Source organism: Anolis sagrei, chromosome 3 (assembly GCF_037176765.1).
Source record: "Anolis sagrei isolate rAnoSag1 chromosome 3, rAnoSag1.mat, whole genome shotgun sequence".
NCBI classification, from domain to species: Eukaryota; Metazoa; Chordata; class Lepidosauria; order Squamata; family Dactyloidae; genus Anolis; species Anolis sagrei.
Genome location: NC_090023.1, coordinates 131961824 through 132033912, shown reverse-complemented (window position 1 = coordinate 132033912; position 72089 = coordinate 131961824).

The window sequence follows — 72089 nt, the reverse complement described above, 5'->3', positions numbered from 1 at the left end:
AAAGTGTCTGTCTTTTCCAGGCCAAAGAGGTATTTTCCCCATATTTTAAACTTTTTTCTTTCTTTTTCTTTTGGTCAGGAAGACTAGAGCTAAGGTGATGGATCCAGGAAGTCCTTTCTAAGCAGAAGAGTTAAAGTAACTTATCAGATTATTGCATATACGGAACAGTTCAATTACTTGTATAGTTTAGAAGCAGCAAGACTAGAATAAATAGGATGCATATAGGTGTCCATTGGAATGGCAATGAGAAGAACAATTTGCCAACCAATCCCCAAAATAAAGAGACCACACAACAAATATGGGTTGAACTATAGCCAACTTTATTAAATGTCACCTAATTAAACTTTGCAACTGTATACAGTTCTAAAGAGTGGCATGAACTTGCTGTGGATAAAGCTGAAGTAGTGGCCCTCCCCGGCTTGCTCCTCAGCTAATTTGGGTGAAACTTCTGGGTCACCCGCTGAACTGAACTAACCAATGTGATGGAGAATTCTGCCCCAAAGATTTATTGAGGCCAGACTCTCTCCATTCCTAGGCCATTTCCATTCGCCCTCACCTCAATTATTTGAACCACAGGAGAGAGTTTCTGCTCCTGGCCTACACCCAAAGGGGGTGCCTTGGGTGTACACCAAAAATGTAAAATTCCTTGCAGTTTTCAGCTATATCTATTTAAAACCACACCGTCCCAATTTTCCCTCTGTGAACAATATAGGGTAGGCAACCCCCTCCCTCCCCAGAACATAAGAGGGAAATTTCCTACTTGCCCCCCAAAGGTGACCAATTAATTATACTGTTAATTCAGTTTCAGGATCCAGAATGAGCTTGAGGAGACAGATTGCTACCCATGTAACTCTGCCCCCCCCCCCCCCCCCCCCAGAAAGTAGCTCTGGCTGGAGCTACTTTCTTTTGTCTCCTCTTCAGGGGGAGAAGACAAAGCCCTTTCCATTCCTAGCTGTGCAGAGGGAGGGAAATATAAAGACTGCCTTTTGCAAAACAAGAAGTCATGGTTTATTATTTTTCATGTTTTCTCCTTTATCTATAAACACAAAGTTTGCATCTGAAATCTTCCATTTGGAAGCAATATATGATTTGGGAGTTCAACATTTACATTTCCAAACCACTGGGACATGCTTTGGTACTTCAAATGTATGACAACTAACTTAAGGCAATGTCACATAGTCTCACCCCAGTTAGATGATGTTCCTACTCTTGAGCACCCCTTAGCACATGTTTTTAATCCAGGCCATATTCCTGGCAAGGACGATAGATTTGTTTTTTTATTATTTCATGTCTCAGCAAATGTATTCTTCCTTTTTTTCTAACCCCCCCCCCCCCCCCCGTTCTGATTGAGTCAGCAACATCACTTCTTTCCAGGTTTCACAGTATCCCAGTAAATTATCCATCTTCGGAAGCATTATTGTAGTTAACCTATTGGTGCTCTGTGAATTTGCATGCAAATCTGTTTTAACCATGAACTTCCAGATAGCAGTTTGCAAAGCTGTAAGAAAAGATAAACAGTTTATCCAGTTTAATGATATTTAATGCAATGTCACCACAATGGTGGCTGGTTGGATCTGTGTCATTAGAATCAAAAGATATGCATGAAAGGTTTTTACTGCTCTCATTATTGATGCTAAGCCTGAGTAGTGTTGATATTACATTAGTGCAGCACAAACCGAAAACTGAGACAGTGAAAAATACACATTTTAGTTAAAGCGTTAGCAGAGACTAAATGAGATGGGGGGAAATGAGCCTATCCCAAAGTCAAGGTTAACCTATTTTTGAGTCAATCTCGGATGGCAGCTATTACTTTAGTAGAAGAATTTATGAGGATTTTAAATTTAAGTTTTAAATCTGGACAGTAGGATTAGCACATAAAAGTGGCTAATAATTTGAAGCATTCATTTTCCTCTTTTCTTTGCTTTTCTTTTTAAGGGAAGCCCTTTGAAATTATATGTGAAAGCAGCATCAAATTCATGCCTTTTGTTCTGATGTATCTGAAGATTCCATTTATACATGAGCAATGGCTGTACTTTCTCGAAATCTTTCTAAGACTGTTCAGATGCATCGGAATTGTTAATAGTATTCAAAATATCTAACTCAAATGATGGAAGTATGATTAAGAAGCAAACATACAATTGCAAAAAAACTTGAAATGGTCTAATCAACTGGTCAGGAATGTCCGGAAACTTCTCAAAAATTCTGTTTCTTTTTTTTTTTACACCCTTCTTGCTGTCATACTACCCCTCTATTCTGCCTTGGTTTATTCATTTTATTTATTATTTATTTCCAGCATTTCTACCCCGTCCTTCTCAACCCCCGAAGGAGGACTCAGGATGGCTTATATTTGGCACAATTTGATGCCATTAAATATAACAAAGCAATATAACAACAATTAAAACAACAAAACCATTATTTTTTATGTGTTAGACCACACCTGGAATATTGTGTCCAATTCTGGGCACCACAATTGAAGAGAGATATTAACAAGCTGGAATGTGTCCAGAGGAGGGTGACTAAAATGATCAAGGATCTGGAGAACAAGTCCTATGAGGAGTGGTTTAAAGAGCTGGGCATGTTTAGCCTGAAGAAGAGAAGACTGAGAGGAGGCATGATAGCCATGTATAAATATGTGAGAGGAAGTCACAGGGAGGAGAGAGCAAGCTTGTTTTCTGCTGCCCTGGAAACTAGGACGCAGAACAATGGCTCCAAACTACAAGAAAGGAGATTCCATCTGAACATGAGGAAGAACTTCCTGACTGTGAGAGCCGCTCAGCAGAGGAACTCTCTGCCCAGGAGTGTGGTGGAGGCTCCTTCTTTGGAAGCTTTTAAACAGAGGCTGGATGGTCATCTGTCAGGGGTGCTTTGAATCCAGTATTTCTGCTTCTTAGCAGGGGGTTGGACTGGATGGCCCATGAGGTGTCTTCCAACTCTATGATTCTATGATTCTGTATTGCATGGCAGACTGGAATTCAGTTAATGGTCTCTAAAATAGTGATTCCCCCCCCCCCCACACAAATACTGCTGAAAAGCCTAAGTCTCTGCTTTCTGTGGGAATCCCAGTGTGTAGTAGCATAAAGGCATGAAGGAGAACTGGAGATGTCAGTCAAAATGGATGTTTTGGGACAAGTAGCACTGTTTTCCACAACTATAACATCGTACAATATGCAGATGGCCCGGCCAGCCAGCAAGAGCCAGAGTTAAGTGTACAGTTGGGATTTGCAGTGGTGTTCGCAGAAAGGCTAGCTTCAGATCAATTTATCACTCAAACTCAGGTTGGGTTGCTAGTTGGACCTCATTCTCTTTCACTGCCTCATTTCAGAGGGTGAAAATTGATAGGAAAAAAAACATGATTAGTTGATGGAGACTGAACAACAGTTTCAATCAATGGTGTGGTTACTACATATTGGACTCACTAAACTATCTGATTTCAAATGATAGGAAAAAAAACATGATTAGTTGATGGAGACTGAACAACAGTTTCAATCAATGGTGTGGTTACTACATATTGGACTCACTAAACTATCTGATTTCAAATGATTTTTTAGTTTCCCTTTGTCCCAAAATCTTATACCACAGTATTGAGGAGCCAACTTGCACTCCAGTCTCCAATAACTCCTCAGTTAATTTATAAGTGAGCTTCCAGATCATGCTATAAGTGATTAGTATAGTAATAGCTAACCATGATGTATTTGTCTTTAATAGCACAACAAAGTATAGTTCTGCAATGAAGGAAGAGGACAAAATATGTGTAAGCCACATCATCATTTCAACCATTGTTTCAGGGACTAGAAGTATTGCAACGATGGGACTTATGAATGCTTAGGTTTAGCAGGATCATAATGAGGCTGTGACTTTGTGTATAGTTATGCAAATGTTTTGTTGTATCTTAATATATAGTGGTTATATGGTTCAAAAGGAAAATTGTAATACTGCATACAACAATTACTATCAGTAGAAGTATCAATACAAGAAAGAAAAATGTTCTATATCTTAAGGAACATATTTTCCACATGGCTTTAAAACAAAAAGGTTCATAGGCAACAACTTTGTAATGTGATATCTTACATGATAATACCCTACTTATAACAATGTTCCCTTCAAAAGCTTGTTTAAACTCTTCCTTTATACATCAAGGAGATTAAATTCCAAACATATTTTTAAAATGTCAGTTAACTTTTCTTCTCCTTCTTCACACAAATCACAGTTATTTGAGACGAAGGGGAGAAAATGAATACTGCATAATAATTATATGCAGATTGAAATCTCCTTCTCATAAAATTGTTAATGCTTGAAGAGAGACAGAGATTATTCTTTGGGAGGAAAAAAGCAGAATCAAATCGGTGCAATTTAGTAACAAAGTTTCTTATCAACTCTTTCTTTTGGAATTAAAATATATATTATAATACCAGTCAAGCAAATCCGGTCAATAAAGATTTCCAGATCTGTTTTCTAATTGCACCAAGGTCACACTGGGAGACTATCCACAAATCTTATGAACAGGAAAAGAAATTTCTAGTTGGTTAGTTCTCTCCTTCAGCCCTGTCTTTCTAGAATCCCTAAGCCATTTCTCCCATTTTGCCTTAACTCTTTTATCTTCTTGAAATGGAGTACACTCAGTATATTAATATTAACTAAAGCTTATTGGTGTAGGTGGGAATTGACTGCATGTTTTCAAAAAACCTGAAAATCCTTTGTTAAGGCAATAGGCAGTTCTACTCATTGATCCACTTGGTAGCCTAATAGGAACTTTCCTAGCCACTTCAAATGAGGCAGAAATATCTGCTGCTCAGCCATGCCAAACACACTTTGGTGCCACTGGACAGCAACCCAGCTGCGAGTTGCCATATCAATATACCTGAGTCTTGGGTTACACTCCAAGCCCCCACCCCTCTGCCTAGGCTCCTTAGTGAGGTGGCAATCTGGCAAAGAGCAGCCATATCATGCAGGAAAAATGTTGTAGCTAGTAAAAACAGCAACATGGAGAGTAGGGATGGTTGGGAGAGAACTGCATCCCACATCCTTGGGCAGCCAGAGCCATGGGAGTGTGGGATGGTTGTCAAAGCAGCTGTTTAGGAACTGAACCAGCTGTCTTGACTTCCCCTAACTCAGGGGACAGCCTGAATCCTTGCTCAGGATTTAGAGTTTTCCTAGATTATCTTAACATGGGAGGGAGAGGGGAAGTCACTTTAAGGTTGTCTTCCTTCAGGTTATCCTGAATCAGTGTGGTTAGCCGCTGCAGGACTAATCCAAGGTTACATCGACCAAAGTGTCAGTAAAAATGTGGCCAGAATCTGATTAACCTTAGGATCCTTCTATACTGCCATATAAAATCCAGAATATCTGCTTTGAACTGGACTATATGGCAGTATATATTCATATAATCTAGTATAAAATGGAAAATGTAGGGCCCTTCCAGACAGGTCCAGGAATATGAGCCCTGTCACATTTTTACCAGAGGCATTCAAACGATGCCTCCAGTAAATGCAAAATAATCTGGAATAAAGTTAAGTTTCCCTGCTTTGTTCTGAATAAATTAGATACCCCAGTAGACCTGGGCCTTCCTGAAACGTCTAGGCCTAATAAGGTATTGGGTCTGTGGGGACTACCTGGGGATGAATTCCCATGTCATCTCACATCTTTTGGGCTCCACACCTCCCCTCTAACCTGCAAAACTACCCTTAAAATTTTGAAAAACTTCCCAAGCCACCATTAAGGTGTTCCATCAGTTCTCTTGGTGCATAGAAATGACACGTCAGGTGATGGGGGGCAGAAGTAAAATCACTCCTCCCCCTTCCTATCTCCTAGTGCATCATTTCTCTGCACCAGGAGAGCTGATGGAACAGCTTAATGGCAGCCTGGTAAGTTTTTAAATTTTTAAAAGGTAGTTTGGGGGTGCTTCTTGGTATCTTGTTGCCATCCTGGGAAAACTGAGGTTGGTGGGCCATTGTGGGAATAAAATCCCATGCCAAAGTGGGTTTTTACCCCTCTCTTTTTACCCCTCTCTTGAAGTGCCCATAGATTATCTGTTTTGATGATCTGGATTATATGGCAGTGTAGAAGGGTTCTTAGAGTGTATCTATCTACATTATAGAATTAATGAAGTTTGACACCATTTTAATTGCCATGGCTCAATGCCCTAGAAACATGGTACCAATCAGCATTATTTTAAAGTTTCAATTAAATTTATGCAGCTTTAAGACTTGAATAGGGTCTGGATGTGCAATCAATTACAAAAAGTTCAAAATTACAAAAGGTTCAAAAACTGAGGGTGCTAGCATTTTGTTTCTAAAGTGTTTCTAAAGTATCATTAGTGAAAAATTCATTACTATAATGAGTAAAACAATTTTGTTACAATTTTGTTAAAGTAATGATTGTGCATAATTACTATAATTGGAGAAATTCAGGGACTACTTTCTCCCTCATTTTTATAGTTGTCAGGGTGAAACTCATTACAATTGTAGAGCACATTTACTACTCTTAGCCCACCAAATTTCAGAGCCTTTCACTTATCCACAGATTTTTGGGGAATTTGTAACTTTTTTTATAAATAGCATTTTTAATAATAAAATACATTCCTAGTTTGAAAGTATTATTTCCTGTTTAACTGTGTCATCTGTTGCACACCAAGGCTGGGGTTGGCACCTTTGAATCCATAAACACACCAATGTTCCTTACAGCAAAGCAGTTTATTGAGGATTAATATAGCAGTAGCCAAAAAGGTAGAAAGCATTCAAACAAGTAATAAAGAAATGTCCACAAAACATTCAGTTGAGCAATGCAAAATAAGACAGTCAATTATGAGTCAGGAACCAGGAGGGTTGCAAAAATCCAATAAACAAGTCCACAGAAGTTAGAGTATTTCAGTTCCAAAAGGTTGCAAAAGACCAAAGTCCCTTGGAGAAACAGCAGCAAACTTGAACCATTAAATCCCAATACAGGAGTTTGAAACCAGGCCCCCCACCTGTGGAACTCACTCCCCGGGGAGATTAGATCAGTGACTTCCCTTTTTTCATTCAGAAGAAAAATGAAGACCTGGATGTGGGACCAGGCTTTTGGACAGTCTGGCAGCTAAAGAAAAGACCTTGATGATGGGCAGGAATTGACGGAACGGAATGGATCTATGGAACTCTGAACACTGAGCATGAGATTGTTTACTATTGTGTTATGTACTGATGTTTTTAACCTGTTAATTGTTTAACTGCTTTTATGTTTGTATGCATATTTGATATAGGCATCGAATTAGTGCCTTCCCTTGTAAGCCGTCCCTCGGGGGTGAGAAGGGCGGGGTAGAAGTAACTGAAATAAATGAACATACCGAATATAAGAATCTCAGCATGAACATGAATCCCAGGCAGAAGTAAACAGGAATCTTAACATGAACAAGAAGGCATGGTTATCAGGCATGAAACAAAAGGCATGGTTACACATGAAAACCAAACGTTGAACTCACTGAAGAGTGTAGGTTCACAGGCCCTATATTTATTCAGAAAGCAATAGCAAAAGCATTCCGTTTCCCTTGGGAAACCTCTCTCTAACCCCTTTTTTGTCTTAATCTTTTACCCTCTTCCAGGTGACGATTTTGATTGATTTGACTTCTCCTATCAAAGAGTGTCTGGTCCTCTCTCGGCTTGCCAATTAGTACATTCCTTTCACTATCAGTATCACTATGGTGATTCAACCTTTTCCTCAGCCTCTTTTTTCAGTTAGCATCAAAGCATCTTTGCCTTGTGAACCAGCTATCACAGAATCCTCAGGTTCACTCTGGCTGACTGTACTCTCTTTACCATCATCTCTATTCACAAACCCCTGAGAGTCAGCAGAAACCTGATCATTTAACTCAGAAATTGGAACCTTTGCAGATTCATGATCATTCTCCTCAGAAGCCTGAGGCAAAGAAACAATCACAGGCTGAGCCCCCACATAGTCCTTACTTTGAAAGTAGTGGTTCTACAGCAGGAACTTTGTTTTTGTTCCAAAAACTTTGTTAAATGGGTGGATGACAATATTAAATTGATAGATGCCCCTCATGCAAAGTTTTTCCAGTTTAATAAACGTTAACTGTGTTTTTATAATAAACCCAATTAGGAAATGATATTTATAACCCAGGAACAAAAACAATAATGTAAAAACCATCAAAGCACCCAAAGCAGATGGCCATCCAGCCTCTGAATGATGATGATGATGATGATAAATAACATGTTCCTAGTTTGGAAGTGTTATTTCCTGTTTGACTCCTTACTTTAGAAGTAGTAGTTCTACTCCAGTAATTTTGTTTTTGCTTTGGATTATGATGTTAAGTTGGATATTATAATAAAGCAAAATGTTCTATAACATGATGTTCCTCATGTAAAGACAAACTTTTTGCAGTTTAATAAACTTGTCCCATGATTTTATGATAGAACCAATAAGAAATGACATTTATAACCCAGAAACAAAAGTCAAAGTGTAGAATATTAAATTTATTGGAACTCTGGCTGGTTATGGAGGGACAAATCTCTCTGATGCTGAGCAGTGCACTGCATTCTGGGAAATGTAGTTTAGGGCAAGGCCTTTTCAATTATTAGTCCTCATGTTTCGATAGCATTGAGGTGTTATGTAATTTCAGCTTCTGCAAGAACTACAAGTTTGAAGCCCAGTTTTTCTAGCTTCACTGAAGGTCAGATGAGACACAGGTGGGTTGAAGGCAAAATCGGAGGCTTTATTCTCAATGGTTAGAGAGGATGCCAGCAGAGATAGCACTCCAAAAAATGGACATATCGCAATTGTAAATACATAGTATATTTAATGTCAGCTATTCAAGACTACTGTGCTTCTGATTGGTCCAGAAAGTGTGCAGCTAGGATCTGCTCTCTGGTTGCTCCAGGGCTCCATCTGGCATATGCACTGATTGGTTCCTGCTATGGTGGAAAATTTCAATAAACTATAATTACATTATTTTGCAGATAGTGTCTGTTTATTTATCCATCCCTGAGAGGGGCATGATTGAAAAGTAGTGGTGGGCAAGGAATAATTGGCTGAAATGGATTTTCATATTCCAGATCAGGTCAATAAATGGGTTCCAGTCCAGAAAAAGAAAAGGTTGCTTAGGAGGTTTGCCATTTCAGTGGAAGCCCCAGGGAGGGGTCCAGTTTGGTGACAGGGATAAGGAAGCAATGGAGCCAGCACAGATCCCCATTGCTTCAGCAATGCTTCCCCCAAGCTTCACCTGGTTAATTTGATAAGGTCTTTAGTTTCTAATCAGATACCACTGTAAGAGTCATATCATCAAACTCAATCTCATCAAGGACCTATTGTCTTGGTATCACAACACACAATCATTTCCCAAGCCTACCTGTCTGCAAAGTGGATATGCACATCAGCTAACAGATGTCTCCAGTTTAACCAATGACAGTTTCTTAAAATTTTGCACCACACCATTCACCAATCACCAATTGTAAATTAATGTTCCTTTAAATCAATTAGATTGTGGATCATAATTTTCACCAATCACCGCAAATGTCCACTCTTTCTAATGATTGTACAATAATATGTCTGTACTTGTAAGTGTGAGGTGTGTCAGATCTGGGATCACCTTGTCTCATGACATCCACTTTGACCATCTGTTAATATAAATCTCTGTTCCTGCCTTCATTTTTGCCTTCTTCATTGAATCCATCTGAGCTTGACACTGAGCTTGGGGCTGAACCCCAAGATTTTTTAAGAACACCACTAATTAGATAATGTGACATTTTGTGGGAGTCAATTATCTTCCTCAGACCATGAGGAAGCATCAAATCAGTAACCACCCAGGAAATATTTGAACATGCTAGCTGTCAGAAGAAGACTATTTTGAGTGTCTGAGTACCTTGACAGCCCTTCAGTACTTCAACAGTTCATTTGTCATCATTTGAGGTTACATTCTTAACTGCACATACCATGACTTCTGACATAGCCATAGTGATCATGAGTTTCATATTGTCATAAAGGTTCAGCATTCATCATTCATGGTGTTATTAGAAATAACCAATTTAATTCAGCAAAAACAGTAAACACAAGCAAACTTTAAAGTATGACAAAGATTTCACAAATAAAAAATGCAAAACAGTCAGAAGTGTGGTTTAGAAAAGAAAGAAAGAAGGAAAGAAAAGTTGGCTTCAAATCTTTTTTATGACAGTTAGGAGATGCATGGAGTTATTTATAACTTCTCTATATCAAATATAATAGCTCACTTCTTCCATTAACCTTTTCATAAATTATCAATCACAAATCACTGATTCATGTTTTTCCACACAAACAATTCATAGAATGTTTCAATTTTTTCAAAACTATCAATCTTTATCTAATCAAATGAGATCAAACCTTATATCTAATAAATTTATCAAATCTAATGTCCATTCCTCCATCTTAGTTAATGTTAACTGCTTTCATAACTCTTTTCAGATAAACAGCCAGTGTATTCAAATTGCTATGTCTCTTTCATACAACAAAATATTTCTGCACATATTTCTCAATATATGTAATCCCCTTAAACATGCTAAACATTTTTGTAATATCTTATAACCACAGTGGTTTGTGCTGAATATATGAAATACAGCATTGGTTGCCTTGGTAGATGATCGACGAAGAGAGCTGGACCTCTCAGTAGTGTTTGATACCAGTGGCCATGGTATCCTTCTGGATCACCTTACCGGGATGGGATGAGGAGGCACTGTTCTACAGTGGCTCATTTCCTTCCTGAAAGACTGAGCCCAGAATGTGGTTCTGGGTGACTCCTGTTCAACCCTTTGACCATTGGCCTGTGGGGTCCTGCAGGGATCTATTCTGTCACCTATGCTGAAACTACTGGAAGAGATCATACAGAGTTTTGGAGTTAGGTGCCTTATTTATGCAGATGGCACCCAACTCCATTACTCCCTTCCACCAAAAGCCAAGGATGCTGTTCTGGTCCTGAACTGATGTCTGTCTTCAGTATTGGACTAGATGAGAGTAAATAGATTGAAATTAAATCCTGTCAAGACAGAGGTGCTCCTGATCAGTCAGAAGGCAGATCAGAGTATATGGATACAGTTTGTGTTGGATGGGGTTACACTTCTCCTGAAAACACAGGTTCACAACTTGGGGGTAATCCTGGAGTCATCGTTGGAATCTCAGGTATCAGTGGTGGCCAGGAGTGCCTTTGCACAATTAAAACTTGTGTGTAGCTGTGCCCGTACCTTGAGACGCCAGATCTGACTATGGTAGTACATGCCTTAGTTACATCTCAACTGGACTACTGTAATGTGCTCTATGTCGGACTTCCTTTAAAGAAGGCTCAGAATCTTCAGCTGGTCCAGAGGTCAGCAGCCAGGTTATTAACAGGAGTGTGATACAGGGAGAGAACAATTCCCATGCTACAGCAGCTCCACTGCCTCCCAGTTTGCTACTGGGTGAAATGTAAAGTGCTGGTCATTATGTTTAAAGCCCTAAATTACTTGAGTCCAGACTACCTGACCAATCACCTCTCCTCATACAAACCTGCCCAGACACTGCGTACATCAGGGGAGACCCTTGTCTTGTTCCCACCCCCATCCCAAACCCAGCTGGTGGGGACGAGAGTGAGGGCCTTCTCTGTAATCACCCCCTGCCTCTGGAACTCTCTCCCAAAGGAGGTTAGAATGGCCCTGTGCTGCCCTCCTTCAGAAAGCAATTAAAAACTTACCTATGCTCTCGGGCATATGAAGAGCCAAACGTCTGAAGATCTGGCTTTACCAAATAAGGACTGTTCTATGGATATGGCTTTTAATTCTGGATATGGTTTTTTAACTATGGATATGGCTTTTAACCTATTTTATTGTTGTTTTTGGAAAGTGTCTTATTGGTTACATTGTGATTTCTTTTATGACAGAATGTGTATATTGTTTATTTATTGTCCAATTTATTGCAATGCTGATTAGTTTTGAGGCATTTAATGGCTGCCTTCATGTTGTAAGCCACCTTGAGTCCCTATGGGAAGATGGGGCAGGATATAAATACAGTTTGATTGATAATGATTGATGGTACAAATCTCAATCTCTTTGACCACATAAATAATTTTCAATTTATCCATACGTTATAGCTTACATTTTCTATAATATATTGCACATACATCATTTTAAATATTTTTGTAAGCATTGTCTTTAATGTCCTGAAAGGGCCCCAAGAAAACACAAAAGCAGGTTTACAATTAAATATGAAGAAAACAAAAATAATGAGCACAGATGATTGTGTAATTTTAAAGCAGTTTATGGGGACATTGAAACAGTGAAAGATTTTCTATACCTTGACTCAGTCATTAATCAGAGTGGAGATTGCAGTCAAGAAATCAGAAGGGAAGTAGGACTTGGAACAGTAATTATGAAGGAACCAAACAAGATGATCAAGTGTGTGAAGATCTCTCATTTAATAGGGCATGCCTCCAAATTTACCCTGTAACAGTACTGAATCCTAATGTTAAAATTCAGTGCTATTGCGGGACAAGTTTGTAGATATACTCTATTCACAGAGTATGACCATGTGGTCTACATGAAGTGGAAACCTTTGTTCACGTCCATTTACACTGTTATCTTTACAGAAACATTTGTTCTGCCCTCATTGCTCTTATTTTGTAACATATCCCATGCAGATGTGGTAATAACTAAAGTATCTAGAGGACGAGAAACCACATATCACTTTAAAGTGCCTAGATTTTTTTGCTGCTGCTCTAAAACAAGAGACAAATTGTGGTCTTACGAGATAATTTTTGTTTATATAGTCAACACTTTTCTTATTAGATGTATCATAATTGAGTTTATAGATTTTAATTTTGTTTTATTTGTATGTACCACTTAACATTCTTTGGTGTATATTTTTAAATATATTTTATTTGCATGTGTTATAGACATACAGTATGTTGTAAATATTATTATTATTATTGAAATATGGCACTGAAGAAAAGTTCTATGGATACTGTGGATTGGAAAAAAGACAAGTGAATGCTAGAGCAAATTATTATTATTATTATTATTATTATTATTATTATTATTATCTTTATTTGTACCCCGCTAACATCTCCCGAAGGACTCAGTGCGGCTTACAAAGGCCAAGGCCCTCAATAAAACAACAGCATAACAAATACAACAATAAAACTCATAAAGCAAACCAATAAACATTAAAGCAGTAAACAGTAAAACATCAAAACAATACATCATGACACATTTAAAACTAGGGTTGGGCCAAATGTAATGAATAAATTAAAAGTGCTGGACATGACAGATGAAATGTAAGGATTTGAGGGTAGGTGCAATGTGCAGGCAATCTTAAATCTCAGGTAAAGTGCGTTTGGGACATGATGCTGGGAGTTTCCTATTCTGGAATGACACACTGGAACAGCCAGGTCTTCAAGCTCTTCCTAAAGACTGCCAATGTTGGGGCTTGCCTGATGTCCTTGGGGAGAGAGTTCCAGAGTCGGGAGGGGGGGGCTACCACAGAGAAGACCCTGTCCCTCGTCCCCACCAAACGTGCTTGCGACGCAGGTGGGATCGTGAGCAGGGCCTCTCCAGATGAACGGAGGGATCATGTGGGTTCATATACGGAGATGCGGTCACGCAGGTAGGCGGGTCCAAAAATCGTTTAGGGCTTTGTAGGTGAGCACCTGCACCTTGAATTGGGACCGGAAAATGAACGGCAGCCAATGGAGCTCCTTAAACAGGAGGGTTGAGCTCTCTCTGTAAGGAGCACAGTTAACAACCTGGCTACCGCCCATTGGACCAGTTGAAATTTCCGAGCCATTTTCAAGGGCAGCCCCACGTAGAGTGCATTACAGTAGTCCAATCTAGAGGTGACCAAGGCATGGACCACCCCGGCCAGATCAGCCTTTACGAGGTACAGTCGCAGTTGGCGCACGAGTCTCAATTGTACAAAAGCCCTCTCGGCCACCGCCGACGCCTGAGCCTCAAGCATAAGTGATGAATCCAAGAGGACACCCAAACTGTGGACCTGTGACTTCAGGGGGAGTGTAACCCCATCCAGCACAGGTTGCCACCCTATACCCCGATCCGGTTTACGATCGACCAGGAGGACCTCTGTCTTGTCGGGATTGATCTTCAGCTTGTTTATCCTCATCCAGACAGCCACAGAGGCCAGGCACTCATCCAGCACCCGAGGGGCTTCCTTGGAGTTAGGTGGAAAGGAGTAGTAGAGTTCAAGCTCTTCCTAAAGAGATGGCACCCAACTCCAAAACTCCGGATGACCTCTCCCAGCGGTTTCATGTAGATGTTAAAAGCATGGGAGACAGAATAGAGCCTTGCGGGACCCCACAGGTCAACGGCCATGGGTCCGAGTAGGTGTCTCCCAGCTTCACCATCTGGGATCCGACCCTCCAGGAAGGACCGGAGCCATGACAGAAGGATACCATGAACAATGGTATTGAAAGCCGCTGAGATGTCCAAGAGAACCAACAGAGTCACACTCCCCCTGTCCAGCTCCCTGCGGAGGTCATCCACCAAGGCGACCAAAGCCGTCTCGGTGCTGTGGCCAAATCAATGTTCAACTCTCCTTAGAACAGGCCTGCACAGCTTGTGACCCTCCAGATGTTTTTGTACTTCAGCTCCCAAAATTCCTGGCAAATGGACAAGCTGGCTAGGATTTCTGGGAGTTGGAAGCCCAAAAGTCTGGAGGGCCACAGGTTGTGTAGACCTGCTCTAGAAGCAAGATGACTGTACTGAGATTGTTGTACTTTGACCATATCATGAGAATATATGACTCCCTGGAAAATATAATATTGTCAGTAAAGGTGGAAGGTAGTAGGAAGACCATATTATTTGTGGATAGACTTAATCAAAGAAGCCACAGACCTGAGTCTGCAAGATCTGATCAGGGACATTGATGATAGGATCACTTGGACGTATCTCACTCATACAGTTATTATACAGGGTTAGTCAAAATGCATAGGCCAATAAGCCATTCAATTGAATGGCTTATTGGCCTATGCATTTTGACTAATCCTGTACTTTGAAGTTGAATTGTTAGCAATTAACAACAACAACAACAAAATTTCATTCTCCAGATCTAGCACAGAGTTTTCTAGGTCCAAGTCAAGATATGTGATAAGCTTCCTATGTGAACTTTTTTGTTGTTTTTGTACAATATTCTAATGAAAATAAAGGACAATACAGAAAGAGACTGGATGGGCCTTTTTAATGAGATCATCATGATTACATTGAAAAGGTTGAGGAGTTAATTAATCACAACTACTTTCACAATGCAAAACATTAGAGAAAATCAATTAGAGATTAGAAGAACACTAAAGTAGACCTGTAAACCATTTGAAACCCTGGATGTGAGCTGAATGTATGAAAGCTACAGCTGTATTTTCCCTTAGTTGTAACCCTGCCTCCTGTTCATGCCTTCAAATTGCCTTTCAACTGATGCCAACTCCATGAACTTCATGGGGTTTTCATAGGCAAGGAATATTAAGAAGTAGTTTTGTCAGGTCCTTCCTCTGAAATATAATGTACAGCACCTGGCATTTACTATCCAGGTACTAACTAGGGGTGATCCTACTTCTGATCTTACCTTCTGAGATCAGACTGAATCTAGTGCCTTTAGGGTAGTTAGGTTACCCATTATTAATCATATCTACTCATGTCTTAAAACAGATTATTCCCAATGATGTAAAGCTCAATCTATGTGAACATTTACTATGGAGATATTGATAGTATAAGTATCCTGAGAATATACACTGATGTATACCAAACCTGTTCTTTTGTTGAAATAACCCAAATACTTTGTACTCTTGGGAAGTGATCTGTTTAATTTAAAAAGCCCACAGTTTTATACAAATGCAAAATATTTCTTACAGTTTTTATAATAAATTTATTATTTGCATAGCAGGATTATGGAATGTATATTTCTACTGAAGCTGGTGCCTATGTCTATGATTGATTTTGACCATGTCAACCTATATTTCATGTATGGCTAATACATCAGTCAGCCATTCATCAATTGTGTGTTGTACTGTAGATTTACAGTGCTATACCAATAAAGCCATTGCCATTACAAATGAAGTTACATGCAAATTGAACCAATATGATTCACGATATTACTTCTATAATATAGAGATGCTTCCTGAAGTCAGAAGAAATAGTCAGAAGACCCATCTTAGAGTTAACTTATTTGATTTTAGAGTTAATTGTTGAAACCTGAATCTAGCAAAGTTGTACTAAAATTTACAAATGCTAAAGAGAAAGAAGTATACATTTCCAACATTTCAATATCTCAATGAGAGATTATTTCTTGCATTTGTTAACCTATTTGGATTTAAGATCTGTAATAGATCATCTTAATTTTGCTTTCTCATGTTACCTCAAAATACAATATATTTCAACTGATCTACAAACAGAGGATGAAAATTGTGGATGGGATTGTAAACTACCAAGCCTCTTTCTATATATATAAGAATCCAGTACTAGTTATACTACTTTCCCCTGCAAACGCACATCCTAGATTAAGTTTGTACTTTAGTTTAATATTATGAAAATTTGTCCACAAGAAATTATTCTCTCCTCACTGGCAGATAGATTTTAAATTAACCAGTTTTCAGGTTAATCTTTTGAAGAGAAGAAAAAAGTCTCCAAGATCAGTATTTAGATCTCCCTAGGTTATAACAGCTTTTTGCAATTTGGCTCTTATCTGCAAAAAAAAAAAAAAAAAAAAAAAAAATCACATAGAATTATTTTGTGCATAAAACAGAATTTTCTGCAGGAAAATAATATTTGTATTATCAATTGTAGCATTTTCTGTATAGTAATGCAATCTATTTTGAAATATTATTCGGTCCTGCCACTTTTGCAATTGCATCTGGTGGGAATGAGAGACAGGGCCTTTTCTGTGGTGGCCCCTCGGCTATGGAACTCTCTCCAAATTGAGATCAGATCTGCCCCCTCCCTCCTGTCCTTCAGGAGGCTGGTGAAATCCTGGCTATGGAAGGAAGCATTCCCGGAGCAATGGTTGAAACTGGCTACAGAACAAAGTTATCGACCACACATATGGACTGAGTTGGACATGATTTTATGTTGGCGATTTGGCTTATTTGTAATTTTAATCGATATGTATTTTAACTCGTTATTATATGATGTTTTTAGATTGTACTATTAGCATTGAATCTTTGCTGTAAGCCGGTCTGAGTCCCTCTAAGGAAATTGAGAAGATCAGGATATAAAAGTTTTAAATAAATAATAATAAAATATTACTGCTCACTTATGTTTCCACAGCAACTCTGTGTATTTCTGCAGCTTTTATGTACTTATATAAGTTGAAAAGAAAGCTGGAATCATGGGCTTTATTCCTTTAAGCACAGTGGTTAGAACTTGCTTGTTAAAATGGGCCCTATGAGTAGAAGATTAGAAATTCAGTCATTTATTCTTCAGTTATTCACCATCTCCTTTTCCTTTACACTAAAAATCCAAGTTCATACAATTTTGACAGAGAAGACAAAAACAAGGAGATGTTTTCAGTTTTTCAGTGATTGCATTTTACAGGAATTCTCACTCTATGGCATCAACAGTCACCCTAAAAATGAATAAGGACTTTACCAATTTTGTTCAAGAATTCCTGGCATTTCCAATTTTCAGAGAAGTAGTGATTTACTCAAGTATGGTTTCAGAACAATACTTTTGCTATGTAAGGGGTAGCAAAAGCACCTTGAGTATCAAAAACGCACTCTAATCTATCATTCACCCCTTCCTCTAATTCATTGAAGCCTCTATTTGTGCATGGATCATTATTGCTTAAGTAAACATCATTTCTGAAGGAGTTGGTCTTTGTTTGGTTTGTTGATTACACAGACTTTTTCTTCCTGTTTCTTCAAAATTAAAACACTCCTTCAAGTCTTTTTTGATCTATAGAAACTTTTCAATACCAAAATGCCAACACACTTGAGTGATCTCAAAACCAAGCACTTTGTATTAACTATAGAGTGTGTAACATTTGACAAGGTCCTTAAAGACTTTCTAAAAAATGCAAGCTTTTCATTTCTGGCTATAAAAGTTCCTTACTACATTGTTGCCAGTTGGCAGGAAAACCATGTTTTAAACTTAACCAAATATAACATTGGTTTGAGGTGATAATTGTTTTGGGGCTACAGAAATAAGGGGAAAACAATTTGGTCTTATGGCCAGAGAACTAGGATACTGCACCCAAAGTGTATCCACGTGCCAGGACTTCCTTAAGATTTTATCTTTTGTTTCTGAAATCTCTGGGTCTGAGATTGTTCTGAATGGACAATGTACTTCCTACCTCTGGCCAAGAACATCTGACACATGAAATAAGATATGAGAACTCAGCCAGATTACTGATTTGAGGGGTCTCAGCTAAGATAACTGAATAATACTCACTAGTGTTAAAAGTAACAAACATTATCAAATTATGTTGAATACTATTATTTGGTTACAGAGACTGCTTCCTGGTTGAAATTTACCTTCATGTAGTGCCCATTGCTTTCTTCATTGTGATGGTTTCGGGATTCAGAGAGAACTTTGTCATACCAGTGGGATTCATAGTAATTGTATTCAGAAAGTGGAATAGTGTTAGCCTCTTCACATATACAGTCTAACTATGGATTCTGGAAAGAGGTCATCATGACAGACCTAAGTCCTGATATGAAACGGATGACAGTTTACATTTACAAGTTTACAAGTTCTTCTCAATTGATTTGATATGAATCTGTCAAGAGTCACCAAGTTCATTATATTTCCAATAGAAAAAAAACCCTTCTTTTTTAAGAAAAGGGGCATTGAATATTGAGCTCTTGAAATCTGGTTTTCAATAATATGATCATCATTTTTTTCTGACTTCCATCTCATTTTTAACAGCTGCATGGCACATAGCTGCAACATGTTAGGGAAAAAAAGGAGTACATATCAAACTTGTAGGTCGAAAAGAAGTATACATTTATTTTTTCTTTGTTTTGAGAAAATTACCATAATGTATTTTATATATAATTTGGATAGGAAAATATATGATATTTAACAAATATGAAGATGTTCATAATAAGTAGTGGCTTATAAGATCAAAACTGGTCCGCTATCCATATACATAGATTTCTAATGGAAACTTTCAAAATGTCATTACAAATGGCAGTTCTTAATTGGTTCTGTCATAAAAACATGGCAAAAGTTTATTACACTGTTTGTGCAAGGGACATCACCCTTTAGCATATTTTGTTTGTTTAATCTTCACCAATTTAACAAAGTTTCTGCCTCAAAAACAAAGTTCTTCACAATGAAACAGGAAGCATTTTCAACCCAGGAACAGATTTTTTTAATTATTAAAAATGTTTTATAAAAACTTTGAAAATTCACCAAAATCAGTGGATAAGTAAAACGTTTTGAAATTTGGTGAGCTAACAGTGGTGAAATTTTGAAAGTTTTATTAGAGTTGTGAAATTTTCACCTTCAAAAACTTTAGAAACATTTTAGAAACTCTTTAGAAACAAAGCACTACAACCCCCTAGTTTTTGTAAGTACTTTAGAACTGTTTAGAACCATGGATTGCACATGCCTACTAAATGGGATTTAATTTTAAAGGATTCAGCTTTAACAGACATCAGCATAGTCTCTAGAATATTTCAGCATCACTGATGGTTATGCACACTACAATAAACAAGTTTTGAGAAATTGATAAAATATTATTTAATTTAGATGGGATCAGAAATCGTGAAGACTATTTGTTCTCTAGTAAAGGTGACATTTTATACAATTTCTGTTACTAACAAAACTTACCAGTAAATGCTTAAACCAATAGTCATTACCCCCGGTTGTTCACTCTGAGAAATGTTAACATATTGAAACAAATCTATTATCTTATTTCAAACATGGTTGACTAAACATTCTGAATTATTGGACAGAATGAAAATACTAGTCAGTTTGTATAAATCATATAGCAATTTTAATAAACCACAGTATTAAAATAGCAAATACATAAAGACATTTTGGAGATACAGCCAATATAATAGTACTATTTAACTGTTAAGTTGTTTTAAGAAAGAAAGTGATAGTTTGCTATTAAAAAGTGACAGAACATCATTAAGTGAAATATGCCTAAAGAGGAACTATTGGTGTGGCTTAAATAATATGCTTACTTTATTCACTGGTGTTTTAATTTTTTTTCTACTGAATAAAGAATGGAGAAGTTGTTTCAATTATTTTTATTTTATTTATTTGTTTAGCCTAGCTGCGACACTGTTCTATTGGGTGGCCATCCAGTTGCCATTTATATATCTGCTTCCTCTTGAAGAATACCATCACTTGATTTGGTACCGTTTGAAAACAAACTCAATAGTGATAAGTGTTGGAGGGACAAACTATCACTGTCAAGAAAAAAATTGCTTTGCCTATTAAAAGGATAGTTGCTTGAAAGATATAGTGAATTATTAATGAGTCACAGTGAAATTGAATAGTTTAGAGTTGGGATACAATTAGTTATTTATATTTCATTGGCATTTATGTTAAGTTAAAAGAACCCATACCAGAATGAATCTGAAAAAATGCTGTTGCGGATTTTTAACCATATCTCCATGTCTTGTCTTGTTCTGTCTTTAGCTTGACAAATAAAAGGACACAGAAGCATGTATTGCTGTAAGTCCCATTTCCCATCCATACCACCAAAATTCCTTTTCTGTTTTTTCCTCTCCTCCCTCTTTTATCTCCTTTTTTGCATGTTACCAACACATGCCAATCTCATTCTATATATTATATCTATGTGTGTTTACAGAGCAAAACAAAGCAAAACCACTTTGCTATTAGGCTGACTTCTAAAACAACGACAGCAAAATGGCAGCAGCCCTTCTTAGGAATAGCTGCCTCAAGTGTGTACTTTTGAAACTTTAGCAGCAGGATGAGTCCTTTTTGACGATAAAGTTGTAGGAATGTATCACTAACCATACTAGTCTATTTTCTGGTGCTATCACATTGGGTAGACCATTCAAATATTTCCAAAACGCCTGTGAAATAAAACTAGGATAAATAAAACAACACCTATCTGGAGTTTCTCCCAAATTTCAGAGCAGTAACAATTATGAATGTCCTGAGAATAACTTTTCATATTTTCCATAACCATGCCTGCTAAAACAAAGACTTAAAAATTGATTGACTGTGCTATAAAAGTAGATGGTGGGGGTGCAATTTTTCCACTGCACTGGGCACTCACAGATTTACTAGAATTCTTTAAACAAAGCCATTTGTGACTTGCTTATGATCACAATGAAACTTTCATCTTGGAGCTGGGAACAACATCCATGTTTCCCAAGTCATATCACAGCATTATAACCAGAGGGCTCCTGTACCGTTTTTATTGTTGTTGTTGAAGTAATACATCAACTATGCTACAGTGTTCTAGCTTGGTAATAATACTTCTAGGAGCCATAACAACAACTTTGCTGTTTAAAGGATTCCCTTGACTCCTCTGTTTGTAAATGTGCTTAAAATAATAGTTTGTAGGAAAGGAAGAAATAACTAAGGGCAATTTTAAAGGTAGAACTGAGATTCCATGTGGAACCATCAAAATGTTGTTGCAGAGGTTTTTGTATCAGTGTTCCTGCTGACATATTTTCCAGTATCAAAAACTGTAATAAAGCAAGAGAAAGTGAATAGAAGAGTGGGGGGGGGGGAGCAATAGGCTTCGCTTTGTTTTGAGTTGTTGGCTGAAGTCCTGAACATTCCCACTCACCTGTAAAACAAAAATGACTCTATCTCTTATATAGGATTGCACCATTGATTAAGAATAAATGATATGAAATGCAATACCGACTACAATATTTGTTTTGATTTAAATATATAACTTGATTTAAACCAACATGCACAAATATTATATTTCTCATGCATGGCACACAATAGTAAGTAATGTCGACACTAAGAGCAAATGTGAAAAACAAAACAGCACTCTTATAGTAAACTGAGAGCATAATGATGTTTCCACAGATTTTGTGATGGCATACTAGATAAGCTGTAGTCAAGCCTGTTTAGCAGATTATTATCTTATATTTGCTTCTCACTGTATTTTGTATCCAATTGCCATGAAATGTTTAGGGATTCCATTATCTGTCCAAGGCATCAGACTTGTCAGATTTTTTCATAGTATATTAAAAAAGACACACAGGCAGGCAGCCAAGTTGTGATCTGCACCATTGGTGGGTAACTTTGGTAGTGTGATAGTAAATATTGTAAGGAATCTGAAAACATGTGGGGTTTTTTTTAAAAAAAACTAGACAAATTTGTTTGCTTGTTAGAGACAGCAGAGATCGAAGAACACCTAATTAGGAGCAATGACATTGGCCAAAAGAAGGAGGTTATACCTAAAGACCCTGACTCCCCTTGAATCAAACGTATGAGTTGCCCCATGAAGGCCAGAGGAATTGGTTTTACAGGAGGCAAGTTCAGGGCTTCTTGTTGGAAGTGCAATTCCGGTTTTGAGAGTTAGTAAAAACATTTTTTAAAAAAATCTTGAACTGTGCTTGAGGCTCCTGGTACTTATATAATACATACACATGGAGGGAGGAAAGGAGGGAGAGAAAACAAAAGTGTTTAGCTATGGAACCTATAAAACTAAAATCAGTCTACTGATTTTTCAAGACAGACATTTCGGCAAGCAGGCAGAAACCCAACGAATTTCAAAGGCAGGAGAAGAACTTCAGTGGAACAACACAAACAAATCTTAGTAGCTCAATCGGAATTGGAAGAGAGGAATGGAACAGAAAATCTCAATAAAAAACAGACTGAATAAGAACTACAACAATGAACAGCAACACCACATACTGCAAGGTTGGACTATGCATATGCTAAAGCAGTGGTTCTCAACCTGGGGTGCCCAGATGTTTTTGGCCTACAACTCCCAGAAATCCCAGCCAGTTTACCAGCTGTTAGGAATTCTGGGAGTTGTAGGCCAAAAACATCTCTGGACTCCAGGTTGAGAATCACTGTGCTAAAGGCTGCATGCATCCCAGGTTCCTCTCCCAGGTCATTTTTCATATTTCCCTCATCACAAAAGCTTCCTTGATGAATCATGCAGCCAGCCATTCAACAAGTTCCTGGCTGTCAGCACCAGTGTTTCTTCTTTTGATTTAAGACAAGAAATATGCTCACTTATTTGCACACGCTACCATTAGCAGAAGAGGAAATTTGAGCAGATAGAAGGTGGCAGTGTTGTCTAGTAGAGCTCTCCACTAGAAAAAAAAATCTGTAGTTTTATTAGGTCTTTAACTTTCTCTGCCAAAGAGTGATGGTGCCAAGATTTCATAGCACTGAGCCATGGCAATCAAAGTGGTGTCAAACTGCATTGTCTACAGTGTAGAAGCAGCCCCAGATAAACCATGACTTTATATAGCAATGCAAAGCAGTTCTTGCATGCTCAAGCACTCACAAATTAGAGAAGTTGTAATGATAGTTCGTAGGGATATAGAAAACGCCCCATGAATATAAAAGCATTCATTCATAATTAACTCTATTCAATTCCTTTCTCCTTTCCAACTTATGTGCACCTCAAATAATAGATATATACAACTATATGGCAATTGGTTGAAAGTGATGTGCTCACATTACACAAAAATAAGTGTTTTTCAATTCATGTGCTTGTTCCTAAGGATCCCAAAAACATAAAATGATAGTTAAGCACATGATGTGATTGTAACACTAAATTGTTCTTTCTTTACCTTTTATTTATTCAAGAAATTGGATTAATGCTACTGTGAACTATAGATTCCTTTTGTATAGCCTAGCATTATCTGCAAAGAATTTTAGTACTAGCTTTTAGCACAGTGTCTTCTCATTTTAACTATATATTTAAAATGCTCTCTTTTGGGAAGAAAACCATCAGTATATAAAAAAGAATACCAAACAGCATTTCATCTAGCAATTGATGATTATAGTTTTGGTATCTTTTTATCTAAGGATCTTGTTTGTTCTTGCCAAAGAAGGAGGAAAAAGTGGCATGCCAGATTTTCTTTTAAATGCTTTGATAAAATGTCCAGAGTGGTGCTGTCCCAGATAGGGATTGGTGGATAATTTCACTTAGATTGAAATTTAATGGAAAAAGAAAATGTCTGCATATACGTCTAGATTTTTGTATGAATCTGAACATGATTACACTTAGAAATCTGTACTTTTGTGATGTTACAAACACATTTGTGATTTTAAATAAGATGTGAGAAATGTGTGCATTAGGTGAAAAAGTCACACACTCACATACACATGCAATAAGCTTCAAAGTAAACATGCACTAAAAAAAACCCCCTCCAAAGGGAAAATGTGTACATTGGGGGGGAAATATACACATGAATATGAATATTAAAAGAAACAAGCATAAAAAAGTTCAAATGTGGAAAATACTGTGGTGGAAAAAAAAAGATTCCCATCCACATATAAATATTCTATATACTATATAGAAATACATCCAGATCTATCCATATTCCTGAAGTAGTTCCACAAAATTGGGTCACTTTTTATTTGTTTTGGTTTTGTTCTCATTTTAAGCTCAGGCATGCAGCACTTTAATTCAGGAAATGTTTATGTCGCCCTTCATGTAAAGGCAAACAACACACACCATAGTGTAGTGTGCCATGATAGAAACTGTAGGGTTTTCAAGCTCCTGCTGTCTCCCCCTCTTCCTTTTCAAATGAAATTTGTCGACCCTCTATCCTGAATCCAATATAGTATAAACATTATTGGCCACTTTTGGTACGGGTGTTCCATATTCCAGTCAGCAAGTGTCCCAGAAATCAGGTGGTTAGCACACAATGTCTATCAAGTAGCTTATTCAGTCGATGTCAGTCATGAGGTAATCCAGCAGGCTGAAAGAATAGTGGTCAGTAGTAGTCAGTCTAGTTCAGTGTTTTTCAAACTGTGCTTCTACAGATGTTTTGGACTTCAGCTCCTAGAAATCCCAACCATCTTACAAGCTTTTAGGAATTGTGGGAGCTGAAATCCAAAACATCTGGAGGAGCACAGTTAGAGAAATTCTGGTCTAGATAGAAAAAAAACAGAAGTAAAACAGGATAATAAATAATAACCAGTCCAATTCAAGAAAATGCAAACATTGAAAGTACTTTTAGTAAACAAAGGAGAGGATGGAGATCAACAAAGCTGCCAGGAAGTGGCTGAGAGATCTATAAACTGTTTCCAGAGACTAGGCACCTAATTAAGTCAATGTCTCCTATTTAATAACCACTGGGAGTGGAACAATCTCTTCTTGTTTCCATCTCACTCTACAATAATGGAGTGAGATCTTCAGCATTTACATCTTTCTGCTGAGGAGTAGAGCTCCCCTCTTCTTCAATGATCAGCTTCTTAGATTAAGGATTGTCTATTCTACACTGTTGATTGGGGACTGTGATATTAGGTTCAGGATAGTGTCTTAAATAAATGATCACTTGGCAGATTGTGGGGAAGAGGGAAATAGCATTATGGTGAACATCTATGGCAACTGGTTTGTGAAGGAGAGGGCTCTCAGTTTGCTTATGTAGATAAAGGGACCCAGGAAATAGGGAAGAACTTTCCTTTGGCCTGGCCTGGGGGCTGAGCCCCCAGTTTAAGCCATACAACTTAGGAGGGGGCTTCTTGGCTTGGTCTACCAGTAGTGGAACAGCTGGAAAAGAAGTCCTGCTTTTGGGTTCTCCTTGGGGCTCAAGTATTTTACTGAGGGAGAGCTGATAGGCAGGTTTGTGTGGGACCACCAGGCTTTAGCTGCTCTCTTTATTCCTTAGATAAATAATAGTTAAATGAAGCGGTAATTGTTCAACCCAGACTTTGTGCTCTGATCTCTTCATTTCCATGGTTGGTCAGCAAAAGCTATGACTATGTGTGCATGTGTTTGGGAAGTTTATTTGTGTTCTCATAACTTTTCAAGGAAAGTTTGAGACTTTTTATTATTTTTGGAGACATTGAAGACATTATGAAAATTAGCAATTTACTAAATGAAGGGAAAGGTTTTTTTTGTTCAGTAACGAAGAGCTATTGCTAACATTTTTGTTTTCTAATATAGCAATACAAAAGGATCAGTGTGCCTAATAGTTAAAATGTATCTTTGCTCACAAAATGTTCCTCTCTCAGTCCAGGAAGAATGTCAAACTGATGGCAAGCAAAAATCATAAGGAAAGTAGACTACTTATATTTATTTGTTCCTAGCATCATTTCTGCTCCATATACCTTACACCTTCAAGTTAGTCCTCTTTCTAATCCATTTAAAACCATTTAATAAAGCCTATGGTAAAAATAAGAATAAATGTAATTTCACATATACCCATTCCAATGAGCAGGCTCTTGTAAATGCTCATGATTTTTTTCTTTGTGGTGATCCTCGATTTTGTATGCATGTAAGTATCTAAAATACTTATTCATGCAAAACTAATTTTGAAACAATTCATTGGAGAGAAAGCCAGCTCATAACAAAGAACTGTATTATGTTATAATGCTGTGCATAATGCCCAAAGGTCATACCATAATTTTAAAACCAAAAATTAATCCAGAGGGGTACTATTACCTTCCTTATTAATATGATTTAGAGTGACCTTGTTTCACCAGTGTTCCAACATAACTTTGTTATTATCCCTTCTTTGCATTTTCTCTCCATGTTTCGATCTCTCCCAGAAAAGAACTACAGTTCCAGATGTACCCTATTCAGTTTGCCATCTGTTGAACATTTGGATTCATTTGCCGAAACTGGCATCCTTTGTCTTCTGGGATTTTTTCCTGCCAAATGACCACTTTTTTCACACATCATCTTAAAGGTTAGATTCCTTTGTGGGCAGTCAATTGGTGTGAGACTGTTATTTACTTTAGCTCAGGAAATAATGCTTAAAATAAAGAACCATGCACTCAACATTTATTAAAGTATCATGTTAAGGTGCATGTCAGAACTAATGCTATTGAAAATTACTGTACTCTGTCTCCTCACACATAAATCAGAATGGCAAAGGTTTCTCTGGAACGGTATTAATAGGCTGTACTTTAAAAAGAGAGAGTATGAGAGAAGCTCCAGGGTTTGCTTACATGCCAATGACCTTTATTAAATGTCTTCAATGGGTATTTTATTCCAATGCCTCACCATGTTAGCAGCTTTTACTCCCCCCACATATTCTGCTAGAAATCACAAAGTGTTGTGATACCTATTACAGAATAGTACAAATAAATGAATGGTGGGCATGTTCAAAACAATTAAATACTGTATATGGAAGAATTACACCTTTTTCAAAATACCAGAGATACTGTCAAAACCCCAGAGATAGTTCCTTATTTTCTCCTAACATTATCTTGAACATAACTCATGTTTTGATGTTATGAAGACTATATATCATGCATTTTTACTGTACTAAAATTTGTGTTTTATTTAGTCTGAAATATTTTAATAACAGGACTTCCCAGTCTCCGCGAAGTGGAGGCTGGGAAGGAAATTTGCCTCGCCCCAAGGAGAAGGGGCTGGAAAATAGATCCGGCCGGATCTATTTTCCAGAGGGGGAGGAGCTATATGGCAGCATCCGCCCCCTCTGGCCTCATTCTGAAGAAGACTTCGAGGAGAGAAGACCTCGAAGAAGGAGCAGCGGACCATGAGGTCTGTGAGGGGGTGGGGACGGGGGGATGGGGGACCAGAGGCAGTCACTGCCTACGGGGCGTCCTGCATCTCCCCTTCCCCACCTTGGATGGGGTCAGACAGGGGGGGGTTTCCCCGGCACACGGGCCCGTTTTCGGGGTTTTTGGGAGGGGATATGGCCGGTAACCCGGGCTTCTTCCCCCCCTCGTCCCCATCCGATTGGGCCTGTACGCTGGCAGCTCGCGGCGGCGCTTCGCGATCTGCGCCGGGTGTCGCCGTGGCGGCAGGCTCACCTCGGTTACTCGCGGGGTCGGCTTTGGAGGCTCTCTCTGTTGCGGGCCAGGATAGGCCGCGGCTTGGTCGCGCACCAACGGCGCTGCTGGTCCCCTCATGGCAGCAGGGCTTTGTTGGGGTTTTCTACGGGATTCGCGATGATGGCGTAAAAATAAAGCCAAGGGTTTTAAGCCTAATCAAACCCCAAAGAAAATCGCAGGTCAGCCCCCTTTTTCCAAAGGGCCCCAGTCCGGTTAAACTGCAGGAACTGGAGAATTGGCTGCACGCATACCCGGACAGGAGGGCGGCCTGCTACTTACTTAACGGTTTTAGGGAAGGTTTTCGCATTCCGGCAGAGGGTCCCAGGGTCCCGTTTACAGCACGTAATTTAAAATCAATCATAGGTATGGAAGGGGTGGTGCGTGACAAAATTAACAAAGAAATTCGAGAAGGCCGGGTTTTAGGCCCATTCTTGGAACCACCAACCTCCTCACTCAGGGTATCGCCATTGGGTTTAGTACCAAAGAAAAACCCTGGCGAATTTCGTCTCGTTCACCACTTGTCATACCCGCGTGGGGGATCAGTGAATCCCCGATGATTACTGTACAGTACATTACACTTCATTTGATACGGCAATACATAAGGTGCGTGCTCGGGGCCTTGGGGCTGAGCTGGCGAAGTGCGACATTAAATCTGCTTTTCGTATCCTGCCAGTACACCCCTTAGATTTTGAGTTGTTAGGTTTCCAGTTTGATGGAAAGTTTTACTTAGATCGGGCACTTCCTATGGGGTGTTCCGTATCGTGTTCTACATTTGAGACATTTAGTACCTTTTTGGAATGGGTGGTTAAGATTGATACAGGCCTTAACGGGGTTGTACATTATCTGGATGACTTTCTTTTTATAGGCAAACAAGGTTCAGGTGAATGTAGCTTTTTGCTTAACTCCTTTCAACGATTGATGGAACAACTAGGTGTGCCCCTAGCTGAAGAAAAAACTGAGGGTCCCGCTACCAATATGACATTTTTGGGGATACAAATTGATACACGGCACCAATATTCTAGGTTGCCACAGGAAAAGATAGCCAATCTCATTGATAGAATTCACGCATTCCTGGCTAGATCCAAGACAACCCTGAGGGAAATGCAAGAGCTGATAGGTCATCTGAACTTTGCATGCAAGGTGGTAGCCCCTGGTAGAGCATTCCTCCGAAGGCTATGCGAGGCAACATGTGGGATAACCTTACCGCACCATCACATTAGGATCACACAACCAATTAGGGCAGATCTTTGCATTTGGCTCGAATTCCTGTCTGACTTCAATGGTGTATCTTTCTGGAGACAGGAATTAATGCTGCGAGACGCACTTCAGGTGGCTTCTGATGCAGCAGGAACAGTGGGCTTTGGGGTTTACTTCAGGGGGAAATGGTGTGCAGAGATATGGCCAACACAGTGGCACACTATGGGGATAACAACCGACCTCACCTTTTTAGAATTTTTTCCCATTTTGGTGGCCATTACTATATGGGCTAGAGAGTTTGCCAATTCATCAGTACACTTTTGGTGCGACAACGCTGCCACAGTACAGGTGATCAACTCACTCACATCAAAATCCAAAAGGGTAATGGAGGTGGTGAGATACTTTACCTTGCATTGTCTGCAACATAATATTCTTTTTCGGGCTTTTCACATTGCGGGAATAGAGAATACTATAGCTGATTCTCTGTCCCGCATGCAGATGGTTCGGTTCAGACAGCTCGCCCCCGACGCGGATCTCCTGCCACATCGTATGCCCAACCATCTTTGGAGAATTGGAGCGAAGAGTTAGTTAGGGGCATGAAGTTAGCCCTGGCTCCTACATCTAGAAGACCATACATCAGGGCCGTTCAGGAATTTCTCGAATTCCGTCGGATTTATGCCTTAAGCCCCGACATGCCCGTCCCTTATGATCAGGTAGCCCAGTTTTGCATCTATCTACACAGAAAGGGTTTGGCTCCACAGTCAGTTCGGTCCAGGCTAGCAGCTATCGCCTTTTGGCTAAAGGCACAAGGTTTTCCCGATCCCACTGTGGATTTTCGTATTCGCAAGTGGTTGGCGGGATTGTCACGAGAGCGAGGCAACCCTCGCGACCAGCGGGAACCATTATCACCTACAATTTTGAAGGGTTTGTATAAGACCTGGGCACAGCTATGTACGACCCAATACGAAGCCACGTTATTTCATGTGGCGGCTTTGACAGCCTTTTTTGGAGCGCTGCGGGTCAGTGAATTAGTAGTGGGATCCAAGGCAGACAACTCCCAGCGAGCGCTTTTGTTGGCTGATTTAAATTTAGAAGAAAATTTAATAAAATTGACCATAAGATCATCCAAGACCGATCAAAAGGCCAAAGGGGCTGTGATTACGTTAAAAAGGTGTGACCAAACCGAATTGTGCCCAGTCACGGCCATGGCTGCATATATGGGAATGAGAGGTCGGGTGCCTGGGCCGTTGTTTTGCCACCAATCTGGAACACCATTGACAAAATTTCAATTTTGGGCAATAACCTCCCGAGCACTTAAGCTACTTGACATACACGAGCATAAATTCGGCACACACTCATTCAGGATAGGGGCCGCCTCCACAGCGGCAGCATTGGGTTATGGAGAACAGCAGATAAAGGACTTGGGGAGGTGGAAATCCAGAGCATACCACTCATATGTTCGCCCAGTTCAGTTTTAGTTACATGCCTTTTTGTTTCAGATACCGGGCGGCTGACACATAGGAAGCGAGTGCTGATCTGTGGCCACAGTTACGTACATTGGGCGGAACGTCAGGCTCGGAAAGGACACTATGGTCAGCACCTGGGGCTGGGTTCAACGGCATTTGTTGAATGGAGGGGTCGTAGAGGCCTCCGTTGGGATGGGTTAATCCCTCTGTTGTTTGATTCTGCTGTGATTGGATGCCCAGACGTCCTAGTTATCCACTTGGGTGGAAATGATTTGGGACTGCTAAAAGGCAGGGCCCTCTTCCTACAAGCTGTTGCTGACATGAGAAAAATCTTGGATCGGTGGCCCCAGACACACCTGGTGTGGTCTGAAGTGATCCCGCGTCTCAAATGGCCCGGTGGGGGCGAGGCAAGAAAGATCGATGGGGCCAGAAAGAGGGTCAATCGAGCGATGCGGAAAGTTTTATGTGACGGTCTGGGATCCTTTATTCAACATACAGACATTGTTCACACCAAGCCAGAATTATACAGGCATGATGGGGTCCATCTTTCCGACCAGGGGAATTCATTATTTTTGGCTAATCTGCAATTGGGCATTGGAAAAGTTTTAGGAGATTTGGTGGGGATAGGGGCTAAGTAGACCCTTGCCCCAATCTGTGGCGGAATTTGAGGACAATCACATCTGTTGGCGTACACCTAGTGCACTCTTGGATAGGTCAAAAGTGGAAACCCTCATCGGTGGGCTTGGGACACAGGTGAGGGTGTACACAAATGGCCTGAAACCGGAGACCCTGACCTAATTCCTTGGGCAGGGTACTCCATTGTGTTTCTTTGCAAAGGTCATCCTGGTTACTTGACCCGGAGACCTGGTGTTTTCGCCCATTATCAGCCGAGGGGCAGGTCGGGCAGGAACATTACCTCGGCTTTAGCCTCACCAAATTATTGTTTCAGGTTAGCTCAGCAAAGGTTCATGTTGGTAAGTTTTAAATAGGTAACATTAATAAAGTTGCCCTTAGTTTACTCCATACTTGTGTCTGTGTCTCTTCTTCCGGGGGTGGGAAGGCAACAGGACTTCCCAGTCTCCGCGAAGTGGAGGCTGGGAAGGAAATTTGCCTCGTCCCAAGGAGAAGGGGCTGGAAAATAGATCCGGCCGGATCTATTTTCCAGAGGGGGAGGAGCTATATGGCAGCATCCACCCCCTCTGGCCTCATTCTGAAGAAGACTTCGACCCACCCTCCCGCCACTGACAGTATAACATCAGGTCGCCGAAAGGGGCCGGGTAGGAATTTTTTCCCCCCTAGTTATAGGGGTTTTTTTTCGCCTACCCTATACTGTAACCGGGCAGATTGGGAGGAATTGGGTGTATAAATAGGCCATGCGGAATTTGAGGACAATCACATCTGTTGGCGTACACCTAGTGCACCCTTGGATAGGTCAAAAGTGGAAACCCTCATCGGTGGGCTTGGGACACAGGTGAGGGTGTACACAAATGGCCTGAAACCGGAGACCCTGACCTAATTCCTTGGGCAGGGTACTCCATTGTGTTTCTTTGCAAAGGTCATCCTGGTTACTTGACCCGGAGACCTGGTGTTTTCGCCCATTATCAGCCGAGGGGCAGGTCGGGCAGGAACGCTACCTCGGCTTTAGCCTCACCAAATTATTGTTTCAGGTTAGCTCAGCAAAGGTTCATGTTGGTAAGTTTTAAATAGGTAACATTATTAAAGTTGCCCTTAGTTTACTCCATACTTGTGTCTGTGTCTCTTCTTCCGGGGGTGGGAAGGCAACATTACTGAGTGGTTTCCTAGAGCTAGCAACCATGAAAAGAGACAATACGGACATTTTCATGTCACCATGCTTAAATATTTCCCTCCTCAGGCTCATATTTTCCCATTTTTGACATGACCATGGGGAGGAGTCAAGTGTTGTCACTAGGTATGTTTTACTGGGCGGCAAATTGTGGTGGTAGGGATGATGAGGATGATGATGACATCATCTGGGAAATCTGGAGGAAAAATCATTGTGTACCATTAGACTACAGCTGGCAAGAATTTTTGGCTGCCTCCTGCCCTTGCACCAGTCACTATATGGACATGTTTGGAGGGTGAGAGGGAATGTAGTAGAAGTCATCACCAGTTATGTTCTGAAAGTCAATATATGATTATTCAGATGCAATGTGGGTTTTCAGAAGAGATGGGGATGATGCCTTTGTCATTCACAAGCTATGAGAACATATGGTGGTGAGTCTTAATTGTCCCTACCCTCCACATGATGGGTCCATATAGTGGTTGGTATGAGTGCAGGGAACAGCCAAGGGCTGTTGCAAGATATTGTTATAAACATTAAAAAGAGAGCCAAATAAGGGCCCCTCTACACAGCCAAAAAAATTGGGTTATTTTAACTCAGTTCTTCCCAAGATTTTGTCCCCACCCCCAACTCAAACCCCAGGCTTTCCCTTGGGGGCTGGATAGATGCCCTCCTGAGTCAAGCCACCCTTCATCCCCCCCCCCCATTTCCCACACAAAAACATACCCAAGGGGACTGTTCTCTCTCCCTCCCCCCTCCACACTCCTGATGTGTCATTTTTGCATGTCAGGAGTACTCTCCAGAGGGACTTCTGCTGTCACCCGGCCCCTTTGGTAAGTTTTTAAGAGGGAAATGGGGGATGGGAGGAAGAGTGGTGGGGGCCATACTGTTCCTTTGGGCTTCAGGAGCCTGAAGAATTGGGATGTCTGTGGTTATTGACCCCTGGGACTGCAGAAGCAGTTCTGGGAGTCAATCTCCAAAGATGTGGACCTTAGCTTACAGTCTGGGCCTTTGCAGGTGTCAAATTAATGGAGAAAACTGAGTTATTCCAGGTTTCTCCAGATTAATCCAGGTTTACCCGAGGTGCCATTTGGATGCCTCAGGTAAACCCACTCTGTATCTCAGTATATTGTGCAGTGTACAAGAGCCATGAGTTTTCTTGGCAGAGAGTTCCATAGCCTAGGAGACGCCTTTGAGAAGTCTCACTTCTGGGTGTTAACTAGCATATCTGTGATGGTGATGAAACTGAGAGAAAGCCCTTCCATAGTGACCTTAGCTCTCATATAGATTAGCCAGTTAATCCAGGACCAGTCTGGAGTGGAAATGTTTCTGACTGACCTTGGAGACAGCCAAACATACTGTTCCGGGTGTCCACAATGATGGTGAATTACAATCTGGATGATCCACTTGGGCTGACACCACGTTAGCTCCACTGGAATATCTCTTTACTACATGTGTCATCATTGCCACTCTCAGATGGCTACAGAGCTCTTTCTTCTGGTCACACAGGCATCTCTGCTAATGTCAGTATTGGGTTCCTACAATAATCAGGACCTCTCGAAGGAAGTGGTAGGAGTGGTGCCAACACATGGGCCAAATCCATTTGTTCTTCTCCTAATGCACATTGAGAAAAGGAGAAGGTGGTGGTGCCCCACATGGATTGAGGATTGGTATGAATCAGAACCAAACCTGCTGTTCCCATCATGCTGAGGCCACAGGGTTTCTCCAGAGTTTCAAACAAATTTTGGACCAGCACTTACTCTTTTTTAATTCTTAAACAAGATTAAGAATTAAGAAATTGTGTTGTGGGGCCAGTCAATATTGAATTCACTGTGAATATAAGTTGTTAGACTAGTGTGTATGAGCTCTTAAAATCTAGATTGTTTAATACAAGCTGAATTCAGAAACGTGACACTAATGATTACATTGCAAACATATTTTGGATAACACACCCAAAACTGAAAAAAAAATAGCTTGTGCTTTATAGAATACAGCAAAGCCTTCGGTTATATAGAAAATGAAAAACTATGTGATTAAAAAATGGAAGTGCCATCACATTTGATTGTCCTGATGTGTAAACTGTACTCAGGACAGGAGACTACCTTCAAAACAGAATACAGATAAACTAAATGCTTCCAATTAATAAGAGATCAAGCAAGGCTGCATTTTATCACCCTACAATCAAACTTGTATGCTGAATATGTGATTCATAAATCAGGTTTAGACTCAGAGAAAAGTGGAGGAAGGAACATCAACAATTTAAGAAATGCAAATGACACCATACTAATAGCACAAAATAGCAAAAATTGGCAGTAATCTCTTGGAAGGAAACTAAGGTCTGGGAACAGAAGAAAGATTTAAATTATCAAGCAAGTTTTTCTTCCTCTCCCAAATAAATGTATTCTTCTAGTGACTGGGGAATATGGAAAATAGGGATCTACAGAACATCACATCTGCACAGCAATAAGACTTACTTGTACTGTAGATTACAAATGGCACCTCTGTCTTTGGACTTTTAGGAGAGGCACTAACCTTCTCTGCTTACTTCAGCTTTGCAAACTAAGCAGAGTAAGGCAATGTAAAGAACAACAGCTCTGCCACTCTTTCTGAATATTTCCAGGGCAACAACTTCATTGAATATAGGGGATTCTATTGAACTTAGCTTCCTTCTCTCTGTTTGACTGGGTGGCTGGCTCCACTAACCCTAACCCTAAATCTAACCCTTCTCATTTTTCTATGCCTATCTCTCATTGGTTGTTTTGGAATCCCTGATTGCATGCTTCCTCATGTTCCTCACTGTGTTTACTATGCCTGCATCTTACTGATTGTTTTAGTATCCCTAGTGGATTGAATCATGAGTTGTAGGGCTAGAGGCAAATGATTTCAACAACATCTAAACAGAAAAAAATAGCTTGAAAAGATGTACTACTGGAATATCATAGCTGATGAAGACCTTTTTAAGATGTTAGGTCTTCGTGTCTTGTACTAAATGCAAATACGCTGTGGATTCACTTGAGAATCATCTGTATCATTTTGAGCTTTTTGGATTAAAAGAAGGACACAAATATTATAAAAGAGTCAGTAAGTGACTACAGAAAACCAGAAAATTCTAATCACTGTTTTTTCCTCTATTCCAATGCCTTCTGCTGTCTTGGAAACCTTGCTGAATTAAATTGCTAGGCAGATCAATGCCTTGTGTATCAATTATTTAGTAAAGGCAGTGAATAATGTGTATTCTCCATAAAAGCCATTTCCAAATGGTTGCCATGTGGATGCTATAAATATAGTGATGTATCATCTAATACAACAAAACAGTCTGAATTTAGTCAGCTAATTTGTGGAATAAGTAATGCTTTCCACATTTTTAAAATACAACTGTGGTACTCATACAATTCCAGCTGTTTCTTTAATTCAAAAAATTGCTAGAGTTATTCAAAGTGTTTGTCTTGTGTTCCATTTAACTAAGTTAACTAGAAAGAGTTAAGGAAACAAGGAAAAGTGATGTGATACACCAGGTACTACTATATACAATTTTCAGTTGAATTAAAATCCCCAGAAATGTGTTAATGGCTCTGGAGGATGAAGATAAAAATAAATTCTGCAACAAAAAGATGAATTATGTGCAGTTGAGCTTTTAGCTAACAAACCTAGAATTACTCACACTGATGAGATTTTAACTTGAAATGAATCCGTAGAAACAGTAGGTAAAGACAAGCCAGGAACTTAAGCTATCAATTATCAAAATGCACAAAGCACCTTAACATTGTTTTAATACTTTAGATAGGGCACTTAGAACCAAAATGTAAAACGCAGTAGGATCAATTGAAATGAAATAGACTTTTAGATTTGGAAGGAAAGACACTGCTGCTGATACTTCAGTGATTACAAACTAAAATGAGAAATAAAAGGTTTCCTTTACAATTGGACAACAGTTTGTTCTAAGCAGGGGGAAACATTTGAAAAGAAAGAGAATATACCAGTCTGGGGAAAGTTTTAAGATATTTATATAGATATAGATATAGACATATCAGCAAGGGAGGCTTATAAGACCTAGTCTTTTGAGAATTGCTACACCTGCACAGTCATTGTTGAAACAACTGTCACTACACGTTGCCAGGCTTTGAGAGGATCAACTCTTTGGATCCTGCACAGTGGATACATAAAACTAATCAGAATGCTGTATAGCATCTAGGGATATACAGTAATTACACATATGTAAGATGAAGTTGTTGGGGCTGCTTCTACATAGTCATGTAACCTGGATCAGAATGTGGATTAAAGGGATTTGGTTCACTTCAGAATGCTTATGCAGGAATGTACAATCAGTTCAAAGCTCCTGTGGAGTCCACAAAGATTCCCTGATTGTGGATTGATCCAATCCATGAGTTTTTTCCTACCTCCTCTGTAAGGAAGTTTTTTTAGCATTTAGCAAGGCAAGAGACAGCAACTGAACATTCCCATTGGAACACAGTGGGGTTGATTTTTGTATACTTCACACCAATCTGTGCATCCAGCTCCTTTCTGGAATTGCTGCAGCATTAACCCTGTCTACATAAGTGTTCCACATTTGGCATCTGGCTTCCTACTATGCATTGTTTATACACAGATTAGCTTCAGTGGATTTTATGACATGATCTGGAATTCCTGGTGAGTTTTTTAACACAATTCTTCTGGGTGGATTTGTGTTGCAGCTTGCTTCAGTGATGCACATTTTGTAGTCACTCTGACCACAAATTGGCTTTTAGTGAAGTGTCTGTATAGAAAAGCCAGTTTGTGGAGAGAATAGGGTCCCAGTACTTTCTTTGACACCCTGACATCATTTAAAGTAGGAGCATTGTTTTGTTTTTTGCTCCACAGTGACAATGCATATTTAAGAATAATTGTCAATGATTTAGTAGCCAATCAACTACTTTATATAGGTTCATAAGGCTAAGGCACAAAATGACCTCAGGCTTGCCAGAGAAGTTAAAAACAATAAGAAGGGTGGTTTGAGTTTGTTTTTTTGTTTTTGTTTTTTGTTTTTTTGCTATGTCAGTAGAAAAAGGAAGGAAAAGGAAACAGTAGGGCTTCTACGTGGAGAAGGTGCTGAAATGCTTACAGGTGATAGGGAAAAGGCAAAGCTGCTCAACATCTTCTTTGCCTCAGTCTTCTCCCAAAAGGGGATTGGTGTTCAACCTAAGTAATATAAAGCAGACAGGGTATAGGGAAAATGCAACCCAAAATAAGTAAAAAAAGTAGCCCACGAACGCTTGGTTTCTCTAAATTAATTAAAGTCTCTAGGGCCAGATGAACTACATCCAAGAGTATTGAAGGAACTAGCAGAAAACATTTCAAAACCACTTGCAATAATATTTGAGAATTCTTGGAGAACAGGACAAGTCCAGCAGACTGAAGGAGAGCAAACGTTGTCCCTATCTTCAAAAAGGAAAAATGAGGACTCAAACAATTACCGTCTAGTCATCCTGACATCAATACCAAGAAAGACTCTGGAGCAGATCATTAAGGAGGCAGGTTGCAATCGCTTAGGAAGGAATACTGTGATTACTAAAAGTCAACATTGATTTCTCAAAGAAACAAGTCATGCCAGGTTAATCTTATCTCTTTTTTTTTGATAGAGTTACAAGCTTGGTTGATGCAGGGAATGCTGGGGATGCACAATATCTTGATTTCAGTAAGGCCTTCGACAGAGTCCCCCATGACCTTCCTGCAAACTATTCAACTGTGGGCTAGGCAATGCAACTCTTAGATGGATCTTTAATTGATTAAGTGATTAAACCCAAATAGTGCTCACCAATGGTTCCACTTCATCCTCGAAAGAAATTACTAGTGTAGTGCCACAAGGTTCAGTCCTGGACCCAGTCCTGTTCAACATCTTTATTAATGACTTGGATGAAGGTTTAGAGAGCATGTTGATCAAGTTTGCAGATGACACCAAATTAGGAGGGATAGCTAATACTCCAGGGGACAGGATCAGACTTCAAAATAACCTTAACAGATTAGAGCTGAGCCAAAACGAACAAAATGAATTTCAACAAGGACAAATGTATGATACTACACTTAGGTATAAAAAAATTAAATGCAAAGATACAGGCTGGGTGATGCCTGGCTCAACAACAGTCCATGTGAAAAATATTTTGTAGTCTTCGTGGACAACAAGTTGAACATGAGCCAACAGTGTGATAGAGCAGCAGATACCACCACTCCCTGCTGACCACAGAGCTCTTTGTGAGTGCGTAACTATAAAGAACACACATCCTGACACGGGGTTATTATAAGTATGTGGGGTAACGTGTGTGCTCTGGTAGATTTGCTGCCACCACCTAAGATAACTTAGGATATTAAAGATGATTTTCTGAGGTAAATTTTCTTCTTGCCAACCTAATACAGCGCTCTCATAGCTCCCTGAGATGACTGTGATGTTAAGAGGTTTAAATCAACTAGAATTATTCCCACAGGAATGAATTACAACTGAGGCTTCTTTAAAAGTTGAAATAGAGAAAAGATTTATTGATAAGATCAAACAAACAGTTGTCTTCTTTGATGAGGCACAAAAGCTTAAATAGTTACTAGAGTACAATATTCTTGATGGTTTCTTTAAACAGGTTCTTTGATTTAATCACGAGCAAAACTCCTCACTCTACAGTAACGCAGTAGCAGTGAGTTCCCCAGACTAACCTACTCAGGCTGTTTTCAGAGCAATTAGCCCCACTCTACTCAGAGTTCTCTATATGGCTAATCTACTCTACCCAGAGAGCAAACCACTTGTGTAAACCCACACAAGCACCCAGGTGACTACTTGACCATCCTGGCCAATAATGCAGCCTTGCCTGTCACAAACGCTCTCTGTCCTCTCCTCTCTCTTCTGTTCCCAAATTCAATCTCTCTTCTTCAATTCCTAAAACCCATCTCCCTTCTCTCTGTGAAGCTGACACTTTTCCCTCTCAGGACTTAACTCCTCCCATCTGTCCTAACCAATCCTAAGAAATCTCCAGCTCCTCCCCTCTTCTCACTTTACCCTCTCAAAATGTTTGCTTCCTTTGCTTACACTCCCAAAATGGAGGCCTACCTCACTGATATCCCTGACTTCTCCTTCGGCCTACTAGGTAAGAATGACGTCGGCATGGGGCACCCACACAACCGGCACATAATGGATAAATTGACAAACTATCCCTTTCCCCTGCACAGAGAGGCACAGGAAAAGCGTATTGGGCAGTAGTTTCAATCTGGAAAGAGAATTGGGCCAAAACAGACTCAGTCTAGTTCCAGGCTGGATCTATATGGCTATATAATGCAGTTTGAACTGCATTATATGATCAGTGTAGACCTATGCAATACAGTTAAAAATGTATTAAATGGGTTTACACTCACCATATAATGCAATTCGAACTCCATTATATCACAGTATAGACCCAGCCCCAGAGGTTACCTGCAAATTCTATACTATTTTCCAACTTTGCCAAAAGCAGGACAGAGTTGGGTTAAGTTGGGTTTGACTGTATTCAAGGTGAGTACACATCTAAATATGTCCCTAGTCAGCCTGTACCACAAATCTCTTATTGTGTTGCCCACTTGGGATAACTGGAGAAAAAAGTTCCATTTTTAATGTGTAAATTATTTCCACAATCTGACTGGCAGTCAGGATAGTATATTTTACTGTTTCCCATCAGTAGCATATTTGTGTATTAGAAATAAATGGAAGACAAGCCAATGTAATCACGTTAAACATAGGGTACATTTATATGGACACTTACCTGAAAAATAAGCCTCATTGATCTCACTAGGGCTTACTTTTAAATAAACATATATAGTGTTACTTGATAGAAACCTTCCAGCCTACTGAAGTCAACAAGATCTGCAGAGCATATATGCCTAGAACTACACCGTTAATGAGGCCTCCATTGGCACAGCAGGATAAACCACTGAGCTGCTGAACTTGCTGACCGAAAGGTAGGCAGTTTGAATCCAGGGAGTGGGGTGAGCTTCCATTGTTAGGTCCAGCTTCTGCCAACCTAGAAGTCTGAAAACATGCAAATGAGAGTAGATAGTACTGCTCCAATGGGAAGATAATGGCACTCCATGCAGTCATGCCAGCCACATGACTGTGGAGGCATCTGTGGACAACGCTGACCCTTCAGCTTAGAAATAGAGGTGAGCACCTCCCCCCAGAGTTGGACATGATTAGACCTAATGTCAAGAGGAAACCTTTACCTTACACTGTTAATAACAATAATTCAAAAAGTTTAACAACCAAGGGTGGCTTCTCAGCTCTTTGCCTTGGAATCAAATGTAGTCTTATGTATGACTGATATATTTAAATTAGTGAGTTTTAATTTAGTAATTATTAACTAAAGTTGCATAAGATCCCATTTGTTTACCCTAGGTATGGTGAATAGGTGAGATCAATACAAAATGCAAAGGATGGCAGGAAAGAATGAGGTAAAGAAAGTATTGTTTGACAAGATCAATCAACAGTTAACTAACAAGATGCACCTAGATATTTTGTTAAAATGCTTGTTTTTGCTTTGCCCTTTTCAATATTGTGGAATACTATAAACAGCATGATTCACTGTGACATTTCATGCCTACCATAACTTAACACCACAGGAAGCAAATAAAGCACATTTGTCTTTAATAAGAATCATAGAAAAGCAATGATGCTATTTCGTAAACTTGTGTTCCTAATATTATGTAGAAAAATAGCATGAAGCCAAACTAATTTAAGTAATTAAATAACTGTGTTAAAGCATTTTTTGTTCTGATTTCATTTAAACAATCTAATATTGTGCTAGAAATCTCTGATAAATCTTTAGTTTATTTAAAAAAAACATGTTTAGAAGGGTCAATTACCTTTCCCTCAACTAATCAGATGACTAATACTTATTTATGTGTGTGAGATAAAGGAGGAGGGAGAGGACTTAGGTTCCTTCCACACAGCTGTATACAATTCACATTATCTGCTTTGACCTAGATTATATGTGGACTGAGTGTGGACTCAGAGAATCCATTTCAAAGCAGATAATGTGGATTATCTGCTTTGATATTCTGGAATATATGGCTGTGCGGAAGGATCCTGTGAGAACTCTTCATCAACTTTGAAAGTGCCCATTAGTCTTTTGTTTCCACTAACAAGTTTGGGAGTAGGGAGAAGAAAGTAGCATATTAGAAACTACTGAAAGAAGTATAGGCTACCCATACACATTTTTAAAAAATCTTGCAAAGTTTAACTGCACTGCCTCTTGCTAGTCTGAACATCATAAAAGGAATTTGGTGGGGTAGGAATGATATTCTGTCTGGATCACTGGCTATTTTGGAAGAAATGAGGATTCATTCCAAAATATAAGCTGATTTTTTTCTTCAAAATCTCCTCTCTCCTGCTAATAAGGGAATGATTTCACTATTGCATTTAAGAGAACAATCAATGTTTAACTGTCTTGCTTACTTCTACTAAACCAAACTGGTTTAGATTAGTTCACATGTGTCCTTGTGCAGTTTCCAGATGTTGGGCAAACTTGTTTCTATTTGAAAAGAGAACTATTCCGTCTTCCAGGAGCTTGGTTTGCATTGCCTTTTAGTTGCTTGAAATAGCACCCCTTTGCTTTTTCCCCAGGGTTGCTGCAGTCTTAGCAGCACCCTGAAAGTTAATTATTAACAGAGGCTAGAAGCCAGCCTGTAAGCCTTTTGAAGCTATTGGTTTAAAAAGTGTCCTTTTGGTCTAGAGACCACCCTTTTTCCTGGGGATGAGATCTCCATTTTGAAAAAGCCCTCCTGCTTTCTTTAGTATAGAAAAAGCCTCAGATGTGCTGGTGGCCAGCTAGGCAAGCTCGGACAAGCCATTGTGAGTACAATTGGGATTGAGTTTGAGGGTTGAGGTTAAGGTTAAAGCCACCCTCTTGCCTTAGAAACTGGCGTTGAGCTCAGATGGAGAAAGACCTGCTCTTTCTAAAGGACAGTAGCTCAGTGCTGGGACAGGGAATATCTCCGGATTTCTCTGTCATTGAGAAAGGCTTCATTACTTCATCTCCAAAACTAATCTTGAGCTTAGATAGGGGAAGACCTGCTCTTTCTGAAAGATAACAACTCAGGGTTAGGGTAAAAGATCCCAGGATTTTTTCTACCATTGGGGATAAGTTAACTCGGTAACTGAAGGAAAAAGGAAAGAAAGAACATCTATATGGTTTCCCAAATTGACTGTTTGTGTTTGTAGCTTCATCAAGCTGTGCCAAGTCTGCCAAGGAATTGGTAAAATAAATGTTCTGTTGATGTTCAATTCTTGACTGGCCTCAGTTGCTGAGAATCTGGAGCTTCAAAGAAAGGCACCTGCAGTTCGTCCAGATAAAGAGAGAAGCACATCTTAGTTTTAACTTTATAGTGTCTGGGTGTGATGGCACAAGAGCAGACTAGTTTTGTTTCTTTTCTTCTCCTTACACCATCTAAGTGCCCTTCCACACAGCCATATAACTTAGAATATCAAAGCAGATAATCCACAAAATCTGCTTTGAAATGGATTATCTCAATCCACACTGCAATATAATCCAGTTCAATGTGGATATCATACAACTGTGTGGAAGAGGCCTAAGAGTCATTACTAGGAATGTGCAAACATTTTGGAAGTTTTGTAAGTCATTAAAAATTGTTAAATCTGTACATCTGGAGTGATATCCGACATGTGGGCATGACCTGCACCAAAAAAAAAACTTTAGAATCAAAACTTATCTAATAGATTTTTGTTTTTATTTTGTAAATTGTGGAAGACTCTCTCCTAAAGTCAGCTTCATTTCATGGCAAGAAAGCAAAGCAAATCCAAAAAGGCTCCAATTCCTCTGTAAATTAATGGCCCCTCGCTATTAGAAGAGGGAAAGAAGGGAGAAAACAGAGTCCCCTGGGAAGAAGCACAGAACTCTGGGAAATGTAGTTTGGGAAGGTGAGGAGCCCTATGCCAGAGAATTCAAAAGTAATGAAAGTTCACTACTCTCATTATAGTAACAAATTTTTCACTAATGATACTTTAGAAATACTAAAGAAATGAAGTGCCAGTGTTCTCACCCCCCCTGTTTTGTAATGACTTTTGAAATATTTTTTTTATTGATCACACATGCCTGGTACCAATGCACAGAGGTCATGTTCACATATTTCCTTTGTACACAACCCCTTTTTGCAAACAAGCACAATTTTGCACTCATCACTTTAAACACATTGGCTTTTCTGTTTGAATTTTATATAGAATAACATCAAGGTAATGTTTTGCCCCACCAAAATGTGTCCCCTTCACTCCAGGTTACAGCGTCAAGTTAGAAATGGGTTAAATAAATATAGACAAAGGGGCAAAGTGAGAAATTAGCAGATTCTCCAGTAGCAGAGATCTCCAAAGAATCCCCAGCAAGAGCACCAGATTTTCAACGAAGTGGAATCAGGAGGACCCCCCCCCCAAAAAAAGCAGAACCTTTCCAAAAGGAAAAAGTCCCCAGAAAATGGCAACCTTTTCACAACATCCAGAACTTGCTTCCCTGTCTTCTCAGTTGAAAGTGCTGCTGATTCATTTTCAGCCATCCAGTTTATTTGAACTCTTCTTGACATATTAGAGTGAGATAATCTATGTGTGTCTGCAGCCCCTTAAACTGAGATGTTTCTTCCATAGCCCCCTTAGTTTGACCCAGAATAGGGTTTTTAGCACCTGTCTTTTTCCTTTGAGTAACAACTTGTATTGAACACAAACTGTTTTATTGGGTTTCCACTGCTGTTTGCCTTCTCAAAAACCATTGTTTTGTTTCAAAGTCAAAAAAGATGATATTTTATCCTTTTTGAAAAAAATCTCCATTTTAAAAACATTTAGCTTTTAAGATCTTGTAGAGAATTAGTACTCATGAGAGCTTTTTCTCCAAAGCAGTAAACTCGGTGCTCTGTTCTTACCAGTGTTGCTAACTTTTCCTTTTACACTTTCCAGCATATGAATCTATAGCAGGCCTCCACAACCTAGAACCTTAAAACCTGAAGGCAGTCTACTTGCTCATAGATAACAAAAGTTTATAAATCAAACCAATGTGCTGGCCATTCCGGCTTATGCGCCTGACTTGTTTTTTTTGGTCCTGACTATTGTCTTCTTTCTGCAGTTCCTGTGTACAAGATCCTCTGAGTCTACAGCTAGTGGCTCAGCTCTGCTATTCATAAAACTGGATTTAATGATCTGTTTTTGTATTCCCATCCTATTGCTTTTGCTACTCCACATTGTCAAGGATGACGTACTTCATGGGATATCCCAGTCTTTCAGAGCATGATTTCAGGATGCAAAGGGGTTACAGAAAAAAAGAGAAATGTTAATTCTGGTGGACTATCTGAGATCCTGGCTAAAATAAACATTTTTTTTTTCAAAATGGCAGAAGGTACTGGGTATTTGGGGGAGGGGGTGGGAAGTGGCATTTGGGCAGGAAAATTGCATTTATTGCCAAAACCAGATCCAGATACTGATGAATGGATGGATGGATGGATGGATACATGCAAGTATTTTTAAGTATTAAAGAAAAACTAAATTGTACATGTACATTCAAAATATTTAAATATATTCAAGGCTTTTCCCATAACTATCACACACACACATATTAAACTCTGGTTATGCAAAAACAGCCATGAATATTCATTTACAAAATATCACAGTTGTTCCTCAAACTAATAGATAGCACTTTTGTGAAAGCAGCATTAAAATTAATTTTTCTTTAATACTAAGGGGAAAAATATGTATGCACTTTCCCAGGAAATTGTTATTCTGTCCCTCATTTTTTTTTTTAAAACCCTCTTTTGAGTCATTTACTTATACACATATTTTGAGAAGGAATAATACTTCAGAATGTCATATGTAAAAGGTGGTATATATTTACTTTATACACTGTGTCTGAAGCCCAAGATATTAATGACAAGGAGTGAAGGTTTATTATTTTATGAATGCATAGTAGTACTTTTCAGTTCTGGCACTTCTGGAGACAAGTTTGAGGGTGACATTCTGCTGAGAAGACAGATAGCAATGAACTTCTTTTTTTCTAAATGCCAACCATTTCTAACACAGATAGCTCATATTTTATACTTTCAGTAACCATAACCAAAGGGCATTTTGGATTAATCTCTCAATGTGTATATCCAATAATGGCCAATCTATTATTTATCCATAAAATGATCGTTAATCATCACAGCTGAAGTGAATATTTGTTTCAGAAACATAGTCTTCAGAAGGCCCCAGGTATTTTCATCAAAGTCTAGGCAGGTCACCGCTCCATCACTGAAGGCTGAGGATGGACATTGCAGGGTAGAAGAAAAAGCAGCAGAAAGCAATGACTTGGCTGTAGTGATGTGTGGATTTCTTTCTCCTTCAGCCATTTAGATATATGCACAATCTTCTGTTTTTGTTGCAATAAAAGTTCCACATGAATATGGATCAATAAAAAAGGAAGACATCCAGAATTTAAACTACTTTTCAGAGAGTCTATTATTGAGTAGAATATTATTCACCTGACAGTCAAGTGAACATAGATTTTAAGTATACATTTGGGTCTTTTGCGAGCATACGTTGTTGTCACACATAGTACATGCCCATATCTGCAAGGGATATATTTCTAAAACTATCACAAATAATAGCAAATCCTACTGAAATGACTGGCTTCTGCCAGAAGTTTTCATAATGTCACACTGCAAGACATCAAAAATTCTGAGAGAGATATCACCTAGAACATCTCAACTTAGATCATTATAACCTAAAACAAAACAAAAAATTATATGTTGATATGAAAAAAGAGCTGTGGAAAGGACTCTTCTAGTTTAGAACCTTCAAATTTAGAGACTTCTAGTCTAGAAAACACTAACCTAGAACAACCTGACCTAAAAATCTCTTAACAATAAATGTTCATTTTGTTTTGTATAATAATTTGATATGTTACTTATTTTGTTTTATATTTATCTACAGTGTTTTTATGACTGTAAGCTGCTTCGAGTGCCTTGTTGGGAGATGGGGCAGGGTATGAATAAAGATCATCATCATCATCATCATCATCATCATCATCATCACCTTTAGGAATTTTCTAGGTCCTCCAGAGCTGCACTATAGTAACCTCCAACAGTAGCATACAATATAATAGCCTATATAGATAGAACATAGGTTGTCAGTTGCAGGTAGGTAAAATTGTGGTAAAGATTCCATGGATATGGGGTCATTCTGTACATATAGCATGCCAATGGAAAAACCTGTCAAAATCTAGTTTTGTAAGAAAACTACAAAGCGGGATTAAATTATACCACCTGACATAATGCTCTAAATCACAGATTCTGATTAACTCTTTGTGAAACCATGACAATTTTAATTACTCTAGGGCAGGGGTAGGGAACCTTCGGCCCTCCAGGTGTGGTGGACTTCAACTCCCACAATTCCTTGAGGCTCGGCATTCGCCCCAAAGGCTTACACGAGCCTCAAGGAATTGTGGGAGTTGAAGTCCACAACACCTGGAGGGCCGAAGGTTCCCTACCCCTGCTCTAGGGGGACTAGACAACTGATGTCACAAAAAAATATAAGTGATGAAGCATTGATGACTCCTTTCTTGAAATGTTGATTCCTACTTACACATGACACTATGTAGTAGGGCTGTGCAAATATCTGGATGCAGATTGTAAGTCATATGTGATTTGGTAAATGTGTACTTAGGACCTGTGTTACAAAGCAAGTGCAGCACCCCCCCCCACCCCCCCCCCCCCCACCCCACACACACAAATGAATGAAAACACTATTTTATGGAGATTTCATAAGAACTTTGTTACTTTTAGTAAATCACAGTGAGTTAGATTCTTCTTCAGCGAAAGCAAACTCTACTGGGCGGTGCAGTCAAATTTGGTATGCCATATTCTCTCCTCAGCTTATTAGGGCTGAGGGAGAGGGGAAGGGAGGAGGTGCTCTTGTCATAAATCCAGGAGCCATGTTGTCTTTGTCACCATTGTGAGTGAGCTGGAGATCTAGGGTAGCAAGCGAGTAAGCAAGCTACTCAGTCATGAGCGACTAGGAGATGAATTTGTCAGTTCTCAAGCAGATCTGTTCAAAACTTGGCAAGAATGATACCCAGCTCCTGTTCTGTCACTGTGGAGAAATTCTTCTCTTTTTGGGGCAAAATTTAAGAAATCCCTAAAAATCAGTGGATATGCGAATCCTTCTGAAACTTGAGGTGAATGATGCCCTGGTAATGTTGTGTCATTGTAGAAATATTCAAGAGGGTACAACTTGTAGTTTTGTAAACAGAAGAAGAAGTGGTTTGTAAAAACTTCAAAAAAATTCCTTAAAACCAGTGGATGAGCTAGAAGTTCTGAAACCTGGGGGTCTTACAGTGGTAAATGAGTGCTACAATTGTTGCAAGTTTCATCCTAATAGCCCTAACATGAGGGTGAGAGGAGCCCTGGATGTGTTCCCATTGGCACAAATGGGCAAATAATGACATGATAAATTAATGGAATTTTCATAACTTCATATTACATATGACATGGACCCCTTACACATTTTTCCAAACGGTTTAGAATCGTTTGGGGGGGGGGACCATGCCCAAATTTTGTAAACACAAACAAAGCAGATTTTTGGCATTGTGCACATCTCTACTATGTAGGTGTCTTCAGTGAGTTGTTGTTTGTTTAGAGCAGTGTTTCTCAAATTCTATTGCTCCAGGTGTTTTGGACTTTAGCTCCTAGAAATCCCAGCCATCTTACCAGCTGTCAGAAATTGTGGGAACTGAAGTCCAAAACATCAGGAGGAGCACAGTTTGAGAAACTCTGGATTACAGGATTATGCTGTGAAGTATTTCAAGGAAAATATTAAAGAAGAGAATGCAATGTGATTTTTTTTGGTACGCAAGTCATACTAGAAATTATAACAGAGTGTATGCTACAGTAGTTCATAAAACTGAAAATACTTAATCCAAATAACCATTCATAAATGCTAACATTTGCATAATGTTATTTATGGGGGGGGGGGGGGGATGATGTATCCAAGGAAATTTTAAGGAAATGCAGAATGGCAGAGACCATAATTTAAATCAAATTCAAAGCTAAGTTATATGAAAATGATGTCAATTTGAATTGTCTTAAGCACATGTAGCTTTGCTGCATTTTTATTTTGCATAGTGTTATTTATCATATTTATCTAAAATTCCAAAATGATTATTTTTGTCATTAAGACATAGGTAGTAAAAATTCCCATCTTCCAATTCTCTTCATATTGCTCTTATCTACTCAAGATTAAAGTATAAATCTTGCACTCAATAAACTTAAATCCAGTTTTTTTCCTTTCACAGTATTAAAATAGGAATTTTGTGGGTTCAAAGAATAAAGAATCTAGCTTGGGAAGCACATCAAAGAAAATGAAAAATGCCCTTTGATCTTCAGAACTTACCTATTGCTTATATTATGCACACTTAGCAGTGCGATTGACCCATTCTACCAGTGACTGCCTAGATTTTGCATATATTGTACAGATGATACATAAACTACATTCTACTAGTGACTGTATATAATATTTACCAACATATTCTTAGACCGCAATGTCATGGTCAGTGCATTTCCCTCTCCCCATATGCAGAGAGGGACATCCATGAGAAAGATGTACAACTAGAGATCCTTCCTTCAAGAATCTCTTCAATTTCTCTCTCTATTTAAATAAAGGTTATGAAGTTTTCCAAACATTTATGAAATTTTCTAGGGTTTTCTCTTTATCATACTGTTTTTTTGTCCATTTCAGCCATTTCTATCATCTTGGCTATCCAGTTTTCTAATTTGTATTCTTCCACTTTTGACTATAAAGTATATTGAAATGGAAAATATGAAAGATTTATCTTTATTATTGACTCAGATAATTGAAAAACATTCAAACTAGTACTATTGGTTCTACCACATTGTTGCCTGATTATCAAATACTATAGAATAGGACTATTAAAAATGTACCAGTGAAATACATGTGCTGTCTGACCATAAGAATAAAGAGATCAGACACACAAGATGGAATAATATAAGATGAACCTTGTTAATTGTTATTTTATTTTGTTTGGTGACAAGCAAATATAAATAGAGGGTGCAATTTGATAAAAGAACTGCTTCGTTTTGGAACATTCTGTTGCAGAAATTGAAGGAGAAATTCAGAAACATGTTAAGAGACCTGGACATCCAGTCCTAAGCACTACACTAAAAAAAATGAAGAAAATCCTAATCTATTTCTTCCTTTCCTTCTTTTTTTGGCTTACAAACAAAGTAGTACAATTCACCACATAAATTATTCACCAAAAATTATTTTGCTTGGCTCTGTTGGTGAGTCATGTTTAGGCTGAGTGGATGATTCTGAACAGTCTGGGAAGCATATAAATTATTTGAGCTCAATGTAAAATTCATAGATTTATTCTTACTCACCAAATGTCTTCCCCCAAATCCCTGAGATTCATTGACAAGGGACTTTGGAACTGTAGGTTAGAATACCTGATGTAATAGGCTCCGAATTATCTTTTTAAATGTATTTTTGAAGTGTGCATGTGTGCATAGCAGAGTGTGTCTGTGTGTCTTGTTAAATGTGACTGCATTACAAATTTATAATGGGGGAAAAGGTGATGGTAGTTCTAATATAATCTAGGCTGTCCTACATGTAGCTCTCAAAGCTAGTTTTTCAATTGTTGTGCTCCTCCAGGTTTCCTTCATATTGTTGTTGAGTGTCTTCTAGTCATTTTTGAAGAAAAAAACAACTCTAAGATGAATACTTCACAGGTTTTTCATTGCAGAATTCTTTGAGATATAGTTTATTTGCCTTTCTCTGAGAGCATTTGACTTGCTCAAGGTCACCCAGTGGGTTTCTACAGCCCACCAGGAATTCAAACCCCAGTGTCTTAGGGCTCTTCTCTACTAATACTATAATGCAGTTTGAAGCCAATTCGAGGCCAGAGGCCACAAAATACATATCGTCAGTGTGTTCTGCAGTGCACATCTAAGAGTATACCACATATTTTTAAAAGTCCCAAGAAAGTCAAAATTCCATCAAAAATATGCTGCAGCTGATGCCAGTGGATCCCAAGATCCAGGGCAAAATTGCCTCTGTGATATCCAGAGCACATTGTAGATACCTTCCCATACTGAAGTGCAGTATTCTGCAGGGGGTTTCCAAAAGATGCTCCAAAGACATGGCCAGGCAAGACAGTGGAAACTGAACCCTCTTTTAGAAGAGGTAATTGATTACTTCCACTTTTGACTGTCATTTCCCCATTTTTCATCCCCATTTTTCATCCCTCTGGTGCACTGAAGCACCTCTCCCCAAGAAATGGAGGGGGGAGGGGTACAAAACTGCTTGAGGTCATGTTCCATGCTCAATGTAATCATTTTCCTAACCTCAGCCTGGTTCCAGGCATGACAATCTCATCAGCTGTGCAGCGAAACTGGTTCCTCCAAAACCAGCTCCAAGCTTTATTACAGTATCAGTGTAGAAGCACCCTGTGCAGAGCATAATTTCATCCTCCACCATCAACTTTGCTGGACTAGTCATGTTGTCCAAATACCCAATCACCATCTCCCCAAGCAGTTACTTTACACACAGCTCAAGAACAGAAAATGGAATGTCAGTGGACAGCAAAAGAGATTTGAAAATGAGCTTAAAGATAACTTAAAATGTGGCATAAACACCGAGAACTGGAAGCTCTGACCCTCAAGTGCTCCTACTGGAGTTCTGCTGTTACCAACAATGCTGTGGATTTTGAAGAGGCACAACTAAAGAACAAAAGGCAGAAACTTGCTAAGAGTAAAGCACATCAAACCTTGTTGGGACTGCTTCCCATCTGGAAATGTATGTCCTCACTGCAAAAGACCATGCAGAGCCAGAATACGTTTCTACAGTCATTTACAGACCCACTGCCAAAACTCTACCCCTGGAAGACAATCTTACTTGGCCATTATGAACCTATGATGATCCTTTGCCCAACATTCACACCACTATACCATGCTAACTCTGTTATCCCCCCCCCCCAAAAAAAACACCCAACAACAACAGTGAGTTGTCTTTCTGATATAACTGATCCACATTCTGAAAAACTCATAGGTTCTCCTATATTGACACATGTGAAAAAATGTCAGTTTTCTAAAGAAGTGGATTTTGGTGTATACTTCACTGTTTGGGAAGTCTCCACATTTCCTCAAGTTGCCCACTCCTGCCTTATATAGAGAAAGACAGGAGAATATTGACGGTTTTACTATGGTAAGATGGAATTGGTAAAGGGGGATTTTCTCCCCCCCCCCAAAACAAACAAACAAACAAAAAAAAGGAATTTATTCATAGAGTTCAAACAACATCTTCTAAGGGCCATGTAAATATTGGATTGTTTTGGATCTACCACCCAAGCATAACTCATAAACCATGTATTTGGTCCTCAAAGAATAACAACAATGACAACCAGGAAGCTTGTGAAGTCTGTCTGACTCAACATTGAAGATATATTGGACTATATGAGCAATGACCTCAGAATTACAAGATCACTTCAGAGCATTAATTTGCACAAATAAAAAGTGACATCCAGAAGTCAGATAGTACAGGACAAGATGTTTTTAACATGATATAGTTTTAAGGTCTAGGCTATCTTTTCAAAACCTATAGTCAGAGTAGGGTCTTAAAGTATCTTTTATAATGGTGTAAAATTTAATGTATAACCTAATGTAAACACTGTATTTATGTGGATGTATGATTATAAGGTGGGATTCTATAATTGCTGACTGTAAATAAAGATTTGATCACCCTTTTGACAACCAGGAAGCCTATGAAGTCTGTTATTTGTATACAGTTGGCCACTAAGAATTTCAGACCTCACAACCTCTGAGGATGCCTGCCATAGAATCATAGAATCATAGAATCAAAGAGTTGGAAGAGACCTCATGGGCCATCCAGTCCAACCCCCTGCCAAGAAGCAGGAATATTGCATTCAAATCACCCCTGACAAATGGCCATCCAGCCTCTGCTTAAAAGCTTCCAAAGAAGGAGCCTCCACCACACTCCGGGGCAGAGAGTTCCACTGCTGAACGGCTCTCACAGTCAGGAAGTTCTTCCTAATGTTCAGATGGAATCTCCTCTCTTGTAGTTTGAAGCCATTGTTCCGCGTCCTAGTCTCCAAGGAAGCAGAAAACAAGCTTGCTCCCTCCTCCCTGTGGCTTCCTCTCACATATTTATACATGGCTATCATATCTCCTCTCAGCCTTCTCTTCTTCAGGCTAAACATGCCCAGTTCCCTAAGCCGCTCCTCATAGGGCTTGTTGTCCAGACCCTTGATCATTTTAGTCGCCCTCCTCTGGACACATTCCAGCTTGTCAATATCTCTCTTGAATTGTGGTGCCCAGAATTGGACACAATATTCCAGATGGGGTCTAACCAAAGCAGAATAGAGGGGTAGCATTACTTCCTTAGATCTAGACACTATGCTCCTATTGATGCAGGCCAAAATCCCATTGGCTTTTTTTGCCACCACATCACATTGTTGGCTCATGTTTAACTTGTTGTCCATGAGGACTCCAAGATCTTTTTCACACGTATTGCTCTCGAGCCAGGTGTCACACATTCTGTATCTTTGCATTTGATTTTTTCTGCCAAAGTGGAGTATCTTGCATTTGTCACTGTTGAACTTCATTTTGTTAGTTTTGGCCCATCTCTCTAATCTGTCAAGATCATTTTGAATTCTGCTCCTGTCCTCTGGACTATTGGCTATCCCTCCCAATTTGGTGTCGTCTGCAAACTTGATGATTATGCCTTCTAGCCCTTCATCTAAGTCATTAATAAAGATGTTGAACAGGACCTGGCCCATAGATGCAGGTGAAACATCAGGAGAGAATACTTTTAGAACATGGCCATACAACCCGAAAAACCTAAAACAAATAAGAATTTTGTCACCACTCACAACTTATTCATTTCACCCAAACATCCACATGTTTTTTTTAAAAAAATCACCTAACAGTATTTTTAAAATTCCTTAGACATATATTTTCTTAAGACGTATGTACACACTGACTTTCTAAAGATTACTTTAAAAGTAAATATATTATTGTATCATTTCTTGTTGTTGTTTTCTTTTTACAAAGTTGCAGAAAGATCCAAATTATTCCTTCTTCCAAAGAAACCAAATTGGCTCCTATGGTGATATTTTATCAGCCGTTTGAAAAATACATGATTATTTCAACAGGAGTGTGGTCCTGGCCTAGATCATTATATTTTTCAATGCCTCTATTACTTTTCTATGTTTTTTTAATCTTCTGCTATTTTTGCATATATTGTTTGAATAATTTTAAGCTGCCTTGGTGGCTGTCTGGGACAAGAAAGCCGATGCATATAAATTTCAGACAGAGAAATCAATAAGACATTACTAAAGAAGTAGTTTTCCTTATACTATCAGCCCTAAAAGGGAGGGAATCTTCACGAATGTTGCTTTTGTAGGTAAGAATAAGTATTTGGTCTCTAGTGACAATGTCCTTGAAAACATTTTAAGGACTACTTGAAGTTTGGGATTTATTCTGAAAAAATGTGGCTTTTCCTCACCAAAAGCAAAATTGGAGAGAGGGTGCAAAATGATGTTTTCTCCACATAAAATCATGATTTCTGTTCTGCAAAAAATTAATAATAATCAATTTTTCTGTGCAAAATATCCATATTGATTTTCTTTCATCTGCAGAATAAATCCCAAATTGCAAAGATCCTCACCCATTCAAGATCTTTCTTATCAGGGTTTCCTAATGACTAGAAAACCCAATATTCACCTGGAATTTGATGGATTATGAATAGGGTCCCAGAACGGCTTCTGCCCCTCCAGAGGAACAGTGGACATGATCTTCACTGCACAACAGCTCCAAGAAAAATGCAGGGAACAAAATCAACCTCTGTACATGGCATTCATTGACTTTGCAAAGGCATTCGACACAGTGAATTGCAGCACTCTCTGGACCATCCTCCAAAAAATTGGATGCCCTAACAAATTTGTGAATATCCTGCAGCTCCTCCATGATGACATGATGGCAACAGTCTTGGACAGCAATGGCTCCCAAAGTGACCCATTTATTCTCAATCTTCATCACTATGATACTTCACCTTGTTGATGGGAAGCTTCCCACCGGAGTGGAAATCATCTATCAGACAGATGGCAAGCTGTTTAACCTCAGCAGACTCAAAGCCAAAATCAAGGTTACAACAACATCTGTTATAGAACTCCAGTATGCTGATGACAATGTCGTCTGTGTGCATTCAGAAGAAGATCTACAAGCCACTCTAAACACCTTCGCAGAAGCATATGAGAAGCTCGGTCTGTCATTGAACATCAAAAAAACCAAAGTGCTGTTCCAGCAGTCACCAGCCAACCCCTCTCCAGTGCCAGAGATACAGCTTAATGGTGTAACATTAGAAAATATTGACCATTTCTGCTACCTGGGCAGCCACCTCTCCACCAAAGTTAACATCGACACCAAAATACAACACCGCCTGAGCTCTGTGAGTGCAGCATTTTTCTGAATGAAGCAGAGAGTGTTTGAGGACTGGGACATCCGTAGGGATACCAAGGTGCTTGTCTATAAAGCTATTGTCTTCCCAACCCTGCTATATACCTGCAAAATGTGGACTGTCTACAGATGTCATATGCAACTCCTGGAATGATTCCATCAGCACTGCCTCCGGAAAATCCTGCAAATCTCTTGGGAAGACAAGTGGACAAACGTCAGCGTGCTGGAAGAAGCAAAGACCACCAGCACTGAAGCGATAGTCCTCCGCCATCAACTCCGCTGGACCGGCCACGTTGTCCGGATGCCCAACCACCATCTCCCAAAGCAGTTGCTCTACTCCGAATTCAAGAATGGAAAACGGAATATTGGTGGACAGGAAAAAGAGATTTAAAGATGGGCTCAAAACCAACCTTAAAATCTCTGGCATAGACTCTGAGAACTGGGAAGCCCTGGCCCTTGAGCGCTCCAGCTGGAGGTCAGCTGTGACCAGCAGTGCTGCAGAGGCACAAATGGAGGGTGAAAAAGATAAACATGCCAGGAGGAAGGCGCGTCAAGCCAGCCCTGATCGAGACTGCCTTCCACCTGAAAACCAATGCCCTCACTGTGGGAGAAGATGAAGGTCAAGAATAGGGCTCCACAGTCACCTACAGATCCACAAGAAAACTGATCATGGAAGACTATCCTACTCGTCCAACAAGTGATCGCCTAAGTAAGTAAGTAAGTAAGTTTAGCAATGTTGTAACCCTCTTCTAGCCATGAGGAGAAGCTGGGAAAATTATTATTATTATTATTATTATTATTATTATTATTATTATTATTATTATGGTCAGCTAGAAACCCATTAATCTTTTTATTCCACATTAGAATGTAAAATACAAATGCACTAGCAGAAGGCAGACCTGCATGTGGTCTAACCTGGTTCGCTGAGCTACGTAGTTATAGTTGGATCCACATTTAATAATGATTTTCCTGTCTATATGGCATTATGGTTATTCTTATTTCAAACTGAAAGTGCCTTATTTTAGTTTATTTGTATTTAACTTACCCAATTATTGTTGGTTTGTGTGCATGTTTAAATTCCTTCGTAAATACTGTGCCATTATTGCTGCCTGACTTGTCAGGACTTTCTTGTAAATGAAACCCTGACTCAACAACTTTGCCCTTGGTTAAATAAATAAACCATAACTGTAGTTGTAACATCATTATCAGAGTAGGGACCTGAAGGTCTGCTTAGGATTTATTAGGGCTATAGTGCTATTACCAAAGCTGCTTAAACTTTATTGCCTTCACCTTGCTTCCTAACAGCATGTATGCTGCTCCTGTGTCATTGGGAGAAGCTTCAACATCTCTTTCATCTCTAGCCAAGCAAGACTTTTCCACTCTTTTGCTTGCTCTACTCCCACCCCTACTGCCTAAGCCCTTGATAACTTCTTGAGGAAGTGTTCAGTTCTTTAAATGTCTTCCATCTTGAGAGCAATGCATCATTTCAATATTTGGAATCTAATATAATTGAGAGTGGAATAAATCTCACAGTACAGTCATCTTGGAACTTCATTAAATTGCCAAATTTCCCCATCTTAGAACAGTTCACCGACACAGCTGTCATGGAGCCCACCAGATCCCAACACATTACACACAACTACTTCTAGACTGGGCTCTGTGCTGGCTGCATTGGCAAGCTGTTCTAGAATGGGGAACTCTGAACACAGGAGACTGCTGGGGATTGAAAATGCTAGGGACAGCATAGGAGCAAACTGAAAAAGTATGCTTTCCAGCATGTGATGGACAAGCGGGTGAGGTGGGAACTGGTGACAGATTCAGCTCACTGACCTACAAATACCCTGCATCAAGGACCTCTATGTAGTAGTATGGCCAGTTATGAATAGAGTTACAATTTTGAAAGTGGTATTTGTTTTCCTTTTTATAAAAATTAATGGGTTATTTTTAATTTATAAAAATAAGTTGGATGCAATAGCAATGAGACAACACATGAGACTGCCCTTTGATCTTGCTCCTGTACCATTTAGAAATGCTACTTTTTCATATTTCTTAATTTAAAAGTTAGTTGCAATGCAAAGGAAATTGACATTCCTTGTTAAGTTAATGTGCCTTGCTTATGTCTTAATTATTGGGGAAATAGCTGTCTGCAAGTGAATGAGCCCCCGGTGGCACAGTGGGTTAATCGCTGAGCTGCTGAACTTGCTGGCTGAAAAGTTGCAGGTTCAAATCCGGGGAGCAGCATGAGCTCCCACTATTAACCCCAGCCTTTGTCAACCTAGCAGTTCAAAAACATGCAAATGTGAGTAGATGAATAGATAGTCCTCTGGTGGGAAGGTAACAGCACTTAATGAAGTCATGCTGGCCATATGACCTTGGGGGTGTCCACGGACAATGCTGGCTGTTTGGCTTAGAGATGGAGATGAGCACCAACCCCCAGAGTTGGACATGACTGGACTTAATGTCAGGGGAAAACCTTTACCTTTGCCTAAAGTGAATGAGCTTAGTTACTTCTGTAGAGGAATGTAGTTCTTCACTACATTTCTTCTTGGAAATAATGATGAGTAATGTCAACAATTTTCCAGCTGTAAGAAAGTTTTCATAAAACATCGTGAATTGTAAAAACCTGTGAATGTTGAAGCTATTTTACACACCCCCAAGTTCTACATGCATCTTTAAGTCTGGCAAATAAGAAGACTGGGGGTATACCTACACTGACCTACACAATACACACTAGCAAAACATGCTGCAGTGTGCAGTAATGAGGTTAAAGTACATTAAGGAAATTCAGAGGAAAAAAGTTCCCGAAAGCACTGAAGCACAGCTACAAGGTAAACCACATTGTACAGCAAAATCAGCTCTGATGAGAAGCATACTGCAAACACCCAACATGCTGGTGTGTGTTTTAAAATTCAAAACAGACAAAAAACACCTAAGAACATGACTGGGTGGCAAGTGATCAATTGACCCCTTAGGATAGATATTTGTTTCTACTACTGTCACTTTCTGCTGCTTTCTTACCCCTTTCATCCCTCTGTCATGTATGTGCACATATCACATGGAAATGGGGGAAGAAATCACATTTTCAAGCCACAGTTACTGTGGATTTTGGAACCAGTTCAAGGCCACCTTCTATGGTTAATGTAATTACCTTACCAGCCTTGAACTTGTGCCAGAAATAGCAATCCAATTATCAGTACAACACCAATTTCTGACAAGCAGGGTTGGAACTGACTTAAGTGGTCAGTGTAGATGAGCCTCAGGAGATTTCTTTTAAACTTTTCTCATACAGAGCTTGTATTGTGTGTGGCAACTTCACAACATACCAACTTCCCAACTTGTATTCTGTGTAATACTGATTCTTCTCATATTGAGATGTTCCTTTGTGATGTCTCAAAAAATGTCGAGGTAATATCCAAGCTTGCTAATGGCAGTAATTTACCTTGTAGAGTGACACTTGGATTGGTTTCAAGTTTTATCCTCTTCCTTCACCTGTACAGTGATAGTCAATCTACTGTTAAATCACCCCGATGCTATTTAGTGACCTATGTCATTTCTGTTGTATTTATTAATCACAGATGATAAGTGGAATGGCTCATTATCACAAATTACACTTTTCCCTAGATGCTGTTTGCAATGAATAAATTTTACATTATTTTCTGATAATTGCACTTCAGCCTTTTATTCAACATAATTCTGCTAAGGATTTAGAGTCTGTCAGTGTGGTGTAGCAGTTTAAATATTGGACAAAAACTATGAAATCAGGGTTTGAATCCTCATTCAACCGTGAAATCCACTGGGTGACCTTGGGCAAATCAGAGTCTCTCAGGCTCAGAGGAAAGCAATAACAAACTTCTGAACAAATCTTGTTATCATAGATCAGACATGACTTGAAGACATACAGCAACAACAATAAAAACAAAGGATTCAGAAATAATGGAGCAGTTAATGATTTGACCTTTCCTGAATATTTCTATAAACATGTTTGAAATTTGTGACATGGCACATTCCATTCAGAGAACTAGACATTTTTTTTAGAATTAAAAGAAAGTATTGTGTTCCTTGGAAAAGAATGTAAATCTTTAACAGCTACATCTATATAACCAAGAGTGCAGAACTTAGAAAATGACTTTATAAAAATATTTTATTGTAGTTATTAAATAACTCTGAAAGTAATTGGTTACAAGTAACACTCCCCAAAATTACTATCTTGTTATGTTGCTTGTACTGTTACTTTTTTATTAATTTTTAGTGGCAGTAATACTAGGACTGATTATGGAACCATAACAGAATGATCCAAAGTTTGGCATATAACACAAAAGTAACAGGAAAATCTTACTCATTGCACCAAAAGAGTCAGCTTGTTTCCCTAATTTTGAAATGAAACTTCACTGTAGCATCATTGCTCAAAAATAACTTATTAAGGGTTACCATATTATTTGTAGCAGTATATAAATTCTGCACTCTTATCGGTAACAGATTGAATAAGTTTGACCAAGTTTATTTATTTATTTCATTTATATACCACTTTTCTCACCCCTGGGGGGGGGGGGGGGGACTCAAAGCAGTTCACAGCAAGGTAAATGGCAAAATTCAAAGCTTCACATAAAATGTAACATCTGTCACATATCTAAAATAACATGTAATTATAAATTAATAACCAATAAACTATAAGATAAAACAGAAAACTCCTGGTCAGTTGGAAGGCAGTTCAAACAATGGAAACCAATCTGTGCTGGATGAGATTACACTCCCCCTGAAATTGCCATGTGTCTTCATTACATCCTGTTGGATTATTATAACATACTCTACATGTTTGATTTTGAAATCTGTTTAGAAATTTCCATAGATACAACATGATGTAGCCAGGTTGCTAACTGGGGCAGGTTATAGGGAGTATACAACCCCATTTCTTTGTAGAATTCAAAATGCTCATAATTACCTTTAAAGCTCTAAATGGCTTGGGTTCAGACTATTTAATGAACTGTGAACACCTATACACTAACCATTCAGGTTGTTTGGGTCCCAGATCAGCTCCATGCCAGCCAAGCACAGCAGAAAGCTAATCTCAGGCAAAGTGGGACAAGGCCACTTTAACTTGGTCTTGCTCACATCAACCAAAGTTGAGAGACATACCAAATTCTAGACCAGAATTTGGACAACCACTGACTTTTAGTTCATTTTAACTGTTGGGGTGGTTCTAGAATGGAACTGACTGTTTCTGTTCTCATAATTGTCTCATGTTTCCTGAACTCAGGTAGTCTGGGGATATGGGATGTCAGTTACTATCCTTTGCTATCCCCCATGTCACAATGCTCTCTGGCAACAAGTCCTACTTGTCAATCACATCAACTGGGAAAAGAAAAGGAAGGGAAGAGAGGATGAGGGAAATTACAGTTCTCATCTTCCCCCTTCCCTCATTGCCATGTCACCCTGGCAAATGTCATTACAGGTGACAGCTGACAGGTATGACCTATATCCTGGCTGGAGACAGCATCAACAGAGAGGATACAAAAGAATAGTAAGGGTACCATTCAGTGGTGTTGAAATGCATTTTGTACTGCTGAGTGGTTGGCAAGGGAGTGTCTGACCCATATCAGGGCCAATCCAGCACACACCATGCTGGATCTGCCCCAGTTTGGTCAGTGTCTTCTCTAGATCCATTGGGACAATGTTCTCATTCATCTGCTAAGTGTTATTATTATCCACTGGATTTCAGTCTTTTCTTCAAGTAAGAGACCTTCCATTTGTGGAACTTGCATTGGAATTCCAGCCTCTAATAACAGAGAACTCCTACTGTGCTGGTACAGCTGTACCAGAAGCTCCCACTTTATTTGCCTTGTATTAAATGTTTGCTTGCAGCCCAAGGCTTGGGTTTCTGCAGAAGGGTGGCTTCCTTGTTAAGGAAGTGGTCTGCAAACACTTAGAAACAAATGCGGTCATTGCTAATAGTCAACATGGATTTATCAAAAACAAGTCATGCCAGACTAATCTGATCTCTTTTTTCAATAGAGTTACAAGCTGGGTAGATGCGGGGAATGCCGTGGATGTCGCGTACCTGGATTTCAGTAAGGCCTTCGACAAGGTCCCCCATGACCTTCTGGCAAGGAAACTAGTCCAATGTGGGATAGGCAAAACAATGGTGAGGTGGATCTGTAATTGGTTAAATGGATGAACCCAGAGGGTGCTCACCAATGCTTCCTCTTCATCCTGGAAAGAAGTGACGAGCGGAGTGCCGCAGGGTTCCGTCCTGGGCCCGGTCCTGTTCAACATCTTTATTAATGACTTAGATGAAGGGTTAGAAGGCAGGATCATCAAGTTTGCAGACGACACCAAATTGGGAGGGATAGCCAATACTCCAGAGGACAGGAGCAGGATTCAAAACGATCTTGACAGATTAGAGAGATGGGCCAAAACTAACAAAATGAAGTTCAACAGTGACAAATGCAAGATACTCCACTTGGGTGACACCTGGCTCGAGAGCAGTACGTGTGAAAAAGATCTTGGAGTCCTTGTGGACAACAAGTTAAACATGAGCCAACAATGTGATGTGGCGGCAAAAAAAGCCAATGGGATTTTGGCCTGCATCAATAGGAGCATAGTGTCTAGATCTAGGGAAGTAATGCTACCCCTCTATTCTGTTTTGGTTAGACCACATCTGGAATATTGTGTCCAGTTCTGGGCACCACAATTCAAGAGAGATATTGACAAGCTGGAATGTGTCCAGAGGAGAGCGACTAAAATGATAAAAGGTCTGGAAAACAAGCCCTATGAGGAGCGGCTTAAGGAGCTGGGCATGTTTAGCCTGAAGAAGAGAAGGCTGAGAGAGGATATGATAGCCATGTATAAATATGTGAGAGGAAGCCACAGGGAGGAGGGAGCAAGCTTGTTTTCTGCTTCCCTGGAGACTAGGACGCGGAACAATGGCTTCAAACTACAAGAGAGGAAATTCCATCTGAACATAAGGAAGAACTTCCTGACTGTGAGAGCCGTTCAGCATTGGAACTCTGCCCCGGAGTGTGGTGGAGGCTCCTTCTTTGGAAGCTTTTAAACAGAGGCTGGATGGCCATTTGTCAGGGGTGATTTGAATGCAATATTCCTGCTTCTTGGCAGGGGGTTGGACTGGATGGCCCATGAGGTCTCTTCCAACTCTTTGATTCTATGATTCTATGATTCTATGATTCCTGTTAAAGTTTGCAGTTATAGGGCGGGCCACCTGTACATCATCATTAGATTCCTTAGTTCTGCCCCCTTTTTGGGTTTTGGAGGGAAGGGAGCTATTTTCAGTCAGTCACACACAAGGAAGCTAGCCTATAGGACGCAGACAGCTCGTCCCGTAGGAAAAGCTTCATTCCCCAAGATCATCTGGGGATCATCCGGGAACCATCCAGTGATCACCTGGGGATCATTCAGGGAAATAGAAACAGAAGGAAAAGATCCCAAAGGCTTTGGTTGAGAGCTCACAGCCTCTCGGCCTCACAGCACCAGAGGGGAAAACAGCCCTGAAGTTCCCACAGGACAGAATTACAGGACCACGGAATTTCAGCTGAAAGATCTTCAAGCCTTGGCTGGTAGGTTTACTCAATGTCAATGTTTATTCAATGGGATCGGTAGTAGGACCCAGACCAGCGAGGCCCAGATGATAGACAGCCTGGGAGAGATTATAAAGGGTTCTTCCTCATGCTGAGAAAGTACAGTTAATCCAAGTCAGTGCCAGTCTCTTAAAGACTAGAATAAGAAAGCCTTGAAGTGTTTTTTGAAGATTTGTTATTTGTTCCTTAATAAAGACTTTGTTGTACCATTAAAGACTAAAGACCATCACTTCAGGAAATCCCTAAGAATCTCTCTTTGAGGTACCCCGGCTTCCCACTGGGTTTAAAGTATACGTCCTATAGAATAAAGACAATTTGTTCAGACCCAGTGCACGACAGAATATCTACCATATATACACCCACAACTTAGCCTTACTGAGGCCCATTGGGCTTAGGTATGCAAGTATACATTTATAGATTGATTAACTTATTGTTTGAATAGGTGTTGTTCTTCAGACTGTTGAAGACGTCAAACAGAATGTCCAAACTTATGCAAATTTAGTCTACTTTGACAGACATGATTGCTGATGTCACACTTTTGACACTCAAACAAGATTAATTTGTAAACTTTCACGTTAACTAGTCTTTGTTATAAATCTGAACTGTAAGCTGTTTTATAAAATCATACATGGATAAAGGGATAAATTGGAATAAGCCCAGGCTTAGAGACAGAACAATTGACTTAAGAGGATAGACATTATTTTTGATAACAACACAGACTTATTTGCTATAATCATAGTTATTGCTATTCCACTCACAAGGAGTATTGAAAAAGAGATTAAATAGGAGGACTGAGCAATGGATCCATCTTTTAAAAGGAAAAATATGTAAAGTGAAGTATAACACACACACACACACAACTACGATACTCACTGGGGTAAAAACACTTTATCTAAATATCATTATTTCAATGACACTCTTCCTGACTTGACATCTTCTTGGTATTATAATTGTTTGAAAATGAAATAAAATTTCTTGCTAATGATAATTGAGACTAACAATAATTATCACTCTCTCTTGTGGTGGACTTGTGAGAATATCAATGGAAATTGAGCTAACAAACAAGGGTGGGTACCAATTCACTCGGGAAAACTGAGATAATAAAAAATAATAGTAAAATAAAAAAACCCAAATTAAAAAATTAAAATCCTATAAATGCTATATACTATAAATACTTAAAATATGTTTTAAAAGTCCAATAATAATTCAACAAAATATAAGAGGGCAAAACAGCAGTGCCTTCCTGAAAACTATGAAGACTGGGAGTAGAAAAAGAAATAGTGACAAGAACAGGAAAATAAAATGAAACAATTGATGTTGAGGTTGCTATGTCAAGCTTTTGCCTTTTATAGCTGATAGGATCCTACAGGAGGGCTTTCAGTTATCCTGAATTAAATACATTTTTCAACATTCCTTTTGGGAACAATGATATGCTATAATGTTTTGTTCTGGGCTCCATTTATTACTAAGGGCTATCAAAACTGGAAGATAAATTGGAATCAATGAACAGAGCATGTGCTAGTTGTTTTCTTTGTATTTCAGGCAGAGTATCACACTGAAAGCAATCAGATGGCAAAAATAACTCATGGTTGATCTTGAAAGGTAATACAACTGCTCAGTTCAGAACTGAAGTCTTGCTACAAAAGTAATCTTTCATTTCTGAAAATTATAATACTGGGTGTTTTTTTTGTGACAGATGCAATAATAAATCCCAATAATTGAGACATACAATGTATAGGATAATAAGATCCCAAAACAGCTTCAGTCATTGACTTGACATGTCACCATGTGTAGGGAAAGTGAGCAAACAAATAAATATCAAACAAACAAATAAATAAACATCAGAATTTAACCTTGGAAGTAAAGTACATTGGAAAACATAATACACTGAATTAATCCAAATGTATTTTTGTGTTTGGCTCCATGGTATTGCATAGGGCATCAACATCCACAAATCGGAACAAGACTGCCCACACCGTTTTTTTTGGCCTTTGGTGGTCTACCAAATGGAACACTATGATGTCACCAACGTCAAATGCCTAGGACTAGTCAAATGACTGGGGCACTTGAAAGAGAAAATGTCACTAGCACTTCTCCACATCATTCTGAGTTCAAGTGCAATAATAACAAAAGAATTACAACTGGCTGGGCCAACTAAAACCTGCTGTCTCTAGCAGGTGTATCACTTTGTCAGCTGTTAGGATCAGACCTGAAATGAGAAATCCTTGTTTCAGATGTCATTGTCATTGTTGTTGCTCTTGTGTGCTTTCAAGTAATTTCTGACTTACGTTGACCCTAAGACCATAAGGTTTCCTTGATATACTTTGTTTAGAATGTATTTGTCCTTGCCTACCATTGAAGCTGACAGTGTAAATTACCTAACTTTATTCAGGGAATGTCAATGTCTGAATGTAGATTTATCTCATTCCTTCAGCTTTAGTCCCTGCAATGCAACACTTGATTTCTTCACACGTTTCCTGAATTATTGTGTTTTACCATAGATTAGAGAGATCTTTGCAGCACCTACACTATCCCAGCCTCACTTATACCTCATCAGATGGGGGGGGGGAGCCCTCTTGAGTCAGCTTGACCCATCTTTCTTAATTTATTTATTTTGTGTCAAAAGCATTGCATAAATAAATAAGCATAAAGTTGGTAAAATAAAGGGAGCACAAGCAGCTAAATGTTTTAGACCAAAAATTGGTCTAAACTTTAAGATCTTTCCTAATGCAAAGATGGGAAGCCTCACTGGAAATTTTGTGGTGGCAGCAGGGTGTTTGTGGTAGTTCAGCCACGGAGCACCCTTCCCCCAAGTACTTTTCCAGGGTGTGATGGGAGCCATCAAGCTCAAGGGTTGAAATTTAAAAACTCTGTTGCTGCCATCAAATTTTAAACCCTAGAGATAAGCTAGCTGGAAGGAGTACAACAATAATTTTGGAGATAAACTCTTCTCTCTGTCCTACTACCATCACAAGTACATCTGCAGGGTACATTGGAGAGGTGTCCTCAGTGGCTCTTTCCAGACTTTAGCACTCCCTTCCTTGTGGGGTGAGAGTGACACCCTTCTTGCTGTCTTTCTGCAGGTAAGTGAATATTTTTGTTTGTTTGTTTCAGTTGTCCTTTGAAGACTGATTGCTCAATGGAAGCAGACCCTGTAAAATATGGTATTTCTATTTCTTGTTTTTCATGGCTTTATCTGGGTTCAACTGTATTGTTCATTTGACTACATCTTTAACCTTTGTGGAAGATAAATAATTCTGTTTTTAATTTAAAAATTGTATAATCTACTTTGTAGTACAAACTGGGTACTACTATAGAACTCCAGTATGCTGATGACAATGTTGTCTGTGCTCATACAGAAGAAGATCTACAAGCCACTCTAAACACCTTCGCAGAAGCATACACGAAGCTTGGCCTGTCACTGAACATCGAGAAAACCAAAGTGCTGTTCCAGCAGTCACCAGCCATCCCCTTCCCAATGCCAGAGATACAGCTTAATGATGTAGCAATAGAAAACGTTGACAATTTCCGCTACCTTGGCAGCCACCTCTCCACCAAAGTCAACATCGATGCCAAAATACAACACCGCCTGAGCTCTGCAAGTGTAGCATTTTCCCGAATGAAGCAGAGAGTGTTTGAGGATCGGGACATCTGTAGGGATACCAAGGTGCTTGTCTATAAAGCTATTGTCCTCCCAACCCTGCTATATGCCTGTGAGACGTGGACTGTCTACAGATGTCACATGCAACTCCTGGAACGATTCCATCAGCACTGCCTCCAGAAAATCCTGCAAATATCCTGGGAAGACAAGTGGACAAACCTCAGTGTGCTGGAAGAAGCAAAGACCACCAGCATTGAAGTGATGGTCCTCCGCCATCAACTCCGCTGGGCCAGCCACGTTGTCCGGATGCCTGACCACCGTCTCCCAAAGCAGTTGCTCTACTCTGAACTTAAGAATGGAAAACAGAATGTTGGTGGACAGGAAAAGAGATTTAAAGATGGGCTCAAAGCCAACCTTAAAAACTCTGGCATAGACACTGAGAACTGGGAAGCCCTGGCCCTTGAGCGCTCCAGCTGGAGGTCAGCTGTGACCAGCAGTGCTGCAGAATTCGAGGAGGCACGAGTGGAGGGCGAAAGAGAGAAATGTGCCAGGAGGAAGGCGCGTCAAGCCAACCCCGACCAGGACCGCCTTCCACCTGGAAACCAATGCCCACACTGGGGAAGAAGATGCAGAGCAAGAATAGGGCTCCACAGCGACACGCGGACCCACAAGGAAACCCATAATGGAAGACCATTTTACTCGTCCAACGAGGGATCACCTAAGTAAGTAAGTAAGTAAGTAAGTATGTAAGTACAAACTGGGTAAAACAAATATACTACTAATACTACTATGAGTATAGAGCATCTGAATTGCTATATAAATGCCATGGTTTTTGTTTATTCATTCGTTTGAATAGTCATGTAGTTATACCGCACAAGGAAAATAAAAAATAAAAAGTAGATGGCTTCTGTTTGCCTATATTTTAACTCAGCGAGTCAATGCTCCAGGGGATCCTTCAGCAAATGTTGAGCAAATCTACAGCATTTATCCTGTGGACATTCTAACAAACCTATCAAATGATACCCTTTTGAAATTCACATAGCTATAATACTGATCAGCAACGGTCCATTTACTGCCCTATAATTGCCAAAGATGTTTACTTATTCCTGCTCCCATATTTTACTCAATCTTCGCTAATGTTACAGGTCACTGCATGGATAGATCTGGGATTCTGGAATATTTGTAAACTTAATCGTGCAAACAAAAGCTGCTCTGAAAACAAGAGCATCTGAAGGACAAAAAAGGATAAAGTTAGAAAGTTATACTTCAGAAAAATAAGAATTACATGTAAAATAACTATCATCATTATTCTCCTGATGCGAACAACTGCTCTGCAAAGTAGCTGTTGGCATTCCTTTGTATGGAATACAAAGGTTATTTGAGTTCTATAGTTATTCCCCCTATCAAATATTTTACTATTGGGGAATGGGGAGCATTTGATAATTTTTTAAAAAGCTTATAAAAATAGGACATACTGGAAATGCCTTTTGAGCATTCCCACTATAGAACAAGTGACCAACAATCAACCTCTTGTTTCTCAGTTCTTGTGGGTTTTTTCGGGCTATATGGCCATGTTCTAGAGGCATTTCTCCTGACGTTTCGCCTGCATCTATGGCAGGCTTCCTCAGAGGTCTGCTGGAGCTGGGAAAAAAGGGGTTTATATATCTGTGGACTGACCAGGGTGAGACAAAAGGCTTTTGTAAGTTGGGCTAGGTGTGAATCTTTTCAACTGACCACCTTGATTAGCATACAATGGGCTGACTGTGCCTGGAGCAAACTCTTAATGAAAGGTGCTTAGAAGTCCCTGCCTGTTTTTCTCTCTGCTGTTTTAATTTTAGAATTTTTTAATACTGGTAGCCAGATTTTGTTCATTTTCATGGTTTCTTCCTTTCTGTTGAAATTGTCCACATGTTTGTGGATTTCAATGGCTTCTCTGTGTAGTCTGACATGGTGGTTGTGAGAGTGGTCCAGCATTTTTGTGTTCTCAAATAAAATGCTGTGTCCAGGTTGGTTCATCAGGTGCTCTGCTATGGCTGATTTCTCTGGTTGGAGTAGTCTGCAGTGCCTTTCATGTTCCTGGATTCTTGTTTGGGCGCTGCGTTTGGTGGTCCCTATGTAGACTTGTCCACAGCTGCATGGTATACGGTAGACTCCTGCAGAGGTGAGAGGATCCCTCTTGTCCTTTGCTGAACGTAGCATTTGTTGGATTTTCTTGGTGGGTTTGTAGATTGTTTGTATGTTGTGTTTCCTCATCAGCTTTCCTATGTGATCAGTGGTTCCCTTGATGTATGGCAGGAACACTTTTCCTCTAGGTGGATCTTCATCTTTACTCTTGTGGCTTGTTCTTGGTCTTTCAGCTCTTCTGATGTCTGAGGTGGAATATCCATTGGCCTGTAGAGCCCAGTTGAGGTGGTTCAGTTCATCTTGGAGGAGATGGGGTTCACAGATTCTTTTTGCGCGGTCTGCCAAGGCTTTAATGGTGCTTCTTTTTTGACTTGGGTGATGGTTGGAGTTTTTATGTAGATATCTATCTGTGTGTGTGGGTTTTCTGTAAACGGTGTGACCCAATTGTTGATCTGGTTTACGGATGACTAGGACATCTAGAAAAGGCAATCTTCCTTCCTTTTCTTTTTTCATAGTGAACTGGATGTTAGGGTGGATGCTGTTAAGATGTTCCAGGAACCTGTTGAGTTCTTCTTCTCCATGGCTCCAAATGGTGAAAGTGTCATCCACATATCTGAACCATATAGTGGGCTTTTTGGTTGCTGTTTCAAGAGCTTGTTTTTCAAATTGTTCCATGTAGAAGTTAGCTATGACTGGGCTGAGAGGGCTCCCCATAGCTACTCCATCTTTCTGTTCGTAGAATTCATTGTCCCACTGAAAATAGCTGGTGGTGAGGCAATGGTGAAACAGCGCTGTGATGTCTTCTGGGAACCTCTGGTTGATGAGTGCCATGGTGTCTGCAACTGGGACCATGGTAAATAGAGACACCACATCGAAGCTGATCAGTATGTCATTTGTATTTAGCTTGAGATTGCTGATTTTTTCAATGAAGTGGGCTGAGTCCTTGATGTACTGTGTTGTGAGCCCAATGTGGCTTTGTAACTGTGCAGCAAGAAATTTGGCTAAGTCATATGTGGGGGACCCAATGGCACTCACGATTGGTCTGAGTGGGGTGGAGTCCTTATGGATTTTGGGGAGTCCATAAAGCCTGGGTGGAAGGGCTTCCGATTTACATAGCTGCTGTCGTATGTCGAAGTTGACTGAGGAGTTTTTAATTAGAGTGTTGGTTTTTCTGGTTATTTTGGAAGTTGGGTCTTGCTTAAGTTTTCTGTATATAGTAGGATTGCCTCACCACCAGCTATTTTCAGTGGGACAATGAATTCTACGAACAGAAAGATGGAGTAGCTATGGGGAGCCCTCTCAGCCCAGTCATAGCTAACTTCTACATGGAACAATTTGAAAAACAAGCTCTTGAAACAGCAACCAAAAAGCCCACTATATGGTTCAGATATGTGGATGACACTTTCACCATTTGGAGCCATGGAGAAGAAGAACTCAACAGGTTCCTGGAACATCTTAACAGCATCCACCCTAACATCCAGTTCACTATGGAAAAAGAAAAGGAAGGAAGATTGCCTTTTCTAGATGTCCTAGTCATCCGTAAACCAGATCAACAATTGGGTCACACCGTTTACAGAAAACCCACACACACAGATAGATATCTACATAAAAACTCCAACCATCACCCAAGTCAAAAAAGAAGCACCATTAAAGCCTTGGCAGACCGCGCAAAAAGAATCTGTGAACCCCATCTCCTCCAAGATGAACTGAACCACCTCAACTGGGCTCTACAGGCCAATGGATATTCCACCTCAGACATCAGAAGAGCTGAAAGACCAAGAACAAGCCACAAGAGTAAAGATGAAGATCCACCCAGAGGAAAAGTGTTCCTGCCATACATCAAGGGAACCACTGATCACATAGGAAAGCTGATGAGGAAACACAACATACAAACAATCTACAAACCCACCAAGAAAATCCAACAAATGCTACGTTCAGCAAAGGACAAGAGGGATCCTCTCACCTCTGCAGGAGTCTACCGTATACCATGCAGCTGTGGACAAGTCTACATAGGGACCACCAAACGCAGCGCCCAAACAAGAATCCAGGAACATGAAAGGCACTGCAGACTACTCCAACCAGAGAAATCAGCCATAGCAGAGCACCTGATGAACCAACCTGGACACAGCATTTTATTTGAGAACACAAAAATGCTGGACCACTCTCACAACCACCATGTCAGACTACACAGAGAAGCCATTGAAATCCACAAACATGTGGACAATTTCAACAGAAAGGAAGAAACCATGAAAATGAACAAAATCTGGCTACCAGTATTAAAAAATTCTAAAATTAAAACAGCAGAGAGAAAAACAGGCAGGGACTTCTAAGCACCTTTCATTAAGAGTTTGCTCCAGGCACAGTCAGCCCATTGTATGCTAATCAAGGTGGTCAGTTGAAAAGATTCACACCTAGCCCAACTTACAAAAGCCTTTTGTCTCACCCTGGTCAGTCCACAGATATATAAACCCCTTTTTCCCCAGCTCCAGCAGACCTCTGAGGAAGCCTGCCATAGATGCAGGCGAAACGTCAGGAGAAATGCCTCTAGAACATGGCCATATAGCCCGAAAAAACCCACAAGAACTGAGTGATTCCGGCCATGAAAGCCTTCGACAATACATTGAACCTCTTGTTTGTACTTCAGAAAGCAATTTGATAACAGACTTGAAATTTTTTCTGATATGGGTTAGACAACTACCTTGCTTTAAAAACAATAGTCCTCAATTTGAAGAGATGTTATCATTAAATCCCTCACATCCTGAAGCAGGTTTCCAGGCTAGGATATTTGATGCCTCCCCACCACCTACCGCTATGGTTAAAATGGTGGTGGTGGTGGTTGGGGGGGGGGGGGTTATAATATCAATGAAAAAGGAGTAAAAACATCTGAAAAGCTACAGGAGTTCAAAGGTCAGTGAGTGTATGATCTCTGACTGTGTCAACATTTGAAACTGGGCCTTTCATGGTTGTGCTGATGAATTCTGTTTCTCGATTCCCCTGTCAGCACTCTTTGCACAACATATAAGCACATCTGACACATTATCTCTCAATAATGACATGATGACTGGATCACATGTATCAATATCTACCAAACATCAATCAGAGCAAAAAATGTATGAATTAGTGAGACATCGTATAGTTGTACTTGAAAGGTAGAAGTTAAAGCAGCCTAAAGTCCCATCTTTAATAGATGTCTCAACTGTATCTTGCCCTGATTTGTTTCTATTGCTTCAGTGATTTATGAAGATTATCAGTTTGGGAACTTAAAAAGCCTCTAACCCAAACAAAAGGAACCACAGAGTGCACAATCTTATCATTTGTCTTTTATCTTAGGGTATATCTACACTGCAGTTTGATACCATTTCAAATGTCATGGCTCAATGTTATGGAATTATGGAGGTAGTAGTTTTAGAAGGTCTCTAGCCTTCTCTACCAAAGAATGCTGGTACTTAGCCATCTACAAATCACAGAATCCCATAGCATTGAGCTATGATCGTTACACTGGTATCTAACTGCATTAATTTTACTGTGTAGATCAGGCATGGGCAAACTTTGGCCCTCCAGGTGCTTTGGAGATCATATTGAAATTCAAATATTGAAGTTCATGTCGAAGTCCAGAGCACAGAACATATTCAGGTTCATTTATCCATGCCTCATGCTTTAATTGGAAAGGACAAGCAATTGCCTCAGTTTGTGTTTTTTAATGTATGCCTGCAGATTTTCTATTTCTATGAGATTTTATTTCGGGAAGATTCCTGATTGTGTAGCATTAACATGCTATGCTGAAATTTGATGTCTGGGCAAAATTTGTCAGGCTTTGACATTATTTTCTAAAGAAACACCACCACATGTGTTCTGAAGAAATGAACAGCTTATGACAATTGTCACACTCCTCTGTGCTTCTCCCTCTCTGGCAGTGATTTTCATTTACGGGAATTGCACATTTTG